This window comes from Oncorhynchus masou, chromosome 15 (genome assembly GCF_036934945.1).
Source record: "Oncorhynchus masou masou isolate Uvic2021 chromosome 15, UVic_Omas_1.1, whole genome shotgun sequence".
Classification (NCBI taxonomy): domain Eukaryota; kingdom Metazoa; phylum Chordata; class Actinopteri; order Salmoniformes; family Salmonidae; genus Oncorhynchus; species Oncorhynchus masou.
In genome coordinates, this window is record NC_088226.1 from 63,492,761 (window position 1) to 63,564,849 (window position 72,089).

Below are 72,089 nucleotides of genomic sequence, written 5' to 3' on the forward strand. Positions count from 1 at the left end.
GAAAGGTTAAACAATTCTCATTTGAAAGCTTTTGCATTGAAATAATTAGACAAACCGAACAAAAAATGGATATAATTATTTTAGAACGTAAGTCCTTCACAGTATTTACTGAAAATCAAAAGTATTGCATCTTTATTTTTTTCCAAATTCTCACCATGTCTTGCAGTTGAACATTTGCATAATTTAACTTGTTTGTTTTTGGGGGGTTTTACAGCTGGAGAACTCCAGAAGAATGGAAGTCTGCAAATCCATTGGACCCTTTCCACTTCTATTATGGTGGATAAATATGGATTTTTATGAATGTGTGGAGGAATAAGAGGTGTTTCATGGAGTTGTGTGAAATGCATCAAACACGATATGAAACGGAATTGGCATATTGGCAGCCTTGACAAACTAAAAAGCCAAACAGATTGTAAATCCTCAACACCAAATAGCTTCAGCACTGTTGATAAAATGGTACAATTACAGTCACTCTGGACCTAAAGGACAACTAAAGTCCTGTTTTATGTAACATTGACATGACAATGCAGCACCACGGTCCAAAAATACCATATGCTTTCAAACAATTTCTAAAAAATACCAGCAAATGAGCTTGTAACACAATGCATTCACCACTACGAAGCTTGCAAAGACCCCATTTCAGGGTTTCGTAAATCATTACATATAATCGAGACAGCTTTTACGGTATAGCTACTCTAATCAACACCGAAAGGTCATGTATTTTTTATTTTTCCCTGCCCACTCAAATGTATTAAGTCCTTTTTAAATCAAACCCACAGTTCCTGAACTAAATGTGTTGACTACTTTTCCATTAGTCAGGAATACACCCTGTAACTAAACAAGACTAATGTAATGGTTTGGTAGAGACCAGTCCTTTTATTATTATTGGTTGTCACAATCTAAAATATAATTTGCATTGTTGCAGTCCATTGATTCACATTTTAATGGGCTGGATATAGTACATTGGAGTAGACCTAATTGTGCAAGTCAAATTTTAGTTCAAATAAAATATCAGATGGTTCCTATGAGTGGTAGCCCCACCAGCACTGTATTTTAATTGTTTTATCAATATTTAAGTCATGAGACAAGGCAATTTCAAGCCCTGAAATATGTACCTTTGCCTCACTGCTGAAGTTGACTGGTTACACCAGATTTGCCAGTTATTGCTGTGAGATGTTACCCAACACTCCCACCAAGGCACCTGCCAGTTGCCACACAATTGTTTTGGGGGGGGGGGTCTTAGCCCTCACCCGCCGATCCAACAAGTCCCAGATGTGCTGAGCTTGAAATCCAGGCTCTACGCTGGTCCTGGCAGGACACTTCAAGGAGTGGGACTCTAACCCAGAAGCTTATAAGAGATCCCGCTATGCCCTCCGACAAACAATCAAACAGGCAAAGTGTCAATACAGGACTAAGATTGAATCGTACTACACCGGCTCCGATGCTCGTCGGAAGTGGCAGGGCTTGCAAACTATTACAGACTACAAATGGAAGCACAGCCGAGAGGTGCCCAGTGACACAAGCCTACCAGACGAGCTACAGTGCCTTGCAAAAGTATTCATCCCCTTGGCATTTTTCCTATTTTGCTGCATTACAACCTGTAATTTAAATGCATTTTTATTTGGATTTCATGTAATGAACATACACAAAATAGTCCAAATTGGTGAAGTGAAATGAAAAAAATTACCTGTTTCAAAAAAATGGATAATAAAAAATGGAAAAGTTGTGCGTGCATATGTATTCACCCCCTTTGCTATGAAGCCCCTAAAGAAGTCACATAATTAGTTAAATAAAGTCCACCTGTGTGCAATCTAAGTGTCACATGATCTGTCACATGATCTCAGTAAATATTCACCTGTTATGAAAGGCCCCAGAGTCTGCAATACCACTAAGCAATGGGCACTACCAAGCAAGCAGCACCATGAAGACCAAGGAGCTCTCCAAACAGGTCAGGGACAAAGTTGTAGAGAAGTACGGATCAGGGTTGGGTTATAAAAAAATATCAGAAACTTTCAACATCCCACGGAGCACCATTAAATCCATTATTAAAAAAATATAAAGAACGTGGCACTACAACAAACCTTTCAAGAGAGGGCCGCACACAAAAACTCATGGACCAGGCAAGGAGGGTATTAAATCAGAGAGGCAACAAAGAGAACAAAGATAACCCTGAAGGAGCTGCAAAGCTCCACAGCGGAGATTGGAGTATCTGTCCATAGGACCACTTTAAGCCATACACTCCACAGAGCTGGGCTTTACGGAATAGTGTCCAATAGTGTAAAGAAAAAAATAAGCAAACACGTTTGGTGTTCGCCAGAAGGCATGTGGGAGACTCCCCAAACATATGGAAGAAGGTACTCAGGTCAGATGAGACAAAAATGTAGCTTTTTGACCATCAAGGAAAACGCTATGTCTGGTGCAAACCCAACACCTCACATCACCCTGAGAATACCATCCTCACAGTGAAGCATGGTGGTGGCAGCATCATGCTGTGGGGATGTTTTTCATTGGCAGGGACTGGGAAACTGGTCAGAATTGAAGGAATGGTGGATGGTGCTAAATACAGGGAAATTCTTGAGGGAAACCGGTTTCAGCCTTCCAGAGATTTGATACTGGGACGGAGGTTGTCGTGGAGAATCGGATCAAATACAACGCATTACAGAACTTGTGAAATCAATTCGGCTTTTAATACAAGAGTATAGCAAGCCGGGATAGTCCGCGGAACACACCTCGCTTTCCAGAGCCCTGGCTCCACATATTGCATATGAGCCCATCCCACATGCAAATGAAGTTACATTCCAATCCATGCATCCCGCTTGTTCAGCTCAATAACGCCCATACCTGCTTTCCGTCAGATTATAATGATGACAAGACCCTTGCTTTGTTCCTGCACTTAGCTAAAAGCATTATTTTGTTTGTGTATTATCTAAGATCAGCAGACGATGTGTCTCCTCAGTTTCTAGCGTGTCCAACTATACTAAAAATACTATACATTCCTCTATTTTACAGCCCTATGCTTTGGCTCAGCACTTAGCTAAAAGCATTATTTTGTTTGTGTATTATCTAGGATCAGCAGACGATGTGTCTCCTCAGTTTCTAGCGTCTCTACGTCCTAAAAATATGCGAACTATGTCTATTGGTCATCTGTTAGTCATTTGACTGACCCCCTCCTTTGTATATCCCTCTGGCCTTGGTATGTCCAGCTATTCTGTCACCTATGTGTCCTTCTCTTCATGTGGTCTGTTTTTAGTGTTCAGCTATTCTATACATCTTATGCATTTGTCTATGTGTTATATTTGCTCCCACAAGGTTCACCTTCCAGCAGGACAATGACCCTAAGCATACTGCTAAAGCAACAAAAGTGGTTTAGGGGAAACATTTAAATGACTTGGAATGGCCTAGTTAAAGGTCAGATCTCAATCCAATTGAGCATCTGTGGTATAACTTAAAGATTACTGTACACAAGTCGAACCCATCCAACTTGAAGGAGCTGGTGCAGTGTTGTTTGACAAAAATCCCAGTGACTAGATGTGCCAAGCTTATAAAGACTTACAGCTGTAATTACTTTAAAAGGTGGCTCTACAAAGTATTGACTTTGGGGGTGAATAGTAATGCACGCTCGGGTTTTCATTTTTTTTGTCTTATTTCCAGGAATCTTCCATTCCTCTCAAAAAAATTGAAAAGGCTGTTGTGCAGCAACTCACTGCCTTCCTGAAGACAAACAATGTATACGAAATGCTTCAGTCTGGTTTTAGACCCCATCATAGCACTGAGAAGGCACTTGTGAAGGTGGTAAATTACATTTTAATGGCATCGGACCGAGGCTCTGCATCTGTCCTCGTGCTCCTAAACCTTAGTGCTGCTTTTGATACCATTGATCACCACATTCTTTTGGAGAGATTGGAAACCCAAATTGGTCTACACGGACAAGTTCTGGCCTGGTTTAGATCTTATCTGTCGGAAAGATATCAGTTTGTCTCTGTGAATGGTTTGTCCTCTGACAAATCAACTGTAAATTTCGGTGTTCCTCAAGGTTCCGTTTTAGGACCACTATTGTTTTCACTATATATCTTACCTCTTTGGGATGTTATTCGAAAACATAATGTTAACTTTCACTGCTATGCGGATGACACAAAGCTGTACATTTCAATGAAACATGGTGAAGCCCCAAAATTGCCCTTTGCTAGAAGCATGTGTTTCAGACATAAGGAAGTGGATGGCTGCAAACTTTCTACTTTTAAACTCGGACAAAACAGAGATGCTTGTTCTAGGTCCCAAGAAACAAAGAGATCTTCTGTTGAATCTGACAATTCATCTTAATGGTTGTACAGTCGTCTCAAATAAAACTGTGAAGGACCTCGGCGTTACTCTGGACCCTGATCTCTCTTTTGAAGAACATATCAAGACCATTTCAAGGACAGCTTTTTTCCATCTACGTAACATTGCAAAAATCAGAAACTTTCTGTCCAAAAATGATGCAGAAGAATTAATCCATGCTTTTGTCACTTCTAGGTTAGACTACTCCAATGCTCTACTTTCCGGCCACCCGGATAAAGCACTAAATAAACTTCAGTTAGTGCTAAATACGGCTGCTAGAATCCTGACTAGAACCCAAAAAATTGATCATATTACTCCAGTGCTATCCTCCCTACACTGGCTTCCTGTCAAAACTAGGGCTGATTTCAAGGTTTTACTGCTAACCTACAAAGCATTACATGGGCTTGCTCCTACCTATCTCTCTGATTTGGTCCTGCCATACATACCAACACGTACGCTACGGTCACAAGACGCAGGCCTCCTAATTGTCCCTAGAATTTCTAAGCAAACAGCTGGAGGCAGGGCTTTCTCCTATAGAGCTCCATTTTTATGGAACGGTCTGCCTACCCATGTCAGAGACGCAAACTCGGTCTCAACCTTTAAGTCTTTACTGAAGACTCATCTCTTCAGTGGGTCATATGATTGAGTGTAGTCTGGCCCAGGAGTGGGAAGGTGAACTGAAAGGTTCTGGAGCAACGAACCGCCCTTGCTGTCTCTGCCTGGCCGGTTCCCCTCTTTCCACTGGGATTCTCTGCCTCTAACCCTATTACAGGGGCTGAGTCACTGGCTTACTGGGGCTCTCTCATGCCGTCCCTGGAAGGGGTGCATCACCTGAGTGGGTTGATTCACTGCTGTGGTCATCCTGTCTGGGTTGGCGCCCCCCCTTGGGTTGTGCCATGGCGGAGATCTTTGTGGGCTATACTCAGCTTTGTCTCAGGATGGTAAGTTGGTGGTTGAAGATATCCCTCTAGTGGTGTGGGGGCTGTGCTTTGGCAAAGTGGGTGGGTTATATCCTTCCTGTTTGGCCCTGTCCGGGGGTGTCCTCGGATGGGGCCACAGTGTCTCCTGACCCCTCCTGTCTCAGCCTCCAGTATTTATGCTGCAGTAGTTTATGTGTCGGGGGGCTGGGGTCAGTTTGTTATATCTGGAGTACTTCTCCTGTCCAATTCGGTGTCCTGTGTGAATCTAAGTGTGCGTTCTCTAATTCCCTCCTTCTCTCTCTATTTCTCTCTCTCGGAGGACCTGAGCCCTAGGACCATGCCCCAGGACTACCTGTCATGATGACTCCTTGCTGTCCCCAGTCCACCTGGCCGTGCTGCTGCTCCAGTTTCAACTGTTCTGCCTTATTATTATTCGACCATGCTGGTAATTTATGAACATTTGAACATCTTGGCCATGTTCTGTTATAATCTCTACCTGGCACAGCCAGAAGAGGACTGGCCACCCCACATAGCCTGGTTCCTCTCTAGGTTTCTTCCTAGGTTTTGGCCTTTCTAGGGAGTTTTTCCTAACCACCATGCTTCTACACCTGCATTGCTTGCTGTTTGGGGTTTTAGGCTGGGTTTCACTTTGAGATATCAGCTGATGCACGAAGTGCTATATAAATAAATTTGATTTGATTTCTTGTTTGTTTCACAATTTTTTTACATTTTGTATCTTCAAAGTGGTAGGTATGTTGTCTAAATCAAATGATACATACCCCCCCCCCAAAAAAAATCTATATTAATTCCAGGTTGTAAGGCAACAAAATTGGAAAAATGCTGAGAGGGTAAATACTTTCACAAGCCACTGTAAATAAATTCTATGCTCGCTTCGAGGCAAGTAATACTGAAACATGCATCAGCTGTTCCGGACGACTTTGTGATCACGCACTCCCCGCAGCCGATGTGAGTAAGACATTTAAACAGGTCAACATTCACAAGGCCGCTGGGCCAGACGGATTACCAGGACGTGTACTCGGAGCATGCGCTGACCAACTGGCAAGTGTCTTCACTGACATTTTCAACCTCTCCCTGTCTGAGTCTGTTAAGCAGACCACCATAGACCCTGTGCCCAAGAACACTAAGGTAACTTGCCAAACATTACTATCAACCCATAGCACTCACATGTGTAGCCATGAAAATAATTGATATGCTGGTCATGGCTCACATCAACACCATTTCCCCAGAAACCCTAGACCATGACCAGCCTTTGAAAGCACCTCATGGCTACCAGCGTGAATGCTATGGGGCGGTAGTCTTTTAGGAAGGTTACCTTCGCTTTCTTGGGCACAGGGATTATGGCAGTCTGTTTGAAAATTGTAGGTATTAAAGACTCGGTCACGATTGAAAATGTCCGTAAAGACACTTGCCAGTTGGTCTGCGCATGCTTTGAGTACACGTCAGCCTAACTCTTTAATATGCTTTTTAAAAGACAGCTATCCAGATGCCCAGATATTTGTAAGCAGTGACACCATCCAGTACATGCAATGCTTCCGGAAAGTATTCAGACCCCTTGACATTTACACGTTTTATTAAGTTAGACCAATATTATAAAATAGATTAAATCATTTTTTCCCCTCATCAAGCTACACACAATAACGCATAAAGGCAAAGCAAAAACATTTTATTTTTATTTTAGCAATTCTATATGCAAAAACCCCTCATATCACATTTACATTTGTATTCAGACCCTTTACTCAGTACTTTATTGAAGCACCTTTGGCAACGATTACAGCCTCAAGTCTTCTTGGGTATGACGCGACAAGCTTGGCACACCTGTATTTGGGGAGTTTCTCTCATTCTTCTTTGCAGATCCTCTCAAGCTCTGTCAAGTTGGATGGGAAGCGTTGCTGCACAGCTATTTGCAGGTCTCTCTAGAGATATTTGATCGGGTTCATGTCCAGGCTCTGGCTCGGCCACTCAAGGACAATCAGAGACTGGTCCCGAAGCCACTCCTACATTGTTTTGGCTGTGTGCTTAGGGTCATTGTCCTGTTGGAAGGTGAACCTTCACCCCAGTCTGAGGTCCTGAGCGCTCAGGAGCAGGTTTCATCATGGATATCTCTGTACTTTGCTCCGTTCAATTTTGCATCGATCCTGACGAGTCTCCCAGTCCTTGCCGATGAAAAACACCAGTGATGCTGCCACCACCATGATTCACCATAGGGATGGTGCAAGGTTTCCTCCAGACATGACTCTTGGCATTCAGGCCAAAGAGTTCCATCATGTTTACATCAGACCAAAGAATCTTGTTTTTCATGGTCTGAGAGTCTTTAGGTACCTTTAGGCAACCTCATAACGGGCTGTCATGTGCCTTTCACTGATGGGCTTCCATCTGGCCACCCCACCAGAAAGGCCTAATTGGTGTAAAGCTGCAGAGATGGTTGTCCCCCTGGAAGGTTCTCCCATCTCCACAGAGGAACTCCAGAGCTCTGTCAGTGACCATCAGGTTCTTGGTCACCTCCCTCGATTGCTCAGTTTGGAAGGGGGGCCAGCGCTATGAAGTCTTGGTGGTTCCAAACTTCTTCCATTTAAGAATGGAGGCCACAGTGTTCTTGGGGACCTTTCAAAAATGGACATTTTTTGGTAGCCTTCCCCAGATCTGTGCCTCGACACAATCCTGTCTCGGAGCTCTACGGACAATTCCTTCGATCTCATGGCTTGTTTTTTTGCTCTGATCTGACATGTACTGTCAATTGTGAGACCATATCAATTTCAAGTTTCATTGCAAAGGGTCTGAATCCTTAATATATACATTTCTTAAACCCCTTTTTCTACAATGTCATAGTAGGCAATTGGTAGTTAGTCTTTTCATCGCTGCAACTCCCGTATGGACTCGGGAGAGGCGAAGGTTGAGAGCCATTTGTTCATCTGAAACAACCAATCCGCACTGCTTCTTGACACATTGCCCACTGAACTCAGAAGCCAGCCGCACCTTTCATTACAACCAGAAAATCCATATTTAACAGCAGTAGTTCAGTGCAGCATGTAATGGTGTGGTATAGGCTACTATAGAATGTGTTACGCTTTAACTTAATTTGCATTGTTTCAGTCCAGCGAACAAGTTGCAAATAACCAAATTGGACATTTTCAGACAAGGCTACACTAGTTGTCACAGTGACAGGTTTGTGCAGTGGTGTTGGCTGATAAGACACAGGAACAACCAACGCAGAAGTTCTGTAGCAAGCCAAGGTGACATTTCCTGCCACTGACTTCTCAGTTGCTTTGAATGTTAAAAATCCTATGTGGTAATACTTACTCAAAGCACATAATCTAATTTTCAAAACATGCTCTTTTTGGCTAGCCACAGTAACCTAGCTAGGTAGCCATTTAGCACAGTTGCCAATTTGTTTGTAAAGAAGCTTAGCTACCACCTCTTGTTAAACTGCCAGAGTAGCTAGCAAGCAAAAAGTAGTACTTCATTTTACACCTAGTTACACGTTAAAAACCTCATGAACCAAAGACTCAGGACAAATTCCTTAAAATCCATATTTTTTTAATCATCCATAGTGTTTTTTCAACAGGAAAGTCAGTCCAAATGATTAAATAGGCCATCAGTCAGGAAGCTTTTCTTTGATTTTGAGAGGACCAATAGACACTTCTTGCTCCCACCGGAAACCTAGGAAGAGCAGAAAACCTTCCTGATTTGATTTATTAGGATACATAATACTAGCTGTTGCTGTTGGCTTACTGGGGTCCGACGTAGCAAAACAGAGAGCAAGTCATTTACGCAGAGGGTGCACTTTTTTCCAGCCTAGCACTAGAGATTGCAGCCAAGGGCTTACGTGAATCAAGTCTGTAAGTACTTGATTACGACAAAGGTGTGCACCCCAGGTGCACATTGTTGTCCAGGAATGACAAACACTGGACTGTCGTGCACATGTACCTGGATCCGGTTCCCTTCTCATGCCACAGTTTGTGTCACAACAGCCACACACCTGGTCTTTCTTACTGGCCTCGCGCCATCTATTGAAAAGAGAGTGTTGCATATAGTACGTACCCTGCCATATATACCCAGACTTACCCATTTGAGAAGGAACAAGCCTTGTTCTCATGATCAATAGGGGATGAAGCGGTTGTGGCTTTCAGGAGGCAGGTAACGTAAAGCTGTTGAAATTACATTTGTTGAAGTCTCAGCATCGGTACCACATAAGAATTAGTAGATTTCACACCAATTTAAAGCAACGTCATGTTGGCCACACTATACTTCATTTATGATTGAAGCTCAAACATGCCAATTCTATAAATTTGGACATTCCAAAGCTAATTTGCAGAAGATCTCAGGATTAACTACTCACTGAGCCAGTGTTCACAACATGAAACCTAAAGGCTTCGATCTGGAACTGGAGCGTGTCATCCGTGGTGCGAGGTATGAACTGGGACCTGGAGCCTGTCAGCATGGTGTCGACCAGACAACTGATGGCCACAAAATCAACATTAGGCTGCCTACACTGCTGAAACTCTGGAAGGATGCCATTCAAGATGGCTGTTTATCTGAAGTGTGGGCAGGTGGAGGGAATGGGAACTGCTTTCCTTATCAGATTATAGCAAACGATTCGTCCTTGAACTAGATCAAGTACCTTACAAAGGACACTCACCCACGGTTCTCGATGAAGGCATATCTTGGGACAGTGTTGGTGTTTGGGATGACTGTGGCTACACAGTTGTCCACAAAGACTCGGAGTGGCACATGGTAGAACTGGACGACAGAAGCTTCAAAGTTAATATTATCTCCAAGGACATACTCTTTGCTGGGTCTCTCCAACTGCCAGTTGTCTGCGAAGACAAGTTAACTGCCGTCATTTGGTTTTCTGGGGTAGCCACCTCATTCCAATTACTCAGTGGCGGTTACATTTCCCAACTGGGAAATGTAACTGGTGAGTGACGTCACTCAGGCCCCGAGTGTCTATAGTGTCTATAGGATCAATGACAATAAGGCAAGGACAAGCCGTTACTCAACAGTCATTAGCCTCAGGAAGAAGTATAGGAGCTCCTCTGCAACCTTATTGGAGGCATAGGGATTCCAGGTGGGCTTCACTGAACCGCTGTTCACATCATGCTTTCTGTAAAGGAGTCTCTGAAGGTGAAACCAGAAGTCCAAGGAAGTGTATTCAAAGTTGATTGAACTGACAAAATAAATAAAACTCCACAATGCAGGTGTAATAAACTTACCTTTGATAGTGGCACTCAACCCAGACCACCACTTCTCTAACAATGGGGCTGCTGCCCAGGGTGGCTGGTGTATAACGGAGTGTGAAGACATAGACAAGTGAATCCTCAGTCATCTGGAATCAGTGCAGCAAACTGCATTGTAAGAAAATCAATGGTAGTCATCCTTACAAAATCCTAATTCTAAAGGTCAATGTTACCGTTAGTGTGCTGCCACATCCGTGCAGCTCCGTGTCGAAGAACAGCACTTGAGCGGAAACATCCTCCCCGCTGGGTGAATGAGTTGGCCGATACCGAGCAGATCTCGCTTGACTTCCACACGAGCAGCAGTCTCCCCACATTGAACTGCAATGCTACTGGCAGGCACAGGAAGCGGTCTCTGCTCATCAATAGCCAACTGCACCTCTTTGACTGGATCTTCAGGATATCTCCATGTCAAAGGCTCATTGAAGGTCTGCTTTGACTGGAGGAAAGGGTTTTGAACTTGCGTCGGTCTCTGGACACTGGCGGGCCATTGCACAGGCCTTGGTTGAAAGCTCGTGGGTTCTGGTGTAGGCCTGTACTGTGGAACAAATCTCCCAGGGGCATGGGAAGCTTGACTGTGTGATTCTTGGCCCCGAAAATTCTTCTCAACTTTAGCTAAACAGCTAACGGTAATAAGCAGAAGGATTTTAAAACAAAATTCCATTGTTCTCTATTTTGATCACGATTTGTTTCTTTTCCCTCTACTTTATATATTTCTTGACAATTCGTATATGTTAACAACAACCACAATATTACTGAACTGCCATTTTGTATCCCTATGTCTTAGTTTGACCACCCCTTGTTTGATTTACAGAATGATCTTCCACACATGTTACACAGCTGCACTTGACTAGAATCAGAACTGAATGTGTCTCAATACTTTAAAGCCGGGCTCTCCAAATCTATTCCTGGAAAACTCCCATCCAGTAGGTTTTCAATCCAACACTAATCAGGCACACCTGATTATAATAATAAGCTTGTTGATCAAATGAATCAGGTTCAGCTGGGGTTGGAGCGAAAACCTACAGGAAGTCACTCTCCAGGAACAGGGTTTTAGAGCCCTGCTTTAAAGTATCTTTTATAACAGGGATGGGCAACTCCAGTCCTCGGGGGCCTGAGTGGCGTCACTCATTTGCCCCAGCCCCAGCTAACACACCTGATTCCAATAATCAACCTGGAGATGGACTCTGAAGCACCAGCTGCCTCCACAAGCAAAGATGCACATGTAATGTCTCCCAATGTTACCCCCTCCTATTCCCACACTGATGTTATGGAAGGGCCTGCCACTCCTCACACAAAGGGCTGCACCACACCACTAGACCTACTGCACAATGCCGGCGCCAAAGAGCAAATCAAAAAGTGCAGCTCACAGCCCCAACAAACACTACGTCTGAGAAAGAGACTGAAGAGATGTAGACAATGACTTTGAGAGGAAGGTGTAAAAAAAGATCTTAGAGCTAACTCTGGAAAGACTGTTGTGACACAAATAAACATACCATTGATGTACTTAAAGGACAAATTATTGCACTGTAGTTCATGTTTACTGTAAAAGGACAAGTTTAGGCGTCAGGATATTGACTGTAGTGAAGCATTGACTGTCGTCTATTAAAATGTTTGCTGAAAGTCCTCAGCATTGTTAAGAGGGTTAGTCAAGTATGCTCAAGTGTTGAGTCATTTGCATAAGGCAGCTATAAAAGCTTGTTGTGGGATGGAGTGTAGGTCTGTTCACTAATGTTATGTTCCTAAGGTTGCCTATTTTAATTTGGCTGGTATCTCACTGCATGGATGATGGATCTCCCCGTTTTGTGCCAGAGATGACTATCCCACACTCTGTATGAGACAGTTTTAGTTCTATGTATTATTTACTTTAGGAGCTGATCATCAGTAAACCACCTGAACGAATATCCTTGTTGTGGAATCAATTCGTACGCATGAACATTACAATATGCTTTTAGACAGCTTTTCACCTATTCAGATATTTGTAAGCAGGGACATGATCAGTATGGACGCCATCCAAAGAACATGTGCTTAAATCAGTTATGTTGAATGCATTCACAAACTTATTTTTACCTCAATTCAATACTTATTTCAGGTTAATAAAGTTTTTCAGTAATACGAAGGCAGACTATAGTTCAGAGCTTGGTCATGAAGAGGGCACAACAAAGCTTATTTCCCCTCAGAAAACGAAAATGATTTGGTATGGGTCCTCAGATCCTCAAAAGGTTCTACAGCTGCAACATCAAAATCATCCTCACTGGTTGCATCACTGCCTGGTACGGCAACTGCTCGGCCTCTGACTGCAAGGCACTACAGAGGGTAGTGCGTACGGCGCAGTACATCACTGAGGCTAAGCTGACTGCCATCCAGGACCTCTACAACAGGCGGTGTCAGAGGAAGACCGTAAAAATTGTCAAAGACCCCAGCCACCACAGTCATAGAATGTTTCCTCTGCTACTGCATGGCAAGGGGTACCAGAGCACCAAGTCTAGGACAAAAAGGATTCTCAACAGCTTTTACTTCCAAGCCATAAGACTCCTGAACAGGTCATTAAATGGCTACCCAGACTATTTGCATTATGTTACGCCACCCACCCCACCCCTCTTTTATGCTGCTGCTACTCTCAGATAAGCCATTACATACAAAATTGTTTAACTATTTGTCATAAACTGTCAAGCATAGTTTTACACATTTCTATTAGACCTTTTGTACAAAAACGTGAATTGATGAATTGTGCAGGTGAAATTGACACTCACTCATGAAGGAATGTAAAAGTGTTAATTCAACCAACAATCAACCAGTTGTCTAAATTGCTCAAAGGTGCATCTCATGAAGAATCAATTGGCAAGCATATATAGACAGACCACAACAGAGTTGCAATTTTCCAATAATGGATGGACCAGGAAATGAACAGGGTCAACAGCCAAGAGGAGGAGGAGGAGGAGGAAGAAGGAAGAGGAGGAAGAAGGCAGAAGGAAGAAGGAAGAAGAGATGAAGAGATGAAGAGGAGGAGGAGGAAGAAGAAGAGCAAGGATGCGTGGTGGAAGGCAAAAAATGTTGTCAATCATGGCCTTACAATGGCTGAGGCGGGTCGAAGGGTGCAGCCGAATATTGGGAGATCAACCGTGCCCTCAATAGTTCAAACGTTTGAACAGGTATGTCCACCAATGTACAGTGCACTGTTACTGTATATAAGCAGTATACTGTACACTTCCTACAATGCTTCATATTAGAGTAGTCCACTTGTATTTCACACATACAGAAATATACTCTATACAGATACATACTGCACCTTACATGCACCCACCTGTATGTTTTACAGTAAAATGTGTGTTCACAGTTTTTGTCCATGTGAAAGTGTGTCTTGCATCACTGCATTTTTTTTCCCAACTTAGGACTGCAAGATTACCTCAAACCGGTGGCAGAGGACGCCTTTTCACACCTCAACAGCAGGATGCTATTTGCACCATGGTCCGAGCAAACAATGCCATGAGACTCAGGGAAATACAAAGGACCATTATAGAAGACAATGATGTCTTTGAAAAACATCCATACGGTTAGCATCTCAACCATCGACAGGGTGCTGCATAGAAACCAGATGAGTATGAAACAGCTGTACTGTGTACCATTCCAAAGGAATGAGAACAAGAGTTAACTTCTTGGATATAGGGGGTGCTATTTAAATTTTTGGATGAAAAACGTTCCCATTTTAAACAAGATATTTTGTCACAAAAAGATGCTTGTCTATGCATAGAATTGACAGCGTTGGAAAGAAAACACTCTGACATTTCCAAAACTGCAAAGATATTGTCTGTGAGTGCCACAGAACTGATGTTAAAAAAACAGATAAAAATCCAATCAGGAAGTGCCACATTTTTTAAAACTGCCTCATGCCAATGACTCCTTATATGGCTGTGAAGGAGCTAGGCGTCAGCTTACGTTTTCCATGTTTTCCCCAAGGTGTCTGCAGCATTGTGACGTATTTATGGGCATGTCATTGGAAGATTGACCATAAGAGACTACATCTACCAGGTGGTCACTTGGTGTCCTCTGTCGCAATTATTGCGTAATCTCCAGCTGCAGTATTTTTCCGTTTGCTTCTGATGAGAAGCCAACTGCCACCACTGATAGATTATCGACTAGATATGTGAAAAACACCTTGAGGATTGATTCTAAACAACGTTTGCCATGTTTCTGTCGATATTATGGAGCTAATTTGGAAAAAAGTTTGGCGTGTAAGTAACTGCATGTTCCAGTCTTTTTCTTAGCCAAACGTGATGAACAAAACGGAGCGATTTCGTCTACACAAAAAATATTTTTGGAAAAAATGAACATTTGCTATCTAACAAAGAGTCTCGTCATTGAAAAAATCTGAAGTTCTTCAAAGGTAAATGATTTTATTTGAACGCTTTTCTTGTTTTTGTGAAAATGTTGCCTGCTGAATGCTAGGCTTAATGCTATGCTAGGCTATCAATACTCTTAGACAAATGCTTGTGTAGCTTTGGTTGAAAAGCATATTTTGAAAATCTGAGAACAGTGTTAACAAAAGGCTAAGCTTGTGTTTGAATATATTTATTTAATTTCATTTGCGATTTTCTTGAATAGGAAACGTTGCGTTATGGTAATGAGCTTGAGGCTATGATTACGCTCCCGGATACGGGATTGCTCGACGCTAGAGGTTAAGGAGCTACGGTACCAGTATGTACAGGTAAAACATATATCTATGTAACTACTTTACAGCAACATTGTAGAGTGATACATAGTACAGTAAGCATAAACTGCACACATTTCCATTGCTGTGGGAGGAACATGCAATATTTGGACATTTTATGTCACTCTTCCTTACCAAAACAAATTCAACTGTGTGTTCTGGGATATAGCGTATAATGGAGTTTGAATCAAGTGAACCCTCTCACAACTTTGTATACGTGGATGAGGCTGGCTTCAACCTGACCAAATGCAGAAGGCGGGGTCGGAATATCATCGGTCACAGAGCTACTGTGGATTTGCCAGGCCAACGGGGAGGAAATATCATCATGTGTGCTGCTATTTCGGAGCATGGTGTACAAACCCATATCCCCCTTATAGGGCCATACAACATCCAGCATCGACTCAACTTTTTATAGACTCTCTACTGGGCTCTCATCCCTGATGGTGAGAGGGGTCTGTTTATAGAGGATTTGCCAAAGTATGTGGTCATTTGTGATAATGTGAGTTTCCATCGATCATAAGGCAATGGTTTGTTACCCACCCGATGGATGCTCCTAGAATTCCTCCCACCTTATTCACCATTCCTTAACCCAATTGAGGAGTTATTTTCAGCATGGAGGTGGATGGTGTACGATCGTCAGCCACACACACAGATGTCCTCACATGCTGCATCCATTGCAGCCAGCAGGGTCATCACAGTAGACGCCTGTAGAGGATGGATAAGGCATTCCAAAATATTCTTTCCACGTTGCATTGGAAGGGAAAATATCCGGTGTGATGTGGATGAGAATATGTGGGCCGACAGACAGGAACGTCTGGATGTGTAGAAACAGCACAACAGTGCTGCGGGCAAAGTTGTGCCTTAGGGGTGGTTTCCTGTGTTTCTTTTCTTTTTGCCCCTTGGGTTGTCCTGTCTCTTTCAATCAATAACCCACATACAGTAATATGTAAATAGTACTGTTGAAATTGATATATGCCATAGAAGTACAGCCTTGTGCATTTTCAATACAGTAAATGTCATCCAAACTGTAGCTTAAGTTTACATCAGGTAATACTGTCAAAGTACACAGTTACATTGACAACATGCCTAAACATTTTGACGACCGTGTTCGTGAACAATGACTCAATGACTCATTCTGATGACACTGACATGATCATTGGCATTAATATTTACTTTTGAGAGATGTACTAAGGATTTTTAGTGACTGACTAGCTTTAGAAACATATATATATATTGTATATTGCAGTTTGTACAAATTGTTCTGAGAAATGCACTTATTATTTTGCACATGTTAGGGATGATGTGAAAAATGCACCAAAGCAACTGAGAAACTGTAACATCAGATACTGACTGGTTTTCTGATCCACTCCCCTGCTTTATTTGTATTTTTATATATCTGTGACCAACTGATGAATATCTATATTCCCAGTCATGTGAAATCTCTAGATTAGGGCCTAATTCATTTATTATGAACTGTAACTCATTAAAATCTTTGAAATTGTTGCATGTTGCGTTTATTTTTGTTCAGTGTACAATAACAATGACTCAAATGACAAAATACATGATTGACCATTAATTACTATTGGGCACAAAATATTCAGAAACACAACTGTCACACCCTGACCATAGTTTGCTTTGTATGTTTCTATGTTTTGTTTGGTCAGGGTGTGATCTGAGTGGGCATTCTATGTTGTGTGTCTAGTTTGTCTATTACTATGTTTGGCATGACATGGTTCTCAATCAGAGGCAGGTGTTAGTCATTGTCTCTGATTGGGAACCATATTTAGGTAGCCTGTTTTGTGGGTGGTTGTTTCCTGTCTTTGTGTTTGTTGCACCAGATAGGGCTGTTTCGGTTTTTCCACGTTTTATTGTTTTTATGTGCATGTTTAGTTTTCTTATTAAAAAACATGAACTTCAACCACGTTGCATTTTGGTCCGCCTCTCCTTTCCAGGAAGAATCCCGTACCAACAAGTTTGTAGAGTCAGAAGCTTGATGTAATCATAGCGTGCTAAGAATATGGGACCAAATATTAAACTTTTGACTACTTTAATACACAAGTGAATTTATGGTCACCTAAAATGGGGAGCCTATGTACAAAAAGTGATGTAATTTTATAATTTGTTCACCCGATATGGATGAAAATATCTCTAAATTGTAGCTGACAGTCTCCACTTTAACCTCATAGGCATTGTATTATTTAAAAATGTGGGATTACAGAGCCAAAACAACGTGTCACTGTCGCAATACTAGTGGAGCTCACTGTATATCTGATTATATGGCACCCTAAGAAGTGATGATATTTCAACGGAGGCAGATTTTTAATCATGTGTTTTTATAGACATATCTTTCCTCAAATCTCTCTTGCTAGAACTTTTCACTTTTAGTCTTTGACTGGAATTCATTTTAAACTTTGTTTTCCCTCCCCTGTGGTTTCCGAAGTAATTGTCTAACTTTTTCCACATTAACAAGCTGAGGTTCTTAAAAGTCAGTGCTTGGGAATTTCTGTGTGCAGGCTAGGTCTTCATTCCAACTTCCACTACCTTCAATTTATGATGATTTAATAGGCGAATCCTTACTTCAGATGTGCATGGAGAGCTCAAATGTACAGGCTTCTTACAAATCAAGATTCTTACCTTAGTGGGTGTTGGATAGGGGCTCCACAGGACCAGTTTAAAAAGCTACCACGGTAATACCATTGCATTAAGGCTATTCCAAATATATGGCACATATTTAAGGAGAAGATAAGGACATGAGAGTAGACTGCAGCCATGTGTCATGACGTTGGCCTGGGGGTAGGTTTATGACAGTCATAAATACCTCTTCACCCCTTTTTCCTCACTCTACACTACTGATGTTACATTTGCAACCCCTTGGTTAACTTCTTGCGTCGAGCAATCCCGGATCCGGGATCCTATTTATAGCCTCAAGCTCATTAGCATAACGCAACGTTAACTATTCATGAAAATCGCAAATGAAATGAAATAAATATATTTGCTCTCAAGCTTAGACTTTTGTTAACAACACTGTCATCTCAGATTTTCAAAATATGCTTTTCAACCATAGCTAAACAAGCATTTGTGTAAGAGTAGTGATAGCTAGCATAGCTATAAGCCTAGAATTCAGCCAGCAACATTTTCACATAAACAAGAAAATCATTCAAATAAAATAATTTACCTTTGAAGAACTTCAGATGTTTTCAATGAGGAGACTCTCAGTTAGATAGGAAATGTTCAGTTTTTCAAAAAAACCTGTATCCAGTTATAGCCTCAAGCTCATTAGCATAACGTAACGTTAACTATTTATGAAAATCGCAAATGAAATGAAATGAATGTGCTAGCTCTCAAGCTTAGCCTTTTCTTAACACTGTCATCTCAGATTTTCAAAATATGCTTTTGAACCATAGCAAAACAAGCATATGTGTAAGAGTATTGATAGCTAGCGTAGCATTTAGCGTAGAATTTAGCGGGCAACATTTGCACAAAAAACAGAAAAGGATTCAAATAAAATAATTTACCTTTGAAGAACTTCGTATGTTTTCAATGAGGAGACTCTCAGTTACATAGCAAATGTTCCGTTTTTCCTGAAAGATTCTTTGTGTAGGAGAAATCGCTCCGTTTTGTGCATCACGTTTGGGTACCAAAAAAAACAAAAATTCAGTCATCAAAACGGCAAACTGTTTTCCAAATTAACTCCATAATATCGACTGAAACACGGCAAACGCTGTTTAGAATCAATCCTCAATGGGTTTTTCACATATCTCTTCATTGATATATCGTTCGTGGTAGTCTACTTTCTCCGGTGCATCGCTTGGAAAAAGACGTGCAGTTAAAGATGACGCACCAATTTCGATGGAGGACACCGGGCGGACAACTGGCAAATGTAGTCTCTTATGGTCAATCTTCCAATGATATGCCTACAAATACGTCACAATGCTGCAGACACCTTGGGGAAACGATAGATCGGGCAGGCTCATTCCTTGGGCATTCACAGCCATATAAGGAGACAATGAAAAACAGAGCCTCAAAAATCCTGCTCATTTCCTGGTTGAAGTTTCATCTTGGTTTCGCCCTTAGTCATTATTGGATAAAAAAAAATGTGCCCGTTTTAAGCCCAATATTTTGCCACAAAAAGATGCTCAACTATGCATATAATTGACAGCTTTGGAAAGAGGACACTCTGATGTTTCCAAAACTTCAAAGATATTGTCTGTGAGTGCCCCAGAACTGATGCGCCCCCATAGATGTAACAGGTTAACATAGAGATTCTGGGAACATCAGAAGGTGGGGGAAATTAACTATATTCTGGTAATCTGACCAATTGAACATATGCGGTGGTACTTAATGAATATGATGTCAGTTCGGTTGTCATCTGAGACATTCTCATCAATGATTAGATGACATAAACTCTACAGTGGAAAGTCTACACATCAGAGTTATCGGATTCACATGGAATTGATGTTCAATTTAAATGTTTGAATGTGAAATTATTCGTGAGGGGATGAAATGTGATTTTAGCTTCTGAAATGTGAGATTTGGGTTTTCATACGGTTAGGGTGCGCCCCTGTGAAGGGACATGGGCTATAAAACAACAAATTTCAAACACGCCCTCCTCTCCCTTCCTATATAAAGCCTTGACGACAATGTAACCTCCTGTTCCGAGGTTGTGAGGACGACGGTCCGATGTCAGAATGGTTCAGATAATAACTACAGAACGAAGCCAACATAAGCATGAGCTTTGGTTGCGAATGGTATGAACTTTGAACTCTTATTCACTACAGAAGTGACACCTCCTAGCCGTTGAGTTAGCAACAGCAGCTGCAAACACAGGTTAGGAAGGAACAGACAGAGTATCCCATCTACCACACAACGACGTTACTATAACGTATGCAATTTACCAGCAGAGACATTCTTCAAAGGACAAAGGACTCGGTTGGGCAACACAGCCTTCCACCAACCTACCGAAGCTCAGCTCTGAGTAAATATTTATTGTATTTTCCTATTCCAAATGGGCGGTAATTTAGAATGCATAAGATTCTGTATTTACGATAGCACTGCTTCGCCCTTTGTTCCTCAGTCTTCCCGCTCTTTCACTCAAACCCAGCCCTTTTCTTTTCTGTAACAAGCTGTCATATCTGTTCTGCCTGCTAGGAACGTTTTCCTTTATGACGTAATTTGTAATTTGTTTTGATTTAATTATGTGTATGTGCAATTCTGCGTGATTAATAAATAATTCAACCCAATTTTGTATTGCTGATTCAACTTGTTAGCCAGGGTTCGTGCAGATAACCAAGAATTTACAACTTTCAGATGAGGCTGAATTAAGGTGATGATTAATATTGACTGCTATTGATGTAAAATATTACTAGGTCTATAAAAGTTTATTCGACAGATAACAGCTCTATAAATATTATTTTGTGGTGCCCCGACTATAGTTAATTACATTTACATGATTCGCTCAATCAGGTAATATTAATTACGGAGATATCATATCATGTCATATCACTTAATCCAGCATAGCCAAAAACACGACACATGTTATGAAGCCATCCTTGTATGACTGTCTTTTAAAGGGGCCAAAATCAGGCAGACATCTCTAACCTTATCACAAAGCATTGGATAAAGGCTTATGGTAAGGTATAATTAATTCTCACAGACCTTTGGTCCATTTACTTGCTCCACCATCAAATAAAGCTACTGTAATAACAGGATTTCACAGTCATTATCTGGTCCAGACATGCCGAATGGTACTGCTAAGACTTACTGAGTCATTGTTTTCTGGCTGATTCAGCACTGTGGATTTCTTTGATTCCTAAAGGGAATGCCATCCTGCAGCAGCAGCATTTTCTTATTCAGTGAACCTTATTGGTCTAATAACAATAAAAGTGGAACATAATAATGTTTTGATTATAAAGATCTGATTAGATTGTTATTTATTTATATTCTGTACCACTGTTATTTGTCCTTTTTTATTCACCACTCACATTCCATGAAATGAAACCAGTTCATATTTAGCAGCAGTAATTACAAGTGTTAGCTTCATTCAACTTTGTGATTGGTAGGGGTGTGGTGCTGTTGAGAATATACTTTCATGTGCCTATTTTAATATTTTTCTGGGTTGGAATTTATGAATCAGGCTGACACATGGCTATAGATGAAAGCAAGCATGTCCACGCATCCAAGTACACACACAGGCCCATCCTTTCACTGGTTTATTGAACTTTTGTTGAGGCGATTATTTTTCAAATATCTCTAACATATTATTTCTGCTTTGCGGAATTGAAACCTGCTGTAGATTGTCAAGACTACTGACTCTCATTATAGTGCCTGTTAATGGCCTTTTAATGCTGCATTCTTTTGCTGGTCTCCCTTGGCTATGGAGGTTGTGGGGGTTGGGGGCTTTGATTCTTTGACACAGGTGTTTGGAAAGGGTAGCCAGTATCCCTTGTTTGGCTTAGGGACAGATGGCCAGGCTTTAAGTCTGAGGCAGACCATCCACCCCATCGTTAGCCCCTTGCCCTGGCCAACAGGAAATGCTCCCTGGGTGGAGAGAAAACAGGCCCTGGGCAGATGGAAGGCTCGTGTACAGATAGATGTAGGATCTTAATTTGATCACCCTGTTGCAGGACATTTAAAATGTGTAGTGTATTTGAAGTTTAAAAAGGCTTCAGAAATGTGTAATTTCCACTTTTAAATGTCTTACTTGATTTACTCTTATGAAAAATGTATCAACCCTTACAAATATCTCCATTAATTATAATTCATATAACAATTCACATTTCCTGTTGCAGCAGGATAATAATCCAAACTGGCTCAAATTAAGATCCTACATCTGTAAGGCTTTGATGGTGCAGCCTGACTTAGCCTAGCCTAGTCCCCTTACTTTACAGCCTCTAAGGCATCCAGGCACTCATGACAACATTCATTGCCGTGGAAACTTGGATTTGGTGTTTTAATTATCTGCTCTTCTCCTCAGCTGGCATTGTAATCCTTCTCAGCCTCTTCCTTCCTTCCACAGTTTTGATCACAGCACACTTGAGTGCAACACAACACAGAACAATTACATCTGTGGGGAAAATAGGGATGAAAAAAAGAGAAAAAGAAATGGTGTTTGTGTTCCTTCGCTGTCAGGGAGTGTGAAAGGAGTTATGAAGCTGTTTGTACCGCATGAAGCGTGCTGTTGTTATTTCCTTCTTGGTAATTAAGCTCCAGACTCATAAGTGTCATAGGCTTGATGTGTGAGTGTTACAGAGATGGTGCTACTGTTTGTTAAATATGCTAATTAGCGTCCTTTAAAAATGTTTTATTATTATTTATTACAAAAAAACACAAGGAAGGGGTAACATTAAAGTATTAGAACATGAAGGACAAACACTACAGCATCAAGACACTATCAAACATGTATCAGTCTTTCCGCAACAAAGGCATCCTTATATGTCAGGGTGCGTGTGCATGATAGTGATATAAAATGTATGTCATAGATTCCTTTTTCATGATCACAATCTTGTGAAACCCAAACCCTCCAAGGTCCCCCCACAGTTCCCCAATAGCTGTCCGTCAACCATTCGAGACCCCTCCCACAGTCCCCCCCGGAAGAAAATAAAATAAATAATATAATTATTCCATTCCCCACCCCCAAGAACCCCCAATGCACCGACAACCAAGAGAATTAACAAAAGAGAAAAAAGGAAAAAGACAGAAGAAAACAGCAAACAACAATGTAAAAAATAAAATAAAAACAAAGGACATCAAGGACAACTGAAATCATAACAGCAATGTCTACTTTATATATTTGTGTGCATGTCTGGCACTATTACATGTATGTGTGTGTTCTTGTATGTGTTTATTTGAATGAGAGTGTGTGTATATGTACAAACACCTGCACGGCATCAGCCTCAGGCAAACCGGCATTAGTTGTAAAAACACTGCCACTAAGTGTCATTCAAATGTACTTTATTATGCAACTCCACTCCCACTTGTCTTCAATTCCACATACCAACCGTCAGCTTCCCTCAGCCCATCCCATCTATCTCTGCTGGCCACCCACTTCGTGTTTCTACGAAACACATATCTTTCAACAATGCTATGATGTTTAATGTACAATTTCAATCTATCTAATAGAAAATAATCTACAGATTGCGTGTTGAACATAAATACTTTTACTAACATTATTAGTATTAGTATATTAGTAATTGACTGACCCAGTCTCTCCAGATCTCCTAACAGTACTACTTCTATGGTCAATTTTAGATCAATGCTATGCATTTTCAGCCATTCCTGAACCTGAGACCAGAAACAGGCTACCTGAGGGCAATACCAAAATAAATGGTCTTGTAACGTTCGTCGTTGGGAGAAAGAGAGGAGGACCAAGGTGCAGCGTGGTAAGTGTTCATCTTGTTTTAATAAGAAATACTGAACACTGAACAAAACAATAAAACGACAAAACGAACAGTCCTGAACGGTGAAACAAATCACAGAACAGAAATAAAGCACCCACAACTCAAAAGTGAAACCAGGCTACCTAAGTATGGTTCTCAATCAGTGACAATGAGGCCAAACACAGAAATCCCATATCATAGAAAAGAGAACATAGACAACCCACCCAACTCACGCCCTGACCATACTTAAAACAAAGACATAACAAAAGAACTAAGGTCAGAACGTGACAGGTCTATTGATTCTGTATTCTCACAACAAAATCTGTAGAGCTTCGATGATGTTATGCCCCAAATATTCAACATTTTGTTGGTGGCAAGAATTTTATATAATAATTTTAGCTTAACTTCTTCGATATAGGGGGCGCTCTTTTAATTTTTGGATAAAAAAACTTTCCCGTTTTAAAGATATCGTCTGTGAGTGCCCCAGAACTAATGCTACAGGCGAAACCAAGATGAAATTTCATACAGGAAATGCCCCAGATTTTGAATGCGCTGTGTTCCAATGGCTCCTTATATGGCTGTGAATGCGCCAGGAATGAGCCTACACTTTCTGTCATTTCCCCAAGGTGGCGGCAGCATTGTGACGTATTTGTAGGCATATCATTGGAAGATTGATCATAAGAGACTACATTTACCAGGTGTACGCTTGGGGTCCTCCGTCAAAATTATTGCGCAATCTCCAGCTGCGTCCACTTTTCCATTAGGTTCAGAGGAGAAAGGCAACTGCCACGAATTATTTATCATCGAATAGATATGTGAAAAACACATTGAGGATTGATTCTAAACAGCGTTTGCCGTGTTTCAGTCGATATTATGGAGTTAATTTGGAAAACAGTTTGCCGTTTTGATGACTGAATTTTCAGGTTTTTTTGGTACCCAAACATGATGTACAAAACGGAGCGATTTCTCCTACACAAAGAATCTTTCAGGAAAAATGGAACATTTGCTATGTAACTGAGTCTCCTCATTGAAAACATCCGAAGTTCTTCAAAGGTAAATGATTTTATTTGAATCCTTTTCTGGTTTTTGTGCAAATGTTGCCCGCTAAATGCTACGCTAAATGCTACGCTAGCTATCACAAATGCTTGTTTTGCTGAGGTTCAAAAGCATATTTTGAAAATCTGAGATGACAGTGTTGTTAAGAATAGGCTAAGCTTGAGAGCTAGCACATTCATTTCATTTAATTTGCGATTTTCATAAATAGTTAACGTTATGTTATGCTAATGAGCTTGAGGCTATAACTGGATACAGGTTTTTTTCATAGCCAAACGTGAACAAAACGGAGCAATTTGTCCTACACAAATCATATTTTTTTGAAAAACTGAACATTTGCTATCTAACTGAGAGTCTCCTCTTTGAAAACATCTGAAGTTCTTCAAAGGTAAATGATTTAATTTGAATGATTTTCTTGTTTTTGTGAAAATGTTGCTGGCTGTATTCTAGGCTTATAGCTATGCTAGCTATCAACACTCTTACACAAATGCTTGTTTAGCTATGATTGAAAAGCATATTTTGAAAATCTGAGATGACAGTGTTGTTAACAAAAGTCTAAGCTTGAGAGCAAATATATTTATTTAATTTCATTTGCGATTTTCATGAATAGTTAACGTTGCGTTATGCTAATGAGCTTGAGGCTATAAATAGAATCCCGGATCCGGGATTGCTCGACGCAAGAAGTTAACAAAAGGCTAAGCTTGTAAGCCAATATATTTATTTCATTTCATGTGCGATATTCATGAATAGTTAACGTTGCGTTATGCTAATGAGCTTGAGGCTGTGATTATGCTCCCGGATACGGGATTGCTCGACGCTAGAGGTTAAAAGCACAAAGTCTTGAATCTTGTGTTGTTTTATATATCAACCATGGAATCGGTACATCAAAAATCTCTTCCCAACTATTTTTCAATCTGTATGACACAGTTTCAACATCCTGGTCCTCAAATGAAACGAGCATACTTTCCTATTTATGCTCTTTTTTATTCCACATCAAAGTTTTGATCCTTTATATTGGGCAGACAGACCAGTTCCCTACCTCCTCCATTTTTGGTGCAATGCTGTAATCAATTGGTTGTACTCTTGGATTGAGCAGACCTTCCAGTACAATTCTGATAACTCCATGAAGGACACAACTCTTCAATTACAATTTACAATATCATTTAAGAATAAAATACCCCTTTCAAACATCTTTCCCATGAAGAAAGGTATTTTATCAACCAGCACATTTGAGTTCAGTCATAATATGTGTTGTAGCCAGCTCTGCAATGCTTGTTTGAAAAAGACAGATACTTTGAAAAAAGTATCATTTTCAATTAATTTAAAATGGGACATGGCAAACTGCACAAAGGCAAAAAGGCCATTTTTTAACAATGGATGAGCTTTTCTTATTCATCAACTTGAGAAGCATTGAGGGTTAAAATAACACTTTTGAATGAGGGAAGCTTCTAGAGAGAGGTTTAGTGTTTTTATATTTAATAATCTCAACCCACCCAAATCATATTCATTATACAGATAGGCTCGTTTTATTTTGTCTACTTTAGCATCCCAGATAAAGCTAAATATTTTTTGCTCCTATGATTTGAAAAATGAATCATCAGGAGTAGGCAGCGCCGTAAGTAAATGAGTAAACTGAGATATGACTAAGGAGTTAATCAGGTGCAATTTTTCCATAAAAGACAGGTATTTACCTCTCCATGGTTGCAGAATCTTGTCAAGTTTTCTAATGAAAATTATTGTGGAGAGCTTATTTATATCTTTTGTGATATGAATACCGAGTATGTCTACTTCACCATCAGCTCATTTTATAGGTAAGCTGCAAGGTCATGTAAAAGTTTTATTTTTTTAAGGATCCAATACGTAATATTGTACACTTACCATAATTAGGTTTTCATCCAGAGAGTACAGAAAAGTTATCTAGATCTTTAATGGGACATTGCAGGGATCTAGCTTGCAGTCTTAACATAAAACTTGAGTCATCGGCATACATGGACACCTTTGTTTTTAACTTGGAACTCCCTCTCCTGGATCCGGGAGAATTGTTATCAACTGACACCAATTAGCATAATGCAACGGACACAAAATATTACTAGAAAATATTCATATTCATGAAATCACAAGTGAAATATATTGAAACACAGTTTAGCCTTTTGTTAATCACCCTGTCATCTCAGATTTTGAAATTATGCTTTACAGCCAAAGCAAGACAAGCATTTGTGTAGGTTTATCGATAGCCTAGCATAGCATTATGCCTAGCTAGCAGCAGGCGACCTGGTCACGAAAATCAGAAAAGCAATCAAATTAAATCGTTTAACTTTGATCAGCTTCGGATGTTTTCACTCACGAGACTCCCAGTTAGATAGCAAATGTTCCATTTTTCCAAAAATATTATTTTTGCAGCTGAAATAACTCCATTAGTTCTTCACGTTTGGCTGAGAATTCGGTCACAACAACGCCGAAAAATATTCCAAATTAGCTCCATAATATCGACAGAAACATGGCAAACGTTGTTTATAATCAATCCTCAAGGTGTTTTTCAAATATCTGTTCAATAATATACAACCGGGACAGCTGTATTTTCAGTAAGACCGGGAGAAAAAATAGCTACCTCTGTCTATTACGCGAGAATTACTCTGAGAGCCCTCAGCCGGACACTTACGCAATGTAGTCATTTACGCTCATTCTTCAACATAAAGGCATGAAACTTCGTCAAAATGCTGTAGACACCTTGGGGAATACGTAGAAAGAGGAATCTGGTTGATAGCTCATTCACTGCTCAATAGGGACGCATCGGAACGCAGAGCTTTCAAAACATGAGTCACTTCCTGATTGGATTTTTCTCATGCTTTCGGCCGCAATATCAATTTTGTTATACTCACAGACAATATTTTTACAGTTTTGGAAACTTTCGAGTGTTTTCCATCCTAAGCTGTCAATTATATACATATTTTAACATCTTGTCCTGACAAAATAGCCCGTTTACTTTGGGAATGTTATTTTTTCAAAAATGAAAATAGTGCCCCCTAGTTGCAAGCGGTTTTAAGCCTTGGATTTCTAATCCTCTAATGTTGTTATTTGATCTGATTTTAATAGCTAGCTTTTCAATGGCCATAACGAATAAATATGGTGACAGTGGACACCCTTGTTTAACTCCTCTTGACAATTCAAAACTCTCTGAGAAGTAGCCGTTATTTACTATTTTACACCTGGGGTTGCTATACATTATTTTTAGCCATTTTATAAGAGAATTACCAAAGTCTTACTTTATCAAATGCCTTATCAAAATCCACTATAAATACCATTCCTGGCTTCTTCTTTGTTTCATGATGTTCTATTATTTCTAGTAGTTGTCGTATATTATCTGAACCTATATTATACTGGAAAAATTCAGTTATAAATGATTTTGTCTCAGTTAAAAATAAGTTGTCCTCTAGTACACTGATTAAATTTCCAATATCACATCCACGTGGAAAATATGTAAGAGTTATGTGAATGCCAATTGGATAATGATCCGATCGCTTTCTGTCTCCTATTAAAACAGTTTTAACCTTTGATGCTAGAGAGAAAGAGACAAGAAAGTAGTCAAGAATACTAGCTTGATTAAGTCTTCTCCATGTACAGTGGGGCAAAAAAGTATTTAGTCAGCCACCAATTGTGCAAGTTCTCCCACTTAAAAAGATGAGAGAGGCCTGTAATTTTCATCATAGGTACACTTCAACTATGACAGACAAAATGAGAAAAAAAATCCAGAAAATCACATTGTAGGATTTTTTATGAATTTGATGATCAGGGCACTACGAGAATCTTCTCCATGACAAGGGCCTCCCTCGTTGTATCCTCTTCCTGAGATCATGAGGCATTATGTATTAATAAGTTTCTTGCTCATCGTCATTTGAAGGCTGACCTACTTCCTGAATGAGAGTAACCCAAGGCCCCCGGTAAGTCATGTCAAGTTGGATACATTGAGAGCCCTACTGACATCTCTCTGTAATGAGAGCTGAAGTGATGGAGAGTGAGCATGAGCCCTAAGGAGGATCTCTGAAGACAGTGTGTTTGACTCTTGCATGAGTAAACCACCAGTGACTCAACAACCTTTTAAGAGCCTTACTGAATCAACTGAATTACTGCATCAACTGGTAACTTGGTTTCAGGGACAAGTTTTTTTTTCTCCATGCAAAAATGTGCATTTAGTTTATTATGTCCAAAATGGTGTTGAATCAGCTTGCACCGGGAAGAGAAACGTGATATTCGGGCGATTGTTCTTAGAATACCTATTGTAAACTGAATAGTATAACTTATGTTGTGCTGTTATTTACATTTACATTTACATTTAAGTCATTTAGCAGACGCTCTTATCCAGAGCAACTTACAAATTGGTGAATTCACCTTCTGACATCCAGTGGAACAGCCACTTACAATAGTGCATCTAAATCATTTAAGGGGGGGGTGAGAAGGATTACTTATCCTATCCTAGGTATTCCTTGAAGAGGTGGGGTTTCAGGTGTCTCCGCCGGAAGGTGGTGATTGACTCTGCTGTCCTGGCGTCGTGAGGGAGTTTGTTCCACCATTGGGGGGCCAGAGCAGCGAACAGTTTTGACTGGGCTGAGCGGGAACTGTACTTCCTCAGTGGTAGGGAGGCGAGCAGGCCAGAGGTGGATGAACGCAGTGCCCTTGTTTGGGTGTAGGGCCTGATCAGAGCCTGGAGGTACTGCAGTGCCGTTCCCCTCACAGCTCCGTAGGCAAGCACCATGGTCTTGTAGCGGATGCGAGCTTCAACTGGAAGCCAGTGGAGAGAGCGGAGGAGCGGGGTGACGTGAGAGAACTTGGGAAGGTTGAACACCAGACGGGCTGCGGCGTTCTGGATGAGTTGTAGGGGTTTAATGGCACAGGCAGGGAGCCCAGCCAACAGCGAGTTGCAGTAATCCAGACGGGAGATGACAAGTGCCTGGATTAGGACCTGCGCCGCTTCCTGTGTGAGGCAGGGTCGTACTCTGCGGATGTTGTAGAGCATGAACCTACAGGAACGGGCCACCGCCATGATGTTGGTTGAGAACGACAGGGTGTTGTCCAGGATCACGCCAAGGTTCTTAGCGCTCTGGGAGGAGGACACAATGGAGTTGTCAACCGTGATGGCGAGATCATGGAACGGGCAGTCCTTCCCCGGGAGGAAGAGCAGCTCCGTCTTGCCGAGGTTCAGCTTGAGGTGGTGATCCGTCATCCACACTGATATGTCTGCCAGACATGCAGAGATGCGATTCGCCACCTGGTCATCAGAAGGGGGAAAGGAGAAGATCAATTGTGTGTCATCTGCATAGCAATGATAGGAGAGACCATGTGAGGTTATGACAGAGCCAAGTGACTTGGTGTATAGCGAGAATAGGAGAGGGCCTAGAACCGAGCCCTGGGGGACACCAGTGGTGAGAGCGCGTGGTGAGGAGACAGATTCTCGCCACGCCACCTGGTAGGAGCGACCTGTCAGGTAGGACGCAATCCAAGCGTGGGCCGCGCCGGAGATGCCCAACTCGGAGAGGGTGGAGAGGAGGATCTGATGGTTCACAGTATCGAAGGCAGCCGATAGGTCTAGAAGGATGAGAGCAGAGGAGAGAGAGTTAGCTTTAGCAGTGCGGAGCGCCTCCGTGATACAGAGAAGAGCAGTCTCAGTTGAATGACTAGTCTTGAAACCTGACTGATTTGGATCAAGAAGGTCATTCTGAGAGAGATAGCGGGAGAGCTGGCCAAGGACGGCACGTTCAAGAGTTTTGGAGAGAAAAGAAAGAAGGGATACTGGTCTGTAGTTGTTGACATCGGAGGGATCGAGTGTAGGTTTTTTCAGAAGGGGTGCAACTCTCGCTCTCTTGAAGACGGAAGGGACGTAGCCAGCGGTCAGGGATGAGTTGATGAGCGAGGTGAGGTAAGGGAGAAGGTCTCCGGAAATAGTCTGGAGAAGAGAGGAGGGGATAGGGTCAAGCGGGCAGGTTGTTGGGCGGCCGGCCGTCACAAGAAGCGAGATTTCATCTGGAGAGAGAGGGGAGAAAGAGGTCAGAGCACAGGGTAGGGCAGTGTGAGCAGAACCAGCGGTGTCGTTTGACTTAGCAAACGAGGATCGGATGTCGTCGACCTTCTTTTCAAAATGGTTGACGAAGTCATCTGCAGAGAGGGAGGAGGGGGGGGGGGGGGATTTAGGAGGGAGGAGAAGGTGGCAAAGAGCTTCCTAGGGTTAGAGGCAGATGCTTGGAATTTAGAGTGGTAGAAAGTGGCTTTAGCAGCAGAGACAGAGGAGGAAAATGTAGAGAGGAGGGAGTGAAAGGATGCCAGGTCCGCAGGGAGGCGAGTTTTCCTCCATTTCCGCTCGGCTGCCCGGAGCTCTGTTCTGTGAGCTCGCAATGAGTCGTCGAGCCACGGAGCGGGAGGGGAGGACCGAGCCGGCCTGGAGGATAGGGGACATAGAGAGTCAAAGGATGCAGAAAGGGAAGAGAGGAGGGTTGAGGAGGCAGAATCAGGAGATAGGTTTGAGAAGGTATGAGCAGAGGGAAGAGATGATAGGATGGAAGAGGAGAGAGTAGCGGGGGAGAGAGAGCGAAGGTTGGGACGGCGCGATACCATCCGAGTAGGGGCAGTGTGGGAAGTGTTGGATGAGAGCGAGAGGGAAAAGGATACAAGGTAGTGGTCAGAGACTTGGAGGGGAGTTGCAATGAGGTTAGTGGAAGAACAGCATCTAGTAAAGATGAGGTCGAGCGTATTGCCTGCCTTGTGAGTAGGGGGGGAAGGTGAGAGGGTGAGGTCAAAAGAGGAGAGGAGTGGAAAGAAGGAGGCAGAGAGGAATGAGTCAAAGGTAGACGTGGGGAGGTTAAAGTCGCCCAGGACTGTGAGAGGTGAGCCGTCCTCAGGAAATGAGCTTATCAAGGCATCAAGCTCATTGATAAACTCTCCGAGGGAACCTGGAGGGCGATAAATGATAAGGATGTTAAGCTTGAAAGGGCTGGTAACTGTGACAGCATGGAATTCAAAGGAGGCGATAGACAGATGGGTAAGGGGAGAAAGAGAGAATGACCACTTGGGAGAGATGAGGATCCCGGTGCCACCACCCCACTGACCAGAAGCTCTCGGGGTGTGCGAGAACACGTGGGCGGACGAAGAGAGAGCAGTAGGAGTAGCAGTGTTATCTGTGGTGATCCATGTTTCCGTCAGTGCCAAGAAGTCGAGGGACTGGAGGGAGGCATAGGCTGAGATGAACTCTGCCTTGTTGGCCGCAGATCGGCAGTTCCAGAGGCTACCGGAGACCTGGAACTCCAAGTGGGTCGTGCGCGCTGGGACCACCAGATTAGGGTGGCCGCGGCCACGCGGTGTGGAGCGTTTGTATGGTCTGTGCAGAGAGGAGAGAACAGGGATAGATAGACACATAGTTGACAGGCTACAGAAGAGGCTACGCTAATGCAAAGGAGATTGGAATGACAAGTGGACTACACGTCTCGAATGTTCAGAAAGTTAAGCTTACGTAGCAAGAATCTTATTGACTAAAATGATTGAAATGATACAGTATTGCTTTCTAACTATTAATTAGGTAACTTCTCTGCAGAGACATCCATGGCATCCATCTGGGCATGCTCCACACGTCCTGTACGTATCAAGGAGACAGGGTGGAACTTATTTGCCTTTGTTTTTCCAGTGTTCAGAGCATTTCAAAATCTCAACTGACCTTCAAAATCTCAATTGACCTTGGACCCAAGTAGAACAAAGAGACAAAGAAACTCACTAAAGAAAGGTTAACATTATCAGAATGGCAGGATGATAATGGCATAACAACATCAGAAGCAGAAGTATTTAGCATGCTTAAGCATTGGCTTAAGCATGACAACAATTGAAAAAAAAGACACACCTTCAATGCATTCATTAGGGCTCAAAATACTTAGTCTGTTGGTCATCACAACATGACCAAAATAAAAATTGTATACTCTCCCTTGCCTATCCCCTCGCAGGGTAGCCTAGTGGTTAGAGCATTGGACTAGTGACCAGAAGGTTGCAAGTTCAAATCCCGAGCTGACAAGGTACAAATCTGTTGTTCTGCCCCTGAACAGGCAGTTAACCCACTGTTCCTAGGCCGTCATTGAAAATAAGAAGTTGTTCTTAACTGACTTGCCTAGTTAAATAAAGGTAAAATAAAAAAATTCTCTACACTGAGTTTTTTCTGTCCTCCCTGAGGAAATAACTGGAACATTTGGATGTTGCCAGTGTTGCAGGGTGAGGCGCTGCGGAACACTGAGGCTGCGGAATCGAGTGAGGGAGTGAGTGGACGAGAGCGGCGGCAGGAAGGGAAATTGATTCCCCCTCTGTCCGCCACCAGCACACAGGCTGATTAATGCCACGACTGTGTGGAGGGCCCTGGAGAGATGTGTGTGCCCTTGCGCCTGTGTATTTAACATTGTGTGCTTGAGTGAGAATATGTGAGTGTGTTTGTGTGTTTGTGTTACCGAGTGTGTGAGAAGAAATGGGCAAATTATATGTTAAAGGATCGGACCCTTTTTTCAATTTTTGCCTTAAAATGACATACCCAAATCTAACTGTCTGGAGCTCAGGACCTGAAGCAAGGATATGCATATTTTTTATACCATTTGAAAGGAAACACTTAAAAGTTTGTGGAAATCTGAATTTAATGTAGGAGAATATAACACATTAGATCTGGTAAAAAATAATAAAGAAAAAATGTAAATTTTTTCATCATCTTTGAAATGCAAGAGAAAGGTTACAATGTACTAATCCAGGTTAGGTGTGATTTCGATTTTGGCCGCTAGATGGCAGCAGTGTACGTGCAAAGTGTTATACTGATTCATTGAACCATTGCATTTCTGCTCAAAATGTTCTATCAAGACTGCCCAAATGTGCCTAATAGGTTTATTAACACATTTTCAAGTCCATACATATACACTCTCCTCAAACAGTAGCATGGTATTATTTCACTGTAAATAAGATGAACAATAATTTAAGCTTTCTGCCCATATCAGATATGTCCATGTCTTGGGAAATTTTCTTGTTACTTCAACCTCATGCTAATGACATTGGCCTACGTTATCTCAACCGTCCTGAGGGGGGCACAAATCCTGTAGAGGTTACAAATACAAGAAACTCCATTAAACCAGCGTATGAGACTAAAATACAAATTACTTTTGCAAAGTATTGTATCTAGATAAAATACATGTATTTTGTATTATTCAAATGTACAAAAATACAAAATACATTTGCAAGTACTCGTGTTCACTACAACATTCTCTATAACGGTAACCCAAAATTGTTTTACTTGCTATGACTGTGATACAGCATGTGGTTGTTTATCTACCTAAGTCACTCTGGATGAAATTGTCTGCTAAATGACCTAAATGTAAATGTAAAAATGAACAATTGCAAAACACACCAAACACACATTTTATCAGGATTTTATCAGAGACATATAGAGAGTTAGGCCAATGCGGTTTTATGATCTGAGAGCGTAAATTTATCCTCCATAGCCATTGCTAAGTGATAATTAACACTACCTATGATGATGTTCAGTGAAAAGCAGATATGCAATTTGTTGACACTACAAACATAAAAGACTGATACACATTATCCCGAATGCTAATCAATACATTTGTCTGTTAAATTCGCTGCTCTGTTTTGCTTGTTACAGCGGGTCACTTAACCTGGAATTGCTCTCGTATTGTTACATCGCCAACATTTCAAGAATAAAGTTCTATATGTGCTCTAACATGGCGACCATTCTTAAACCTGGCATAACTCTCTATACATATGGCCCTGGGTATTATTAATTGTCTTTCCATTTTGGGGTGGAGGTCATGATAATATTACCCAGCATGCTTTGCAAGTGTTTGTTTTTTACAATTACATGTACATTTTTGTCATTTAGCAGGTACTCTTATCACACCATAGTGCCATCAGACTTCTGATACCAATGCAGGGTGAAAGGGGGCCACACAATTTTGAACCGCTATAAAAATTGTCTAAAAAATATAATTGTTGCAATAAACTTTTAACATCATATATTTACAAAATAATACATATGGGAGCAGTCAGCCACCTGAAGATGACTCTAGTAGTCGAAACGCGTTGCAGTTGTGCATTCTGATGTACTAGGCTGACTGCTCCCATATGTATTCTTTTGTATATATATTATGTTAATAGTTCACAAAAATGTATTGCAAGTACCGGCCGTCCAGTCGTCTTCTTTCTTTGGATTACCTGCCATTTAGGGGCCTACATTCCCACTGCCTTCTTCTCAGCATAGAAAAGTATTTAGCATATTAAAATGACAAATTACAGGTCTTGAAGAATGTTGTTACAAAATACATTGGATTGTAGTTCAGGCCAGTGTAACACTGGCCTGAACGGCAGGTAGGTAGCCTAGTGGTTAGAGCATTGGACTAGTAACCGAAAGGTTGCTAGACTGAACCCCGAGCTGAGAAGGTAAAAATCTGTCATTCCAATGTTCCCTGGTAGACTGCCATTGTGAATAAGAATTTCTCCTGAATTGCCTAGTTAAATAAAGGTTAAATAAAAACACAAATGACAAAATACTCTGAAGTAATTAAATATGTAATTAAAATACTGCCCATCTCTGTGTGTGAGTGTTCGACCAGAAATTGAGGAGAAGAAGAAAGGACCGAAGGAAAGTAGTGTTTATTAAAGTCCCCTGTGTTTATTAAGGTCCCCTGTGTTTATTAAAGTCCCCTGTGTTTATTAAGGTCCCCTTTGTTTATTAAAGTCCCCTGTGTTTATTAAAGTCCCCTGTGTTTATTAAGGTCCCCTGTGTTTATTAAGGTCCCCTGTGTTTATTAAAGTCCCCTGTGTTTATTAAGGTCCCCTGTGTTTATTAAGGTCCGCTGTGTTGAGGTGTGCCACCCTGTTTCTTTTTCTCTCTCTCGCTCCCTCTGATGAATATTCCTCTCCTGCTCTTGAGTCAGGAGCTGTTTCCTTTACCCAGGAGGACCGGGCACAAACACTTTCCCGAGGGAGTGAGACACCCGTTTGCTCCATACTCCGTCTCTCTCTCTCTCTTCCCCGCTCTGTCTCTAATTGATTGAAGCCTATAAAGGCATCCATACTGTTGTGCCCTGCCTTGATGTAACGGGCCCATGAGACTTCCTGGGTAGACAGCGCTGCCAGGTAGGTGGTTGGCTGGGACTAAAGCGATATGCCATTATATTTAAAGTGCACAGAGCTAGGTTGAGGCAGAATTCCCAGGGGGTGTATGCTGGGTCGTCTGTAGAGCTAGTGCTTTGCTTTTCATGTCGATACAGGAGAAGACTCCCAGCAAGAAGTGTGTGTGTTGCGAGGGGGAGCGTTACTGGGGGATTATTAGCTTTTGTATTCAGGCAAACATATTGGTTGTGAGAATACACACACATGTGTACACATGCCCTAAAACATCAAATACAGAGTCTCCCATCCTGGGAATGCCCAAACTAACATACACATTTACTCAATGGACACACATGACTACATTCTCTCGTACATAACAAGGTCAAAACTACACAACCGTCATCCACCCAACAGATCAACAAAGGCAACAACACACTGACTAACATACTGTACATGTGCAGAACGAATCCCTGCCATTGCCCTCAGCGCTTTGTAATCACTTATTAAAGCTGCAATCCATAGCAGGAAAACTGCCATGTCAGTTTGCAATATTATAACAACAAAGACGTTACTTCAAACAACGAACACAGTTTCTTTTCCTGTCTGACATCATTGAACATCATTGCACGCCGATTGAACAGCAGAGTATGTCCTACAATTATATATATTTTTTACCACGATGCTGGATGCTCATGTCCTCAAAACAATAACAAATGTGCCCGGGGCGGCCATTGCGCTGTTTCACCTATCGCGGATTGCAGATCTCAGCTTTAGGCCAGAGGGCCCCTTACTGGCCCTCCAACCCCCATCCAGCTCCCGACCAGGCCTGCTTAGCCCCCTACAGAAACCAGCAAGCTGAGGGTTGTTGCGGTGTCAGTGTGGCTGCTACTTATAGCGTCAGCAGCCTGCAGTTGAGTTGCAGGTGTGCATAGAGGCAGCCCTCCTGCATGCTGAGTAAGATTACCAATCCTACCACAGAAGCCCCCACTCCCTCCAGCTGTGGGATCAGGGGTGGAGAGACAAGGAGAGGGGGGATTGGACGCATTGGACTGAAAGATCACAAACTAATTAAGGTCATAATGGAGTTCAAGCCTGTTAAAATTGTTTATGAATCATTGGGGGTTGGGAAAAGTGGTTTTTCCCCAGTGTCCTCTATATAATTAGCCAGAGCCAAGGTCACACACACACACACGCACACACACACACACACACACACACACACACACCCTACTGGTGGTGGGGCTCGAATCAGGGCACCCCCAAAAAATGTATAAACTGCTGCTGCGGACAGATTGCAGCATTTGCAACGGTCCGAGGAACAGGGCTGATCTGCCTTCTGTATTAATTTCATCAATAAATAGTAGCAGCCTTGTGGGGCTCTTAGGCGCTGAAATGCACCTTCAGTGATATTAATGAGGTTTCAAAACTTATTCAGCCTATTTATTATTCGTTAACTGAAAGGGGAAAAAAGAGGGCAACCATTTAGCTCAATGTCGCAAGAGGTTTTTGCACGGATGTCATTGAGTTTTTTCTTAAAACAGCCAATTTGGTGATCATAACAGCACATTTAAGCAGACCTTATTTATGTTAAGTGCACCAGGGGCATTACTGCCTTCTTGCTGATAGTGCATTGTGATTGGGCAATGCTCTTTGGTGTTGTCAGAGTGTTGTTTGTTCCTGGTCAGGAAGAACTGATCCCAAACCTGTAGATTTAAAAGCATCTGCTTAAGTTGGCTTTGTGAAGTGGGAACATCATCCTGATTTGACGAGACAACCATTTGTATCTCAATTAGGTTGCCCTTTCTACAATCACTCAATAGAAGATTAACATGTGTCCATTGAGAGATGAAATTAAACTGATAAAGCGGCCACAGATGATGATCCCATTCCCCACCCGTTTGATTTGGCAAACGATTCTGTGGGCCAGGCCCAGGAGGTTTATTGACATAGGCAGTAGGGCCAACGTGTTAAAGACTTAAGGAGATCTGCTCCCGCTCTAACACTTTTCTGGAAACCTGTCGGTGCATCTGTTTCATGGATAGCATTGATTGGCATCTCATCCTAACCTCTTGGGGTACACAGTACGGGGATGGAGGTGGAGGGGAGGGCTTCGACCTCCATATGGTATTGTTGCTGCCACCCACAGGTCTGTGTCAGAGTATGGGCATGTGGATAAGATAGAGCTTGCAAGTAGTAGCTTGTGGGTACAGCATACGAGTTAAGCATTTCACTGTACTTGTGAACAAAACAATAACACATTTTATTGTGACAATAAAAACTGTAACTTTAACAAGCATACTGTACAGGCAAACACATCCAGAAATACTGTATCAGTCAAAAGTTTGGACACACTGTCTCCTTCGAGGGTTTTTCTTTATTTGTACTATTTTATACATTGTGGAATGATAGTGAAGACATCAAAGCTATGAAATAACACATATGGAATCATATATTAAAAAACAAATCAATATACATTACCATTCAAATGTGTAACGGCGTTCTTCGTTTGTTGAAAGAGAGTCGGACCGAAATGCAGCGTGGTGGTTACTCATGTCTTTAATGAAGAAGATAGCGATACATGAAATAACTTAAATAAATACAAAAAACAACAAACGGAACGTGAAAACTAATAACAGCCTATCTGGTGAACACTACACAGAGACAGGAACAATCACCCACGAAATACAAAGTGAAACCCAGGCTACCTAAATACGGTTCCCAATCAGAGACAACGAGAATCACCTGACTCTGATTGAGAACCGCCTCAGGCAGCCAAACCTATGCAACACCCCTACTCAGCCGCAATCCCAATAACTACAAAACCCCAATACGAAATACAACATAAACCCATGTCACACCCTGGCCTGACCAACTAAATAACTAAAACACAAAATACTAAGACCAAGGCGTGACAAAATGTTTGGGGTCACTTAGAAATGTTTTTATTTTTGAAGGAAAAGCAAATTTTGTGTCAATTAAAATAACATCAAATTGATCAGAAATACAGTGTGGACATTGCTAATGTTGTAAATGATTATTGTAGCTGTAAACGGATGAGTTTTAATAGAATATCTACATACTATAGGTGTACAAATGCCCAATGTCAGCAACCATCACTCCTGTGTTCCAATGGCATGTTGTGTAAGCTAATCCAAGTTTATAATTTTAAAAGGCTAATTGATCATTAGAAAACCCTTTTGCAATTATGTTACCACAGCTGAAAACTGTTGTGCTGACAAAGAAGCAAAAAAACTGTCCTTCTTTAGAATAGTTGAGTATCTGGAGCATCAGCAGTTGTGGGTTCAATTATAGGCTCACAATGGCTAGAAACTTTCTTCTGAAACTCATCTGAGAAATGAAGGTTATTCCATGCGAGAAATTGCCAAGAAACTGAAGATCTCATACAACGCTGTGTACTATTCCCTTCACAGAACAACACAAACTGGCACTAACCAGAAAAGAAAGAGGGGTGGGAGACCACGGTGCACAACTGAGCAGGAGGACAAATACACTAGAGTGTCTAGTTTGAGAAACAGACAACCTCACGTCCTCAACTGGCAGCTTCATGAAATAGTAACCGCAAAACACCAGTCTCAACATCAACATTGAAGAGACAACTCCAGGATGCTGGCCTTCTATGATAAACTTGGATTAGCTAATGTAACAGTTCAACTTTCATCAGTCCCAGGCTCAAACCACACGAAGACAATTGACACCCACGAAGCATCGTTACCCATCGTGCCACAACAGCCACGGCCCTTGCAGAGCAAGGGGAACAACTACTTCAGGTCTCAGAGCCAGTGACATCACCCAATTAAAACGCTATTAGTGCGCACCTTTCACATCGGTTACACTCACCCCCCTTTTGACCTCCTCCTTTTCCGCAGAAACCAGTGATCCGGGTCACAGCACCAATGTAACAGTTTAACTTTATTATTATTATTATTATTATTAACTTTCGTCTGTGCCCTCGCCCCGACCCGGGCTCAAACCAGGTACCCTCTGCACACATAGACATCTGACACCCACTAATTATCATTACCCATCGCGCCACAAAAGCCACGGCCCTTGCAGAGCAAGGGGAACAACTACTTCAGATCTCAGAGAGAGTGACGTCACCCGATTGGAACGCTATTAGCGCGCACCACCGCTAACTAGCTAGCCATTTCACATTGGTTACACTAACACAACGTGCCATTGAAACACAGTCGTGATGCTTGCTGATACACTGTATTTCTGATCAATTTGAAGTTATTTTAAATGGACAAAAAATGTGGTTTTCTTTCAAAAACAAGGAGATTTCTAACTGACCCCAAACTTTTGAACGGTAGGGTATATTTTTGATTTTATATTCCTCAAAGTAGCCACCCTTTTCCTTGATGACAGCTTTGCACACTGTCGGCATTATCTCAACAAGCTTTACCTGGAATGCTTTTCCAACAGTCTTGAAGCAGTTCCCACATATGTTGAGCACTTTTTGGCTCTTTCCTTCACTCTGCATCCAACTCATCTCAAACCATCTCGGTCGGGTGATTGTGGAGGTCAGGTCATCTGATGCAGCACTCCATCACTCTCCTTCTTGGTCAAATAATTCTTACACAGCCTGGAAGTGTGTTTTTGGTCATTGTCCTGTTGAAAAACAAATGATTGTCGCACTAAGTGTAAACCAGATGGGATGGCGTATTGCTGCAGAATGCTGTGGTAGCCATGCTGGTTAAGTGTGCCTTGATTTCTAAATAAATCACTTACAGTGTCACCAGAAAAACACCCCCACACCCCCACAACATCACACCTCCTCCTCCATGCTTCACGTTGGGAACCACACATGTGGAGATCATCCATTTACCTACTCTACGTCTCACAAATACACAGGGTTGGAGGAGGTGTTATTTGAACTCATCAAACGAAAGGACAGATTTCCACTGTTCTAATGTCCATTGCTTTTGTTTCTTGGCCCAAGCAAGTCTCTTCTTATTATTGGTGTCCTTTGGCAGTGATTTCTTTGCAGCAATTCGATAATGAAGACCTGGTTCATACAGTCTCCTCTGAACTGCTGATGTTGAGATGTGTCTGTGACTTGAACTCTGTAAAGCATGGGCTGTCATGTGCCTTTTACTGAGGAATGGTGGAGTGGCTTCCGTCTGGCCACTCTACCACAAAGGCCTGATTGGTGGAGTGCTGCAGAGATGGTTGTCCTCCTGGAAGGTTCTCCCATCTCCACAGAGGAACTCTAGATCTCGGTCAGAGTGATCATCGGATTCTTGGTCACCTCCCTGATTAAGGCCCTTCTCCCCCTTTGCTCAGTTTAGCGGGGGGTCAGCTCTAGGAAGTCATGGTGGTTCCAAACTTAATCGATTTCAGAATGATGGCCACTGTGTTCTTGGGGACCTTTCAATACTGGAGAAATTCTTTGGTATCCTTTCCCAGATCTGTGCCTCAACAAAATCCTGGTTTGGAGCTCTACGGTGGTTCGTTCGACCTCATGGCTTTTTTTGGGCTCTGACATGCATGGTCTACTGTGGGACCTTATATAGACAGATGTGTGCCTTTCCAAATCATGTCCAATCAATTGAATATAACACAGGTGGACTCCAATCAAGTTGTAGAAACATCTAAAGGATGATCAATGGAAACAGGATGCACTTGAGCTCAATTTCGAGTCTCATAGCAAAGGGTCTGAATATTTATGTAAATAAGGTATTTTCAAAAATGTCTAAAAACCTGTTTCGAATTTGTCATTATGGGGTATTGTGTGTAGATTGATGAGGAAATAAATCAATTTTAGAATATGTCTGCAATGTCACAAAATGTGGAAAAATTACAGGGGACTGAATACTTTCTGATATGCAAAGTACATCCACAAAGGCAAAGACAGATGTTCACTATGCAACGGACACTACTACTTAGCTCTCCGCTCGCATCTAGCACAGGCTCAAACTTCATTGAAGTCCACCTGTACGTGCACTGTAAAACGTGTGTTTTTCTTACAGTAACTTACTGGCTTACCATATTTACCGTATTTATTCCACAGATGATTGACTGGTAAAATGGATTCCCTGGCTGTGTGATAGCAGTCTACTGCTATCATGGCAGTGGGAGGTAGAGCTTTGTTTGCTTGAGAGGGTTTTTTACAGGCCATGTGAGAGTGTGTGTCTGTGCGTGCGTGCGTGTGTGTGTGTGTGTGTGTGTGTGTGTGTGTGTGTGTGTGTGTGTGTGTGTGTGTGTGTGTGTGTGTGTGTGTGTGTGTGTTGTCCTGCGTCTGTAAAAAGGCTTGGCAGGGCAGAGACTGTCCAGAGAACACCCATTTGGACCATGCCAATATTGACAATGTGTTTCTGTTGCTCTCTTTCATCTTGTCAGATGCTCTCTTTCTCTTGCTCTCTCCTGCCAGTGATAGGTATAATCTCAGAAACCCTGGGAAGCCATGAGGAGAAGCCAGAGGCACTGAGCCTAACTACAGCTGTCTATTGAAGTGTTCTCTCCCCCTCAATCTTCTCTCTAGTGGACATCTATTTGGCATTTCCTGCTCATAGGCTCTGTGGCGCAGTGGATAACATTGGACTTCTACACTTGATTGGTGAAGAGATTCAAAGGTTGTGGAATCGATTCTCACCAGAGACATGGGGTTCTATTTGCCTCTGGTTGTCTCTTTAGTGGTCTCACTGGTGCCCCGGGTCCAGATAGCCCTCCAGTTTTACAATGCTACTTTTAAAGTGTAGGGTAAAGGTGAGGTATGCACCCCAGTGACTCAGCTAATAAGCATCTAGGCTCCAAACAGAGCCATACAAGTTTTAACCTTGAAAATGCCTTCTCATCAATAGATAGCTTGGGTATATGTGAGAGCAAGATATTTGCCTGCACATGGCCACATGACTTATGTATAAGTATGTCAACATGTTCATGTGTTAATGTTTGTGTCGTGTTTGCATTCATTTGACTGGGTGGCAGGTAGCCTAGTGGCTAAGATTGTTTGCGTCAGTAACTGACAGGTTGCTGATTCAAATCCCAGAGCCGACAAGGTGAAAAATCTGTTGTTGAGCAAGTCACTTAACCCTAATGGCTCCTGTAAGTTGCTCTGGATAAGAGGTTCTACTAAAAAGTGTGTGTGTGTGTGTGTGTGTGTGTGTGTGTGTGTGTGTGTGTGTGTGTGTGTGTGTGTGTGTGTGTGTGTGTGTGTGTGTTAATATATGCCATTTAGCAGACACATTCTATCCAACAAATTCATGTGAGCATTTCTATGTGTGCGTGTCCATGTGCGTGTGTGCATATCTCTCTGTCTGTCTGCAGACATTTAGGTGTGTGAACGAAGACCTCACCTCAGGGCCTCCACTGATTTAGCATCTTTCTCTATCTACCGCTGGAGCCTCGATTAAAAGCTTTGAGTCCGGAGGACCTTTAATAAGGCAGAGGTAATTACGCTAGCTTAATGTATGCTTAAGACTGACCCTGCTTAGTGATTTCACAGGAAATCACCGCGCATTCAGATGGAGAAAAAGCAGCATAGCCACAGCCAATGGAAAAACCCAGTTGATCCCATGATTAATATAACAAATAGGGCTGCCGCCTTAATCCGTTTGGTCTTCAGCTAGGGGGTCACTGCATTGGATCTTGTCCACCGGTCTATGATGGAGTGAGTAGCTGCTGGTCCGAAACAGGGGTTGGAACCAAAATAATTTTTCAATCAGAACAGAACCATTATTTTTTTCATTATGTTCCACTGTTCCGACCAGCAAAAAAAAGTTCTGAACCAGTTCGAAGCAAAAAATAATTCTGGTTTATATCGTTCCTTTCGGTTTCTTTTAAATCCTCAGATTGATTCGTTTTTTACTTAGCTTGACATTAAATGACTTAACCAATCAGTGCGGATAGAGCAGCTTGCTGTGGAACGGGTAAGTGATTTAATCTGTATAGAAAAGTCATTAAGAGCAAATTGTATTTTGCAATAAGTTTCTGAGTGACGGAGTGAGGGCTTTGCTTAGGTGCTCTGTTGCAATTTTTGTGGGACTGGAAAAAAATGTCCAGAATGTAAAATAATGTTAGTAATCGGTTCCCATGCTGTTATAGAACAGTATAGATTACTTTAGGTATCGGTTTAGGTTCTGTTCCTCAAATATTTTAGATATTTTTCGTTTTTTTGGTTCTGTTCCCTGAAACTGTTCAAACCCTTCGTCTTAATTTTTAGTTCCCACTCCCTAAATAGGTAAAGACCTGTGTTACTTAATTGCTGATTATATTCAGATACTAATTCCTATAGTTACAGTGACAGATTGTTTAGAATTAACACATACCTCAAAGGCTTTTAAGTTTAACTGTAACAAGGCTCTGAATTCTCAGTTGTTCTTCTTTCATTCTGTTCAGTTTTCTAAAGACTGTGTTATTTTGCAGTGAGCCACCCCACTGAGCTCAGACCTCATTTCAGTGTATAGTTTTTGATTTATATTTGTCAATTTCCGTGAATTCAACGTGAAATCAACAGAAGAATTGACCATGTCATTGGATTTAGGATCAAAGTTGTGTGTAAACAAGACGAAATTCACTTACAATTGATGACTTTTTGTAAATCCAATCAGCTTTCCACGTTCAATTCAACAACATCACATAGATTTTTTTCTTAATGAAATTACATGGAAACAATGTTGATTCAAACAGTTTTTTGCGCAGTGGAACGGCTCTGGAAGGAGCTGGTTAGCCCGATCAATCATTAGTATAGGTAAAGAGGTCAATGGAGCTCTTTACCTTACCTCTTTACCAAAACAATGGAAATAACATGGAACCTTGTGGGGGAAAGATAATGAAAATCCTCATTGCCCCACATCAAAATTGGCCTACATTTCGACCATTGTTAATTTGTGTATTTCACACTATGTTGAGGAAAATGCTTATATGGATGTCCACCCCAATATATAGTTGAAGTCAAAAGTTTACATACACCTTAGACAATATATTTAAACTCCGTTTTTCACAATTCCTGACATTTAACCCTATGAAAAATAGGTCAGCAAGGATCAACAATTTAGGATCACCACTTTATTTTAAGAATGTGAAATGTCAGAATAATAGCAGAGAGAATGATTTATTTCAGCTTTTATTTATTTCATCACATTACTAATGGGTCAGACATTTAGGTACAATCAATTAGTATTTGGTAGAAATGCCTTTAATTTAAATTGTTTAACTTGGGTCAAATGTTTTGGGTAGACTTCCACAAGCAACCCACAATAAGTTGAGTGAATTTTGGCCCATTCCTCCTGACGGAGCTGATGTAACTGAGTCAGGTTTGTAGGCCTCCTTGCTCGCACACACTTTTTTAGTTCAGCCCACAAATTTCTATAGAATTGAGGTCAGGGCTTTGTGATGGCCGCTCCAATACCTTGACTTTGTTGTCCTCAAGCCATTTTTCCACAACTTTGGAAGTATGCTTGGGGTCACTGTCCGTTTGGAAGACCCATATGCAACTAAGCTTTAACTTCCTAACTGATGTCTTGAAATGTAGCTTCAATAGATCCACATCATTTTTTTCTTCCTCAGCCTCAAGTATTTATGCTGCAGTAGTTTATGTTGGGGGGCTAGGGTCAGTTTGTTATATTTTGAGTACTTTTCCTGTCTTATCCGGTGTCCTGTGTGAATTTAAGTATGCTCTCTCTAATTCTCTTTCTCTAGCCCAAGGACCATGCCTCAGGACTACCTGGGATAATGACTCCTTGCTGTCCTCAGTCCACCTGGCCGTGCTGCTGCTCCAGTTTCAACTGTTCTGCCTGCGGCTATGGAACCCTGACCTGTTCACCGGATGTGCTACCTGTCCCAGACCTGCTGTTTTCAACTCTCTAGAGACAGCAGGAGCGGTAGAGATACTCTTAATGATCGGCTATGAAAAGCCAACTGACATTTATTCCTGAGGTGCTGACTTGCTGCACCCTCAACAACTACTGTGATTATTATTATTTGACCATGCTGGTAATTTATGAACATTTGAACATCTTGGCCATGTTGTGGAGTGATTGAAAAACAAGTTTTAATGACTTCCGACTTCAACTGTATATTCATGTCATCATCACCAATCAACTGCATTACAGCTAAAAACAGCTTTGACTACCACCACCGATTTCTGTACGCAAGCTATGCTACTAGCTCATACAAATGGGAGTTTAGCAGACACTTCTTCAAAACCTGAAAAGGAACAACTTCTAAATATTATGCGGCAAAAACAGCCCAATATCTCCAAATCAGACTTTAGTAAGAACATTATGGGCCTGTTACAATACACAAATCATTATGTATTTGACGAAAATCCACTTTGTTATATCACATATGTTGAATGTACGCCAATGACGGCTTCACAGCATCCTGTGTTCCATTGACCTCTTTACCTCATCTACTAACTGCAGAGAAGTAGGAGGGAAAAGATGGCAGTATTTAGCATACACATTCCTGCCACAGAGGTTTCAGCCAATCAGAATGAGAGCCTGTGAGGGAACGACCATGATGAAAGAGCATGGGCTGCTCTGTACCCAAGTGTCTCTCCCAATCAGGTGATCTGTGCTTGGGGCTTGTGTCTAAGGACTGGTCCACATGCTGCTCAAAGCATAGCCAGTAGAGCATGAATCCCTTTTCTCATTACTTTCTACTAGGGCCACATAATCAAAATTCAATGGCAATTTCACTGAGGAAGAGCCCATGGCAGGTGCATCAGTATCGAGCACTTAGCCAGTATTTCACTTAGTGGGATGGTTCGACTTCCGGAAGAGGTGAGCCAGAGGAAAGTATCTAAAGTTGGTCAATAGGTGTATAAGGATCTGAAAACTATACTTGTATTATTTACATATGCTCTTATCCAGAGCGACTTACAGTAGTGTGTGCATATATTTTTGTATTTGTTCATACTGGTCCCCCATGGGAATCAAACCCACAAACCTGGTGTTGCAAGTGCCATGCTCTACCAACTGAGCCACATATTTCTAATTTGTATGTATTTGTATGGCCATTGTGTTTTCTGCCATATGGCTTCCCTTTCTGTGTCAGGTGACAGGAAGGACCTTGTTTGTAGAGGCAGGTCTCACGTGTTGTGCAAACATGCCCGTGGTCCCGCTATGCCATTGCATGTGCCAATCAGCCACAAAGGGAGATGTCTCTAGGACGACAGAATCATCTCTTGCCTACTTGGACTTACACATCATGTGTTTCTCAGTGTTGTAGCCAGTTAATCTGAGGGTAAAGTACATGATGTGTATGCCTAACCCTCCCATCTCTATGCCCTGTGTGTGAACAATTTTCTTCTTAGGTTGGTTATAGTCCTTGTGCTAAGGTATGCAAACAGCGAGACATCCTTTACACAATCAATTATGGTTTGTCTAATTCTGTAGTACTGAGAAAAACCAAACAAATCCCTAATAACTTCTACCAGATTCTTCAAACATTATCTATTTCATGCAGAGATATTAGATCTTTAAGGAATATTCAGCAGTTAAAAAATACTGTTAAATTGTGACCTCCGTTACCCCTTATAACTCTGTTGCTGTATAGACAATCTTCAACCTGGCATTTCTGCTTCCAAAAATTCAAGTCATGTTAACATCCTTTCCAATGAAAGCTATGAAGTCAATTTATTTACGATCAAAGTTTGACACAGCAGATTTATGGGAGTAAGACTTATGAACAGGCATTGAAACCATCAGACTAGTAGAAGCACCAGTTCTGACAGTAGGTCCACTTACAGCCATGGTAACTCCATCAGCCAAGTAAACTGAACAAAAATATCAACGCAACATTTTACTGAGTTCCAGTTCATACAAGGAAAACAGTCAATTGAAATAAATCCATTAGACTCTAATCCAGGGATTTCACATGACTGGCAATACATAAACTCAGCAAAAAACGTCCTCTCACTGTCAACTGCGTTGATTTTCAGCAAACTTAACGTATAAATATTTGTAGGAACATAGCAAGATTCAACAACTGAGACATAACGTGAACAAGTTCCTCAGACATGTGACTAACAGAAATGGAATAATGTGTCCCTGAACAAAGGGGTCTAAATCAAAAGATACAGTCAGTATCTGGTGTGGCCACCAGCTGCATGAAGTACTGCAGTACATCTCCTCCTCGTGGACTGCACCAGATTTTCCAGTTCTTGCTGTGAGATGTTGCCCCACTCTTCCACCAAGGCACCTGCAAGTTCCAAGACATTTCTGGGTGGAATGGTCCTAACCCTCCCCCTCCGATCAAACAGGTCCCAGACGTGCTCAACAAGATTGAGATCCGGGCTCTTCGCTGGCCATGGCAGAACACTCACATACCTGTCTTGCAGGAAATCATTCACAGAATGAGCAGTATGGCTGGTGGCTTTGTCATGCTGGAGGGTCATATCAAGATGAGCCTGCAAGAAGGGTACCACACAAGGGAGGAGGATGTCTTCCCTGTAATGCACAGCGTTGAGATTGCCTGCAATGACAACAAGCTCAGTCCGATGATGCTCTGACACACCTCCCCAGACCATGACGGACCCTCCACCTCCAATTCGATCCCGCTCCAGAGTACAGGCCTCGGTGTAACACTCATTCCTTTGACGATAAACGTGAATCCGACTATCAGCTATGGTGAGACAAAACCACAACTCGTCAGTGTAGAGCACTTTTTGCCAGTCCTGTCTGGTCCATTGACGGTGGGTTTGTGCCCACGGGTGACGTTGATGCCGGTGATGTCTGGTGAGGACCTTCCTTACAACAGGCCTATTAACACACAGTCCAGCCTCACTCAGCCTATTGCAGACAGTGAGCACCGATGGAGGGATTATGCGTTCCTGGTGTAACTCGGGCAGTTGTTGTTGCCATCCTGTACCTGTACCACAGGTGTGATGTTTGGATGTACCGATCCTGTGCAGTTGTTGTTACACGTGGTCTTCCACTGTGAGGGCGATTGGCTATCCGTCCTGTCTCCGTGTAGTGCTGTCTTAGGCGTCTCACAGTATGGACATTGCAATTTATTGCCCTGGCCACATCTGCAGTCCTTATGCCTCCTTGCAGCATGCCTAAGGCATGTTTACGCAGATGAGCTGTGACCCTTGGCATCTTTCTTTTGGTGTTTTCAGAGTCAGTAGAAAGGCCTCTTTGGTGTCCTACGTTTTCATAACTGTGACGTTAATTGCCTACCATCTGTAAGCTGTTAGTGTCTTAACGACCGTTCCACAGGTGCATGTTCATTAATTGTTTATGGTTCATTGAACAAGCATGGGAAACACTGTTTAAACCCTTTACAATGAAGATCTGTGAAGTTACTTGGATTTTTACAATTTATATTTGAAAGACAGGGTCCTGAAAAAGGGAGAAAATAAATTCCCCCTGAGATCACATGATAGTATCCTGTTTAGTATGGTGATAAAATTACAATTTGGCCGGTGTCCAGGGGGTAGGGACCACAATCCAATTCTGCACTGTTGGTCTAAAAGTGTGTTCATAATGGCTGGTCAGTGAAACGACCCGTCCTGATTTGCTAAAAAACTTTCATGGCCTTCATTTATTTGTAATTTATTTTTAATTTATTTTTTAATTTCACTAGACAAGTCAGTTAATAAGAACAGATTCTTATTTACAATGACGGCCTACCGGATGACCCGGATGACGCTGGGCCAATTGTGGGCCGCCCTATGGGACTCCCAATCACGGCCGGATGTGAAACAGCCTTCACGAACTGGCCCTTGTAAAATGGAATTAGAATCAGCTCAATCCCCTCTGTCAAAGACAATTGGACCTTTTTTTAAATTATATTTTCAATGGTATTGTTAACAAACACGCCGCCATAAAGTAAATGAGAATTAAAAACAGGTTCAGCCTCTGGTTCGACCGTGATCTTGCAGATTTACTCCACCTCAAGAATTGCTTTTGGTGAAAGGCTCGGCACAAGCATACTCAGGCTGACTGGCTCTCATTCAGGCAATTGAGAAATAAGTGCACTCAGGCTATTTGGAAGGCTAAAGTTAGTTACCTTAAAGAGCAGTTCTCTCTCTGTGGGTCTAACCTCAAGAAGTTCTGGAAAACGTACCTGGAGAATAAACCCTTCTCCTCATAGATCCTCTCCATGTCCCGTAATGTTGATGATGTGGTTGTTACTGACAAGAAGCACCTGGCTGAGCTCTTTAATCACCACTTCATTAAGTCGGGATTCCTATTTGACTCAGCCATGCCCCCTTGCCTGTCCAACATTTCCTCACGTCAAACCCCTTCTAATGCAACTAGCCCCGATGCTCCTCCCTCTTTTCCCCCTGCCCCACTACGAAGTTTCTCCCTGCAGGCGGTCACTGAGTCCGAGGTGCTAAAGGAGCTTCTTAAACTTGACCCCCAAAAAACATATTGTTCAGATGGTTTGACGCTTTATTCTTTAAGGTTGCTGCCCCCATCATCGCCAAGCCTATTTCTGATATTTTTAACCGGTTATTCATATCTGGGGAAGTTCCCATTGCTTGGAAGGCAGCCACGGTTCATCCTTTATTTAAAGGGGAGATCAAGCTGATGCTAACTGTGTTAGGGCTATATCTATTTTGCCCTGTTTATGAAAAGTGTTGGAAAAACATGTCAATAATCAACAGACTGGCTTTCTTGGTGTCTATAGTATTCTCTCTGGTATGCAATCTGGTTTCTGTTCAGGTTATGGATGTGCCACTGCAACCTTAAAGGTTCTCAGTGATTTCACCATTGCCCTTGATTCTAAGCAATGTTTTGCCGCTATTTTTATTGACTTGGCCAAAGCTTTTGATATGGTAGACCATTTCATTCTTGGGGGCAGGGCTAAGGTGTATTGGTGTCTCTGAGGGGTCTTTGGCGTGGTTTGCTAACTACCTCTCTCAAAGAGTGCAGTGTATAAAGTCAGAACATCTGCTATCTCAGCCACTGCATGTCACCAAGGGAGTACCCCAAGGCTCGACCTAGGCCCCACACTTCTCAATTTACATCAACAACATAGCTCAGGCAGTAGGAAGCTCTGTCATCCATTTACATGCAGATTATACAGCCTTATACTCAGCTTGCCCCTCCCCGGATTTTGTGTTAAACGCTCTACAACAAAGCTTTCTTAGTGTCCAACAAGCTTTCTATGCCCTTAACCTTGTTCTGAACACCTCCAAAACAAAGGTAATGTGGTTTGGTAAGAAGAATGCCCCTCTCCCCACAGGTGTGATTACTACCTCTGAGGGTTTAGAGTTTGAGTCACCTCATACAAGTACTTGGGAGTATTGCTAGATGGTACACTGTCCTTCTCTCAGCTCATATCAAAGCTGGAGGCTAAAGTTGAATCTATTCTTGTTTTTTTTATCGTAATCGCTCCTCTTTCACCCCAGCTGCCAAACTAACCCTGATTCAGATGACCATCCTACCCATGCTAGATTACGGAGATGTAGTTTATAGATCGGCAGGTAAGGGTGCTCTCGAGCGGCTAGATGTTCTTTACCATTCGGCCATCGGATGTACCACCAATACTCCTTATAGGACACATCACTGCACTCTATACTCCTCTGTAAACTGGTCATCTCTGTATAACCGTCGCAAGACCCACTGGTTGATGCTTATTTATAAAACCCTCTTAGGCCTCACTCACCCCTATTTGAGATATCTACTGCAGCCCTCATCCTCCACATACATCACCTGTTCTGAAAGTACATTCTGTTAAAGGTCCTCAAAGCACACACATCCCTGGGTCGCTCGTCTTTTCAGTTCGCTGCAGCTAGCGAGTGGAATGAGCTGCAACAAACACTGAAACTGGACAGTTTTATCTCAATCTCTTCATTCAAAGATGAGCTGTAGATGCTTTGTGTGATCTATTGTTATCTCTACCTTCTTGCCCTTTGTGCTGTTGTCTGTGCCCAATAATGTTTATACCATGTTTTGTTCTGCTGCCATGTTAATAATATAATATAATAATATATAATATAATATAATATCTATCCCATTAATATATCCCATTTAGCAAACGCTTTTGTCCAAAGCGACTTACAAGTCGGCTGGGGCCACTACTTTTACATATGGGTGGCCCTAGCGGGAATCGAACCCACGACGCTTGGCATTGCAAGCGCCATGCTCTACCAACTGAGCCACACAGGGCCACATGTTGTGTTGCTACCATGTTGTTGTCATGTTGTGTTGCTACCATGCTGTGTTGTCATGTGTTGCTGCCTTGCTATGTTGTTTTCTTAGGTCTCTCTTTATGTAGTGTTGTGTTGTCTCTCTTGTCGTGATGGCGTTATGTCCTATATTATTATTGCATTATATATATTTTTTAATCCCAGCCCCAATCCCCGCCAGAGGCCTTTTTGCCTTTCGGTAGGCCGTCAATGTAAATAACAATTTGTTCTTAACTGACTTTCCAAGTTAAATAAAAGGTTAAATAAAATACAAAATAAATACTCATAACTCATATGTGACCCGATTCAGGAAACTAGGTGTATGACGCAAGTCATGACTTCACAGGAGAGCTGTTTGAATGTAAAAAATATTTTTGGTCAAAATGCGTTTTTTGGCAGAAATGCCTTCTCAAACGTGAACTTTCACATGCCTTAATTAATATCACACTTGTATGCCATCTGTAAATACAAAATAAAATTGTTACATTTGGAGCCTAGTTGGTTTAGCCACAGAAAAAGTGAGGAACCTTCTCGCTAGCCATGATTGGCTGAGATAATGAGTGGGCCGGACATGCCAAGAGGTGAGTTGAGATTGGTCTGCCATACAGCACGCGTATATCTATTGGTGCTGGTCTGTATGTCTAGGTAATTGTGTCAAACACAGCTAAAACTGCATATACCTAATGTCAAGTTAGTGTACTGTTAGATAGCTAACGTTAGCTGGCTGGCTCGCTAGCTAACATTATGTGTATGCTCTCCACGTTCTGGAAGACCGAGTTTTGAAATCAGTGGAATTCAAGTATGATAGCTAAGGAGATGGAGAAAACACCAGTCTGGATTACATCATCAAACTTAGGGCAACCATGAATGGCATCAGACAGGAGACACATCCAACCACAATGTATACTGGTAAGATAGTCTAGCTAGCTACATTTTCAGATATTATATGTTTTGACAGAAAGTGGTTTCATTTCAAGTGTACTCTTAGCTAATTAACATTAGCTGGCTGGGTTGCTATCTAATGTTATGTGTGTGATGTTATTCTTTGTATCTCAGACACATTTGCTTGACTAGTTAATGTAAACTCACCCCATTCCGTACAAATGTGCGTAACCGCGACATTCAAACGAGGCTACAAAGAAAACTAATGGGACTGTAGTGACTGTGTTGACTTCAAAATCGGGGGTGTGAACTAGGTTTCTATTTAAGCGTTGATCGACATGGTAATGGCTCTATAGTATTGGAGAAAAGTTGAAAAAACGAACCCTCCGTTACATCGTGGCGTGTCATGTCGTAACGTACAGCACACATAAAGCAACTAGTTCTGTCTTACAATCTCTCTCCGCCAGGTGTAGCACTTCTCTCATCGTTTAGAAACAAGAAATGGACAGCAACGGGGTAAGGGGGGGATACCTAGTAATTTTTTGTGTCATCATTGCATGCGATCATCATTCTCAAAGCCCCTTTTTTACTTCTAAGATCACTTTAGCACCGCCCTAAAAACCCGATTCAAATTCGACACAAACCTTCAAATAGGTTTGTAATGACACATCATATAAACTCTTTAAAGTGTTTTATTTACATTTTAGAGGCGATAAGGTGATAAATTGGACAGATCGAGTGAAAAAAAGCAATTTTCCCACACGACATCTCTCCTCCTCACTATCACGCATTAGTTTCGCTTCCCCACCCGCCATTTTTTAAAAGACCCGACGGGGCTCATTGCCTGCTTGAAGTATGCAGAAACGGGCAGTGTTTAGGTCATGTCACCTCTTCAAGGAATACCTAGGATAGGATAAGTAATCCTTCTCACCCCCCCCCCCCCTTAAATGATTTAGATGCACTATTGTAAGTGGCTGTTCCACTGGATGTCAGAAGGTGAATTCACCAATTTGTAAGTCGCTCTGGATAAGAGCGTCTGCTAAATGACTTAAATGTATGTAAAATGTCATTTATTTTGTTGGAAAGGGGAGAAATTGTGCTTTACAATGGTATTGACATTACAGTTGATCTGGAAGTATTATGTTTTTGGGGCGCTAAAACAAGGGCAATTGTACGGATCAAGGCGATGTACGAGTTTACGTGAGTTTACATTATAGCCATAGAACCTGGTTGGTTAGCTACCTGCAGATTCATGCAGGGTAGTAACGTCATGAGTTGTGATTATGGTCCATTGTTTAGCTAGCTAGCTAGCTAGCTAAGTGTCATAACCAAAGACTCCACTCTAATTTTGACAAAGTATTTTAATTTCAAGTTAGTGTCCTGTTAGCTATCTGTTAGCTAGCTAACAGCTAGCGTTACGTCATGCATTGAGATTCATTGTTTACCTAGCTAGCTATCTAGCTACATTTCTTAACAAAGGATTCTTGTCTTAGTGTGCCAGAGCTCAGAATAACTGATGCATTTTTGAATGCTCAACACCCTTTGAATATGTCCGGTGTCAGTAAACATTGGCAACAAAGCTTAATTCAATTGTTGCCAGCAGCAGTTAGTCACCAACACTCTGGATAACATGAAAACTTCCTAACCAGCTCTGCTAGGGCAAGTAAAATGGTCAGAGTGGGGTGTTCTCTCATTATGTGTCTGGAAGTAGCCAGTAAATGTTAGCCAGTTAGCTTGGATGCTTGACTGTCGTTGTGATGTCAGAGCTTTCAGAACAACCCTACTTATTGGCCAGAGCGTCCAGTGTGCACTCTGAACGTGAAATGCTCTGAATTTACCAACGGACAATCTGACAGCACAGTTGCAGTCAGCAAGGCTCTTGATAACATAACAGCCTAACAAGCTCTGCAAGGGTGAGTAATGTTCAGTGAGCTGTTCTCCCTCTTAGATGTCTGGAAGTAGCTGGCAAGTTAGTACAGAACGCATGGATCAACCCTTATGGAGATGGGTGGGGCTAAGGCTTAAGAGGGTGTGGACAATGCTGAATGGGTGTAGACAAAGAAGGGCTCTCCAATAGTAGTACCAAAACATTGAAAGACAATTTTCTCAAAAGTGAGTTTACAAGTTGATCAACTTTCAACGCAGAATTACTTTCCCATTGTTTCCTCCATTACAGTGTATAATATACCATTTTTTAGCTCTGAGTCTCTATTTTTATCCAATGTAAAAACAGAACTTAAAAAGTTGCTACATAAGTCTGAATCCAGGTTGTGAGTCACATATTAGAGAGAACACATGGGAAAGAGTCAGGCAAGGACCGTAGCGCGAGAGGGCACATCTGTCGCCATCACAGTCCTAAAGACCCATAATAGCAGACAGTACAGTATAAAGATACAGTGCCTTCGGAAAGTATTCAGACCACTTGACTTTTCCCACATTTTGTTACATTACAGCCTTATTCTAAAATTGATTAAATCATTTTTTCCCTTATTAATCTACACACAATACCCCATAATGACAAAGCAACAACAGGTTTTTAGATTTGTTTGCAAATGTATTAAAAATTAAAATCTGAAATGTTACATTTACATAATGTAAGTATTCAGACCCTTTACTAAGTACTGAGTCAGCAATTACAGCCTTGAGTCTTCTTGGGTATGACGCTACAAGCTTGGCACACTTGTATCTGGGGAGTTTTTCCCATTCTTCTCTGCAGATCCTCTCAAGCTTTGTCAGGTTGGATGGTGACGATGCACAGCTATTTTCAGGTGTCTCAAGAAATGTTCGATCAGGTTCTAGACCGGACTCTGACAGGGACAATCAATGATATTCAGAGACTAGACCCGAAGCCACTCCTGTATTGTCTTGGCTGTGTGCTTAGAGTCGTTGCACTGATGGAAGGTGTACCTTCACCCCAGTCAGGTCCTGAGCGCTCTGGAGCAGGTTTCCATCAAGGATCTCTCTGTACTTTGCTCCGTTCATCTTTCCCTCAATCCTGATTAGTCTTCCAGTCCCTGCCGCTGAAAAACATCCCCACAGCATGATGCTGTTTTAAGGCACATGTTCTGATTTTCTACACATTTTGCCATGAGGTTGAGAGAGAACATTGCAGTTTTAAAGGTAATTTCCTGCAATTCTACAAATCTTGCTATCATATGCGTGCCCATTCGGTGATCCGGCCCTGATCTGGACTACAACGCACACTGGACTACAACGCACACTGGTCTACAATGCACACTGGACTACAACGCACAAGGGACTACAACGCACACTGGACTACAGCGCACACTGGTCTACAACGCACACTGGACTACAACGACACTGGTCTACAACGCACACTGGACTACAACGCACACTGGTCTACAACGCACACTGGTCTACAACGCACACTAGACTACAACGCACACTGGACTACAACGCACACTGGTCTACAACGCACACTGGACTACAACGCACACTGGACTACAACGCACACTGGACTACAACGCACACTGGTCTACAACGCACACTGGTCTACAACGCACACTGGTCTACAACGCACACTAGACTACAACGCACACTGGACTACAACGCACACTGGTCTACAATGCACAATGGACTACAACGCACACTGGACTACAACGCACACTGGACTACAACACACACCAAAAAAGAAAGCAGGGAGGGACAGAAAATAACTGTAGAAGCAAGACCTTGCACAGAGGAGAGTGTGATAAAGAGCCATGGTGGATGCCCTATGCTCCCTAGGGGGCCAAGACATTTAAATCAGGTTAGTCAAGTCTGTAGTCTGAAGTACATTACCAAGCTCTGTAGCTGCCTTGCTTTTGTTTTCCTCTCCCTCTGTTTTAACCCATACACCACTAATTAATTGAGTTTGAAACTACTGCAATGATTGCTCAACACATACATTGGGAAATGAAATGTTAATGATGCCCTAGGGACTTGATTGTGACACTATCTCAAAATCTGCATCCTGGGAAATCTATTCTTTCCAGGCTTCCTTCTGACTTAATTGACAGTTTAATGTCACACTGGTCCAGTAAGAGGAGGAAGTTAAACTGCGAGCCCTTTATTTACTTCCTAGCTTGTTAGTTTCCTGTCAGTAGCCTAGTAATTATGTTGTGTTGGCCTCCCCATTAGCTGAATGTTATCTACTATTGAAAGGTCACATGACGGTGGATTTTGAGAGGAACTAGCATTATTGCTCTGTTTTTCCTTTTGGAACAGAAGGTCTACTGCAGGGTTCTTCAACCAGGGGCGGACTGGGACAAAAATTCAGCCCTAGCAATTTAGCCCCCCACTATCTGTGTTAGGCCTAGCATCATCAGAATCTGGTTCACTGTCTGTGCTAAGCCTAGCGTCATCCTAGTTGTGAATGAACAAATACACTTATTGCACAAATCAAATCAAATTGTATTAGTCTGCGTCGATTACAACATGTGTTCTGTTGGTGTTCTGTTGTAATTGACGCAGATTAATACAATTAAGTGTATTTTTTCATTCACAACTAGGATGACGCTGGTCTAAGCACAGACAGTGAACCAGATTCTGATGATGCTAGGCCTAACACAGATAGTGGGGGGCTAAATTGCTAGGGCTGAATTATTATTATTTTTAGACCTTACAGTAAAATGCTTCCTTTCGAGCCCCTAACTAACAATGCAGTTCACATTTTTTTTAATATGAATAAGAAGAAGAAATAAAAAGTAACAAGTAATTAAAGAGCAGCAGTAAAATAACAATAGCAAATAACAAATAACAACCATAGAGAACACACATTATAATTTGTAAGACATAATTAGGATGATTGTGTCATACGTGTCCCCCCTACCCTACTGTTAATGACTATTACATATTTAAGAACTGGCAGGACATCTGTCTCTCTCTCTGTTTTCTTCCTACCTCCACTGCATTCTTCCCTGAGCTGTCTCTGCTAAGCCTAGCATCCTTTCTCATTGCACTTGTAACAGAATACCAGGGAACCACACTGCCTGTACCGTGCCCACAACATCCTAGCTGTGAATGAATAAACACATACATATTAGGCAAAGTAGAAAATCACTGAATAAATACATTTTACACTAAACAAAAATATGAACGCAACATGTAAAGTGAGCTGAAATGAAAGATCCCAGAAATGTTACATAGTCACAAAAAGCTTATTTTTCTAAAATGTTGTGAACAAATGTGTTTACATCCCTGTTACTGAGCATTTCTCCTTTGCCAATATAATCCATCAACCTGACAGGTGTAGCATATCAAGAAGCAGATTTAACAGCATGGATATTACACAGGTCCACTTGTGCTTGCTGGGGACAATAAAAGACCACTAACATTTGCAGTTTTGTCACACAACATAGTGCCACAGATGTCTCTAGTTTTGAGGTAGTGTGGAATGACATGGGAATGTCCACCAGAGCTGTTGCAATAACATGTAATGTTAATTTCTCTACCATAAGCCTCCTCCAACTTTGTTTTGGAGAATTTGACCAGCGTTTTAGACCAGCCACCTGGACAGCTGATGAAACTGTAGGTTTGCACAACCAAAGAATATCTGCACAAACTGTCAGAAACCATTTCAGGGAAGCTCATGTGCGTGCTTGTCATCCTCACCAGGGTCTTGACCTGACTGCAGCAGTTCCACGTCGTAACCGACTTCAGTGGGCAAAGGCTCACATTTGATGGCCACTGGCATGGTGGAGAAGTGTGCTCTTCAAGGTTTAATCACGGTTTGGCAGATAGTGTGTATTGCGTTGTGTGGGAGAGCGCTTTGCAGACTGCTCCGTGGTGGTATGGGTTATGGTATGGGCAGGCATAGCCATTTTATCAATGGCAATTTGAATGCACAGAGATACTGTGACGAGTTCCATTGTCATGCCATTTATCCGCTGGCATATGCCAGAAGGGCCGGACCACCTTTTATTGGGGTGGATTGGTATAAAAAAAAGAAGAAATAATATATGCACACAACATGACCAAAAGTATGTGGACACCTACTTGTTAAACATCTCATTCCAAAATCATGGGCATTAATATGGAGTTGGTCCCCCTTTGCCTCTACTCTTCTGGGAAGACACTGCTGGAGATTTGCTTCCATTCAGCCACAAGAGCATAAGTGAGGTCGGTCACTGATGTTGGCCGATTAGACCTGGCTCGCAGTTGGTGTTCCAATTCATGGCAAAGGTGATCGATGGATTTGAGGTCAGGCCTCTGTGCAGGCCGGTCAACTTCTTCCACACTCATCTCAACAAACCATTTTTCTATAGACCTCGCTTTGTGCATGGGGGTATTGTCATGCTAAAACAGGAAAAGGTTTTGCCCAAACTGTTGCCACAAAGTTGAAACCACAGAATCGTCTAGAATGTGATCGTATGCTGTAGCGTTAAGATTTCACTTTACTGGATGTAAGGGGCCTAGACCGAACCATGAAAAACAGCCCCAGAACATTATTCCTCCCCCACCAAACTTTACAATCGGTTCTATGCATTGTGGCAGGTAGCATCCTGGCATCCGCCAAACCCAGATTCGTCCGTCAGACTGCCAGATGGTGAAGCGTGATTCATCATTCCATAGAACGCATTTCCACTGCTCCAGAGTCCAATGGCGGCATGCTTTACACCACTCCAGCCGACGCTTGGATTTGCACATGGCTATCTTACGCTTGCTCGGCCATGGAAACCCATTTCATGAAGCTCCCGGCGAATGGTTATTGTGCTGACGTTGCTTCCAGAGGCAGTTTGGAACTCGATAGTGAGTGCTGCAGCCGAGGACAGGCAATTTTTACGTGCTTCAGCAATCAGTGGTCCCGTTCTGTGAGCTTGTGCGGCCTACCACTTTACGGCAAAGCCGTTGCAGAAATTTAACAAACTGACTTGTTGGAAAGGTGGCATCCTATGACGGTGCCACGTTAAGTCACTGAGCTATTCAGTAAAGTCATTCAACTGCCAATGTTTGTCTATGGAGATTGCATGGCTGTGTGCTCGATTTTATACACCTGGCGTGACTGAAATAGCCAAATCCATTCATTTGAAGGGGCATCCACATACTTTTGTATATACAGTTGATGTCGGAAGTTTACATACACCTTAGCCAAATACATTTAATCTCAGTTTTTCACATTTCCTGACATTTCAATCCGAGTAAAAGTTCTCTGTCTTAGGTCAGTTAGGATCACCACTCTATTTTAAGAATGTGAAATGTCAGAATAAAAGTCAAGAGAATGATTTACCACAATGCTGGAAATCTGTCTGCATCCACAGAAACTAATCCCATCGTTCTATGACAAACACAGATGGTGTTATATCAAATTCAATAGAAGAAAAAAGAGAGATAGGAAGAGAGACTGACAGATGTACTGCCAGTCCTTAATGTTTTGGCTGTATATGCAGGGGGAAACACATGCATTATAAGCCAGTGGTCATCTATAAGAAAAGAGATTAGGATTGAAAGGCAGCGCTGTTATTGAGACAGCTTTCACCGTTCAAATGTTTCCTTAACATTATAATTATTTCACAGATAGCGAGTATATTATTCAGAGAGCGATGAACACAATGACAGACGAAAAACCCCAGAGGTGCAAATTAGAGCCATCAAAAAAGATTTTCAAAAAATTACTCAAAAGCGTAAAAAAACTGAACTTTGTTATCGTACACTTAACACTGTCAGGTTCTTGGTTTACCTCAAATGTTCTGTTGAAGAATTTTGACAGTTGTAATATCTGTTGTAATATTTGTTTAGCACTGCAAAAGGCAAAGCCATAAAGGGTTAATTAATGTAATAATGGGTTTAGTTTTGCCTAGAGATTGGTGAGTTTAACTTGCTATACCCAGTGCTCTGTTACGAAAGGTTAAGCAAATTTCATTTGAAAGCTTTTGCATTGAAATAATTAATAATACCGAACAAAAGCTGGATATAATTATCTTATGACCTAAATAAGTCCACAGTATTTACTGAAAATCAAAAGTATTGCATCTTTATTTTTTCCAAATTCTCACCATGTCTTGCAGTTGAACATTTGCATAATTTAACTTGTTTGTTTCTTTTTTTACAGCTGGAGAACTACAGAAGAATGGAAGTCTGCAAATCCATTGGACCCTTTCTACTTCTATTATGGTGGATAAATATGGATTTTCATGAATGTGTGGAGGAATAAGAGGTGTTTCATGAAGTTGTGTGAAATGCATCAAACACGATTTGAAACGGAATTGGCATATCTAGACACTCTCTTTCTAAAATGATCCGCCGCCATTGTTGCAACCCCTATTACCAGTCTGTTCAGCCTCTCTTTCGTATCATCTGAGATCCCAAAAGATTGGAAAGCTGCCGCGGTCATTCCCCTCTTAAAAGGGGGTGACATTCTAGACCCAAACTGTTATAGACCTATATCCATCCTGCCCCGCCTTTCTAAAGTCTTCGAAAGCCAAGTTAATAAACAGATCACCGACAATTTCAATCCCACCGTACCTTCTCCGCTGTGCAATCCGGTCTCCGAGCTGGTCATGGGTGCACCTCAGCCACGCTCAAGGTACTATACGATATCATAACCACCATCAATAAGAGACATTACTGTGCAGCCATATTCATCGACCTGGCCAAGGCTTTCGACTCTGTCAATCATCACATTCTTATTGGCAGACTCAACAGCCTTGTTTTCTCAAATGATTGCTTCGCCTGGTTCACCAACTTCTTCTCTGATAGAGTTCAGTGTGTCAAATCGTAGGGTCTGTTGACCTGACCTCTGGCAGTCTCTATGGGGGTGCCACAGGGTTCAGTTCTAGGGCTGACTCTTTTCTCTGGATAGTTCAAGGATGTCGCTCTTGCTGCTGGTGATTCTCTGATTCACCTCTACGCAGACGACACCATTCTGTATACTTCTGGCCCTTCTTTGGACACTGTGTTAACTGACCTCCAAATGAGCTTCAATGACATACAACTATCCTTCCGTGGCCCTCAACTGCTCTTAAATGCAAGTAGAACTAAATGCATGCTCTACAACCAATCACTGCCTGCACCAGCCCGCCCGCCACGCATCACTATTCTGGACGGCTCCGAATTAGAATATGTGGATAACTGCAAATACCTAGGTGTCTGGTTAGACTGTAAACTCTCCTTCCAGACTCACATTAAGCATCTCCAATGCAAAATTACATTTAGAATTAACTTCCTATTTCACAACAAAGCATCCTTCACTCATGCTGCCAAACATACCTTGGGAAAACTGACCATCCTACAGATCCTTGACTTTGGCGATGTCATTTATTAAATAGCCTCCAACACTCTACTCAACAAATTGGATGCAGTCTATCACAGTGCCATCCGTTTTGTCACCAAAGCCCCATATACTACCCACCACTGGGACCTGTACGCTCTAGTTGGCTGGCCCTCACTTCATACTCGTCGCCAAACCCACTGGCTCCTGGTCATCTACAAGTCTCTGCTAGGTAAAGCCCCGCGTTATCTCAGCTCATTGGTCACCATAGCAGCACTCACTCGTAGCACACTCTCCAACAGGTATATCTCACTGGTCACCCCCAAAGCCAACTCCTACTTTGGCCGCCTTTCCTTCCAGTTCTTTGCTGCCAATGACTGGAACAAACTGCAAAAATCACTGAATCTGGAGACTCATATCTCCCTCACTAGCTTTAAGCACCAGCTGTCAGAGCAGCTCAAAGATCACTGCACCTGTACATAGCCCATCTGTAAACAGCCCATCCAACTACCTCATCCCCATACTGTATTTATTTATTTATTTATCTTGCTCGTTTGCACCCCAGTATCTCTACTTGCACATTCATCTTCTGCACATCTACCATTCCAGTGATGAATTGCTATATTGTAATTAATTTGCACCATGGCCTATTTATTGCCTTAACGCCCTTATCTTACCTCATTTGCACTCACTGTGTATGGCTTTTTTGTTTACTTTTTTCAACTGTATTATTGAGTATGTTTTGTTTATTCCATGTGTAACTGTGTTGTGTGTCGAACTGCTATGCTTTATCTTGGCCAGGTCGCAGTTGCAAACGAGAACTTGTTCTCAATGAGCCTACCTGGTAAAATAAAGGTGAAACATATACACTGCTCAAAAAAATAAAGGGAACACTAAAATAACACATCCTAGATCTGAATGAATTAAATATTCTTATTAAATCATTTTCGTTTACATAGTTGAATGTGCTGACAACAAAATCACACAAGAATGTTAATGGAAATCAAATGTATCAACCCATGGAGGTCTGGATTTGGACTCACACTCAAAATTAAAGTGGAAAACCACACTACAGGCTCATCCAACTTTGATGTAATGTCCTTAAAACAAGTCCAAATGAGGCTCAGTAGTGTGTGTGGCCTCCATTTGCCTGTATGACCTCCCTACAACGCCTGGGCATGCTCCTGATGAGGTGGCAGATGGTCTCCTGAGGGATCTCCTCCCAGACCTGGACAAAAGCATCCGTCAACTCCTGGACAGTCTGTGGTGCAACGTGGTGTTGGTGGAGGGAGCGAGACACGATGTCCCAGATGTGCTCAATTGGATTCAGGTCTGGGGAACGGGCGGGCCAGTCCATAGCATCAATGCCTTCCTCTTGCAGGAACTGCTGACACACTCCAGCCACATGAGGTCTAGCATTGTCTTGCATTAGGAGGAACCCAGGGCCAACCGCACCAGAATATGGTCTCACAAGGGGTCTGAGGATCTCATCTCGGTACCTAATGGCAGTCAGGATACCTATGGCGAGCACATGGAGAAATGAAATGCCACCCCACACCATCGCCAAACCGGTCATGCTGGAGGATGTTGCAGATAGCAGAACGTTCTCCACGGCGTCTCCAGACTCTGTCACGTGCTCAGTGTGAACCTGCTTTCATCTGTGAAGAGCACAGAGCGCCAGTAGCAAATTTGCCAATCTTGGTGGTCTCTGCGAAATGCAAAACATCCTGCATGGTGTTGGGCTGTAAGCACAACCCCCACCTGTGGATGTCGGGCCCTCATACCACCCTCATGGAGTCTGTTTCTGACCGTTTTAGCAGACACATGCACATTTGTGGCCTGCTGGAGGTCATTTCACAGGGCTCTGGCAGTGCTCCTCCTTGCACAAAGGCAGAGGTAGCGGTCCTGCTGCTGGGTTGTTGCCCTCCTACAGCCTCCTCCACATCTCCTGATGTACTGGCCTGGTAGCGCCTCCATGCTCTGGACACTACGCTGACAGACACAGCAAACCTTCTTGCCACAGCTCGCATTGATGTGCCATCATGGATGAGCTGCACTACCTGAGCCACGTGTGTGAGTTGTAGACTCCGTCTCATGCTACCACTAGAGTGAAAGCACCGCCAGCCTTCAAAAGTGACCAAAACATCAGCCAGAAAGCATAGGAAATTAGAAGTGGTCTATAGAACCTGCAGAACCACCCCTTTATTGGGGGTGTCTTGCTAATTGCCTATAATTTCCACCTGTTGTCTATTCCATTTGCACAACAGCATGTGAAATTTATTGTCAATCAGTGTTGCTTCCGAAGTGGACAGTTTGATTTCACAGAAGTGTGATTGACTTCGAGTTACATTGTTACATTGTGTTATTTTTTGAGCAGTATATTATTTCTTCTTTTTTAACCAATCCACCCGAATAAAAAGTGGTCCGGCCCATCTGGCATATGCCAGAATTGCCAGAAGGCCAATCCGCCAAAGTCTCCAACTCTGTTCCTGGAGTGCGACTGTCCTGTAGGTCGTGGCTCCAGCCCTAATGTAGCACAATTGATTCTAATAATTAGCTGGTTAGTAAATTTAGTCAAGTTAGCTACAACTGGGGTTGGATTGAAAACCTACAGGAGGGTAGGGTAGCGCTCCAAAAACAGGGTTGGAGATCCCTGTGCCGAGTTTCCCAAAAGCATCTTAAATCAAAGTGCGTTGTTCGAACCTTTGTAGGAGCATAGTTAAATCTATGAACTGTTTCCCAAAACCATCATTATAAGGTGCACTTGATAACACTCGTAAATGAATGCTTGTCTCAGAACAGCTAAGTGCATCCTTACATTCTTTTTTGGCCTCCCGTGCCACTTTAAACACAGAAGATCTCCGCTAAAAGTATATTCACGTGTCTTATCTTATCTCTATGACTGCAAATAACTTCAGAACACAGTTGACTCCAAAATAAAGTTGCCTGTGTCTTTGCAATTAATACAAACATGATATAAAAATATTATTCAAATGAAAACCGCAACCATTAAAAAAGAGTGGGCATATTTCAATCATATTGAAATACATTTCATATTCTATTGTGCCAATTGTAGGCTGTCTGTAATTTTCCTCAATATATTTCATGATGTATAGCCGAAAGCGCACAATGGTGTAAATGTGTGATTTAATGCATTTTTATTTGGTAAGCATTAGAATAACCTGCCTCAATATTTGCATCCATAAGGTGGTAATATCTCTCTAGGAATTGATCCGTCAATTCAAATGTTAAGACACATTTTGAATGGAGAAAGTTTTCACTTTCTTTCGATCCCATCAGTATCGACACATACTTCAACAATGCACTGAGAGACCATTCTCTCTGCGTGTTGTTTTGGGAAACATGTGTTACATCTCCGGCTGTTGTGGGAAAGATGCATCATTAAAAAAACTCATAAGGCTAAATGCCATTGCTATCAGGAAACCGGTCCAAGTACATTATAAATCAAGAATGGGCCACTCCAGTCCTCAGTGGCCAGAGTGATGTCACACTTCTTCCCCATCCCTAGCTAACACAGCTGATTAAACTAATTGTATTTTAAACTAAAGATTATGATTAGTTGATTATTGGAGTCAGGTGTGTTAGCTGGGGCTGGCGCAAAAGTGTGTTACCAATCAGGCCCCCGAGGACTGGAGTTGACCATCCCTATTATAAATGAAGATACTTGACAGTATTGAGATACATCCAGTTCAGATTGTAGTATATGTGCAGCTGTGTAACATGTCTGGAACATCATTAGGTAAATTAAACAAGGGGTGGAGTCATACTAAGACAAAGGGATACAAAATGGCTGTTCAGAGACACTGTAGTTATTGCAAATGGCAAAGAAATATGTACAAGTGTAACTAGAAACTAGATAATAATGGCTCTCTGTATTTCATTCCTCCTACTTCTTACCTTTGGCTGTTCAGCTACAGTTCAGCAGCTTTATCCGGAAGCGGAATCTTGGAGCCAAGTGGCACATGCCCCTGGGAGATTAGTTTCACAGTATAGCACTGTTCAAGAACAAGCCAGATTTCAACCAAGGCCTGTGCAATGGCCCGCCAGGGTCCAGACACCGACGCAAGTTCAAAACCCTTTCCTCCAGTCAAAGCAGACCTTCAATGAGCCTTTGACCTGGAGATATCCTGAAGATCCAGTCAAAGAGGTGCAGTTGGCTATTGATGAGCAGAGACCGCTTCCTGTGCCTGCCAGTAGCATTGCAGTTCAATGTGGGGAGACTGCTGCTCGTGTGGAAGTCAAGCGAGATCTGCTCGGTATCGGCCAACTCATTCACCCAGCGGATCTTACCTTGGGAGGCTGTGCTGTCACTGGGGAGGATGCTTCCGCTCAAGTTCTGATCTTTGTCACTGAGCTGCACGAATGTGGCAGCACTCTGACGGTAACATTGAACATTGGCATCGTTATGACTTTTCTAGGTTGACTACCATTGATTTTCTTACAATGCCGTTTGCTTCTCTGATTCCAGATGACTGAGGATTCACTTGTCTATGTCTTCACACTCCGTTATACACCAGCCACCCTGGGCAGCAGCCCCATTGTTCGGACTACAGAAGTGGTGGTCTGGGTTGAGTGCCACTATCAAAGGTGAGGTGACTACGCCTGTGTTGGTTCTATTTTTTTTATTCAGTTCAATCAACTTTGGATACACTTCCTTGGCCATTTGGTTTCACATTTAAAGACTCCTTTACAGAAATCATGATGTGAGCAGTGATTCAGTGAAGCCCACCTGGAATCCCTATGCCTCCACTAAGGTTGCAGAGGAGCTCCTCTACTTCTCCCTGAGGCTAATGACTGGTTAGTAACTGCTTGTCCTTGCCATGTTGGCAATGCTCTTGACAGGCATTGACTTAAATGCTGTCTCTGCACTTGTTTGTAAACTATGGTGTTGCCAACTGGCAAATCTAACCGCCACTGAGTTATTGGAATGAGGTGGCTACCCCAGAGTACAAAAGGATGGCAGTTATATTTGCCATGATAAAACCACACTGCTGATGTACAGACCCTGTTCTAGTTTATCTGACTTGGAATAAGCATTACTGTTGCCTTGTCTTTGCAGACAACTGGCAGTTGGAGAGACCCAGCAAAGAGTACGTCCTTGGAGATATTATTAACTTTGAAGCTTCTGTCGTCCAGTTCTACCATGTGCCCCTCCGAGTCTTTGTGGACAACTGTGTAGCCACAGTCATCCCAAACACCAACACTGTCCCAAGATATGCCTTCATCGAGAACCGTGGGTGAGTGTCCTTTGTAAGGTACTTTATCTAGTTCAAGGACTAATCGTTTTCTTTAATCTGCTAAGGAAAACATTTCCCATTCCCTCCACCTGCCCACACTTCAGATCAACAGCCATCTTGAATGGCATCCTTCCAGAGTTTCAGCAGTGTAGGCAGCCTAATTTTGATTTTTGTGGCCTTCAGTTGTCTGGTTGACACCATGCTGACAGGCTCCAGGTCCCAGTTCATACCTCGCACCACGGATGACACGCTCCAGTTCCAGATCGATGCCTTTAGGTTTCATGTTGTGAACACTGGCTCAGTGAGTAGTTAATCCTGAGATCTTCTGCAAATTAGCTTCGGAATGTCCAAATTTATAGAATTGGCAGGTTTGAGCTTCAATCATAAATGAAGCATAGTGTGGCCAACATGACGTTGCTTTAAATTGGTGTCAAATCTACTAATTCTTATGTGGTACCGATGCTGAGACTTCAACAAATGTAATTTCAACAGCTTTACGTTACCTGCCTCCTGAAAGCCACAACCGCTTCATCCCCTATTGATCATGAGAACAAGGCTTGTTCCTTCTCAAATGGGTAAGTCTGGGTATATATGGCAGGGTGTGCACTTTGCTTGTACGTACTATATGCAACACTCTCTTTTCAATAGATGGCGCGAGGCCAGTAAGAAAGACCAGGTGTGTGGCTGTTGTGACACAGACTGTGGCATGAGAAGGGAACCGGATCCAGGTACATGTGCACCTCAGTCCAGTGTTGCTCAATCCATTCCTGGATGCCTCCCTGGGGTGCACATTTTTGTCCTACTCAAGCACCTAGTTACTTGATTCACCTAAACCTTTGGCTAAATTGGCGGTCAGTGCTTGGCTGGAACAAAAAAGTGCACCCGTGAGTCACCCAGGAATTGACTGAGAAACAATCCTTTTGTGAAGTTTGATTCAGAGTTCTCCTTATATAGACATGGTTTTCTGCTCTTAGGTTTCCAGTGGGAGCAGGACATTTCTGTTGGTCCTCTCAACATAAAGGAAAAGCTTCTTGACTGATGGTGTAATAATCAACTGGACTGGCTTCCCTGCCCAAATGCATTCTGGATGATAAAAAATATATCTAGATTAAGGTTTTTGTCTTGTGCATTTTGTTCATTGACGAGCATGAGCTTTTGTAATGTGTAACCCAGGTCTAAAATGAAGTTCCTCAACTCCATGATTCGGTATTTTGAAAGTGAAGATATAACTTGCTTGCTGACATAAGGTTTTGGTATGAAATGTCCCTTTTTCAGTAACCTGTGAAGATCTGGTGTAACCAGTCAACTTCAGCAGTGAGGCAAAGGTACACATTTCAGGGCTTGAAATTGCCTTGTCTCATGACTTAAATATTGATAAAACAATTAACCATCTGATATTTTATTTGAACTATAATGTGACTTGCACAATTAGGTCTACTCCAATGTACTATATCCATCCCATTAACATGTAAATCAATGGACTGCAACAATGCAAATTATATTTTAGATTGTCACAACCAATAGTAATAAAATGACTAGTCTCTACCAAACCATTACATTAGTCTTGTTTAGTTACAGGGTGTATTCCTGACTAATGGAAAAGTAGTCAACACTTTTAGGTCAGGGACTGTGGGTTTGATTTAAAAAGGACTTAATACTTTTGAGTGGGCAGGGACAAATAAAAAATACATGACCTTTCGGTGTTTAGAGTAGCTATACCGTAAAAGCTGTCTCGATTTTATATATAATGATTTACGAAACCCTGAAATGGGGTCTTTGCAAGCTTCGTAGTGGTGAATGCATTGTGTTACAAGCTCATTTGCTGGTATTTTTAGAAAGTGTTTGAAATAATGTTTTAAAAATATGTTTCACCTTTATTTTACCAGGTAGGCTAGTTGAGAACAAGTTCTCATTTGCAACTGTGACCTGGCCAAGATAAAGCACCGCAGTATGATACATGCAACACAGTTACACATGGAATAAACAAAACATAATACAGTTGGAAAAAGTAAGCAGTCTACATACAGTGAGTGCAAATGAGGTAAGATATGGGAGTTAAGGCAATAAATAGGCCATGGTGCAAAGTAATTACAATATAGCAATTAATCTCTGGAATGGTAGATGTGCAGAAGATGAATGTGCAAGTAGAGATACTGGGGTACAAAGGAGATAAATAAATACAGTATGGGGATGAGGTAGTTGGATGGGCTGTTTACAGATGGGCTATGTACAGGTGCAGTGGTCTTTGAGCTGCTCTGACAGCTGGTGCTTAAAGCTAGTGAGGGAGATATGAGTCTCCAGCTTCGGTGATTTTTGCAGTTCGTTCCAGTCATTGGCAGCAAAGGAAGAAAAGGAGGTATTGGCTTTGGGGGTGACCAGTGAGATATACCTGCTGGAGAGCGTGCTACGAGTGTGTGCTGCTATGGTGAGCAATGAGCTAAGATAAGGCGGGGCTTTACCTAGCAGAGACTTGTAGATGTCCTGGAGCCAGTGGGTTTGGCGACGAGTATGAAGTGAGTGCCAGCCAACGAGAGCGTACAGGTCGCAGTGGTGGGTAGTATATGGGGCTTTGGTGACAAAACGGATGGCACTGTGATAGACTGCATCCAATTTGTTGAGTAGAGTGTTGGAGGCTATTGACATCGCCAAAGTCGAGGATCGGTAGGATGCTCAGTTTTACAAGGGTATGTTTGGCAGCATGAGTGAAGGATGCTTTGTTGCGAAACAGGAAGCCAATTCTAGATTTAATTTTGGATCGGAGATGCTTAATGTGAGTCTGGAAGGAGAGTTTACAGTCTAACCAGACACCTCGGTATTTGTAGTTATCCACATATTCTAATTCGGAGCCGTCCAGAGTAGTGATGCGGGACAGGCGGGCTGGTGTGGAGAGTGATTGGTTGAAGAGCATGCATTTAGTTTTACTTGCATTTAAGAGCAGTTGGAGGCCACGGAGGGAGAGTTGTATGTCATTGAAGCTCGTTTGGAGGTCACTTAACACAGTGTCCAAAGAAGGGCCAGAAGTATACAGAATGGTGTCGTCTGCGTAGAGGTGGATCAGAGAATCACCATCAGCAAGAGCGACGTCATTGATGTATACAGAGAAAAGAGTCAGCCCTATAATTTAACCCTGTGGCACCCCCATAGAGACTGCCAGAGGTCCGTTCAACAGGCCCTCCGATTTGACACTGAACTCTATCAGAGAAGTAGTTGGTGAACCAGGCGAGGCAATCATTTGAGAAACCAATGCTGTTGAGTCTGCCAATAAGAATGTGGTGATTGATAGAGTCGAAAGCATTGGCCAGGTCGATGAATACGGCTGCACAGTAATGTCTCTTATCGATGGCGGTTATGATATCGTTTAGTTCCTTGAGCGTGGCTGAGGTGCACCCATGACCAGCTCGGAAACCGGATTGCACAGCGGAGAATGTACGGTGGGATTCGAAATGGTCGGTGATCTGTTTATTAACTTGGCTTTCGAAGACTTCAGAAAGGCAGGGCAAGATGGATATAGGTCTATAACAGTTTGGGTCTAGAGTGTCACCCCTTTGAACAGGGGGATGACCGCGGCAGCTTTCCATTCTTTAGGAATCTCGGACGATACGAAAGAGAGGCTGAACAGACTGGTAATAGGGGTTGCAACAATGGCGGCGGATAATTTTAGAAATAGATGGTCCAGATATGCCAATTCCGTTTCAAATCGTGTTTGATTCATTTCACACAACTCCATGAAACACCTCTTATTCCTCCACACATTCATAAAAATCCATATTTATCCACCGTAATAGAAGTGGAAAGGGTCAAATGGATTTGCAGACCTCCATTTTTCTGGAGTTCTGCAGCTGTAAAAAAAAAAAAGAGAAACAAACAAGTTAAACTATGCAAATGTTCAACTGCAAGACATGGTGAGAATTTGGAAAAAATAAAGATGCAATACTTTTGATTTTCAGTAAACACTGTGAAGGATTTAGGTCATAAGATAATTATATCCAGCTTTTGTTCGGTATGTTTAATTATTTCAATGCAAAAGCTTTCAAATCAGATTTTTCTTAACAAACTAGTTTTGGCAAGTCGTTTAAGACATCTACTTTGTGCATGACACAAGTCATTTTTCCAACAATTGTTTACAGACAGATATTATTTCACTTATAATTCACTGTATCACAATTCCAGTGGGTCAGAAGTTTACATACACTAAGCTGACTGTGCTGTTAAACAGCTTGGAAAAATCCAGAAAATTATGTCATGGCTTTAGAGCTTCTGATAGTCTAATTGACATCATTTGAGTCAATTGGAGGTGTATCTGTGGATGTATTTCAAGGCCTACCTTCAAACTCAGTGCTTCTTTGCTTGACATCATGGGAAAATGTAAAGAAATCAGCCAAGACGTCAGAAAAACAATTGTAGACCACAAGTCTGGTTCATCCTTGGGAGCAATTTCCAAAAGCCTGAAAGAACCATGTTAATCAGTACAAACAATAGTACGCAAGTATAAACACCATGGGACCACGCAGCTGTCATACCGCTCAGGAAGGAGACGCATTCTGTCTCCTAGAGATGAATGTACTTTTGTGCAAAAAGCGCAAATCAATCCCAGAACAACAGCAAAGGACCTTATGAAGATGCTGGAGGAAACTGGTACAAAATAATTTATATCCACAGTAAAACGAGTCCGATATCGACATAACCTGAAAGGCCGCTCAGCAAGGAAGAAGCCACCGCTCCAAAACCACCATAAAAAAGCTAGATTACAGTTTGCAACTGCACATGGGGACAAAGATCATACTTTTTGGAGAATTGTCCTCTGTTCTTATAAAAACAAAAATAGAACTGTTTGGCCATAATGGCCATCGTTGTGTTTGGAGGAAAAAGGGGGAGGCTTGC

General features: G+C 42.1%; 1 protein-coding gene and 1 pseudogene across 1 annotated transcript; one reads left to right on the plus strand and one right to left on the minus strand.

Annotated features, from left to right (window-relative positions):
- Positions 1-8,850: 8,850 nt before the first annotated feature.
- LOC135556898 (zona pellucida sperm-binding protein 3-like) lies at positions 8,851-55,724 on the minus strand (annotated as a pseudogene).
- A 10,109-nt stretch (positions 55,725-65,833) lies between these two features.
- LOC135556899 (zona pellucida sperm-binding protein 3-like) lies at positions 65,834-68,247 on the plus strand. Its single transcript, XM_064990307.1, has 8 exons — positions 65,834-66,352; positions 66,440-66,558; positions 66,665-66,768; positions 67,031-67,208; positions 67,392-67,509; positions 67,701-67,783; positions 67,857-67,936; positions 68,183-68,247. Exons 1-8 carry the CDS (start codon positions 65,834-65,836, stop codon positions 68,245-68,247), a joined length of 1,266 nt encoding a protein of 421 aa, XP_064846379.1.
- Positions 68,248-72,089: the final 3,842 nt, after the last annotated feature.

Coding starts and splice junctions, on each gene's coding strand:
- LOC135556899 (XM_064990307.1), top strand. CDS start 65,834: ATGGCTCTCTGTATTTCATTCCTCCTACTTCTTACCTTTGGCTGTTCA. Junction 67,510..67,700: donor ATGTTGTGAACACTGGCTCA/GTGAGTAGTTAA, acceptor TAATTTCAACAG/CTTTACGTTACCTGCCTCCT. Junction 67,784..67,856: donor GCTTGTTCCTTCTCAAATGG/GTAAGTCTGGGT, acceptor TCTTTTCAATAG/ATGGCGCGAGGCCAGTAAGA.